This window comes from Rana temporaria, chromosome 4, assembly GCF_905171775.1.
Source record: "Rana temporaria chromosome 4, aRanTem1.1, whole genome shotgun sequence".
NCBI lineage: Eukaryota > Metazoa > Chordata > Amphibia > Anura > Ranidae > Rana > Rana temporaria.
This window is the reverse complement of record NC_053492.1, coordinates 65,014,847-65,086,935: the sequence shown is the minus strand read 5'-3', so window position 1 is coordinate 65,086,935 and position 72,089 is coordinate 65,014,847. Positions and strand designations below refer to the sequence as shown.

At 47.1% G+C, this 72,089-nt stretch overlaps 2 protein-coding genes across 2 annotated transcripts in view; both read right to left on the bottom strand.

Moving 5' to 3' along the window:
- SF3B6 (splicing factor 3b subunit 6) overlaps positions 1-2,819 on the bottom strand; it is a 27,741-nt gene extending 24,922 nt beyond the window's left edge. The window contains exon 1 of the mRNA XM_040348508.1: positions 2,679-2,819. Within this exon, the coding sequence (XP_040204442.1) occupies positions 2,679-2,708 (30 nt within the window). The 5' untranslated portion in view covers positions 2,709-2,819. The remainder of the gene's footprint in view (positions 1-2,678) is intronic.
- Positions 2,820-15,070: 12,251 nt separating this feature from the next.
- On the bottom strand, positions 15,071-46,256 carry TP53I3 (tumor protein p53 inducible protein 3). Its single transcript, XM_040348506.1, has 6 exons — positions 46,012-46,256; positions 41,162-41,304; positions 40,659-40,926; positions 28,620-28,832; positions 20,673-20,869; positions 15,071-15,474 (listed from the first exon to the last, which is right to left on the bottom strand). Exons 1-6 carry the CDS (start codon positions 46,016-46,018, stop codon positions 15,292-15,294), a joined length of 1,011 nt encoding a protein of 336 aa, XP_040204440.1. The 5' UTR covers positions 46,019-46,256; the 3' UTR covers positions 15,071-15,291.
- Between the last annotated feature and the right edge of the window lie 25,833 nt (positions 46,257-72,089).

The following is a 72,089-nucleotide window of genomic DNA, read 5'->3' as shown; positions in this document are numbered from 1 at the left end:
ATAGCACAATTGATCACCCCCGCATAATTGTTTTTTATTTCTTGCCACACCAGAGCAACTTTCTTTATTTTTTTCCTGGGTGTTGCTCATCCATGACAATTTTTGTTTATTTTTTATCTGAAATGATGTCCGACTGACTGCTTTTTGGCATGGGCGTGGTTTGTTCAGTTTTATCAAACTGTGAATGGCCACCACAAGGAAGGGTTATAACCAGTGGCGGTTAATGATAATAAAATGGGGGGGGGGGGGGGTTGCAAACACCTTCAGGTCCTTACCTGCAAACGGAGCCTCCATCGCTGTTTTAACTTTAAAGAGAAAGTAAACTTACTCTGCAGACATTTACCTATAGTTAAGTCTAAAATAAGGCTTACCTATAGGTAGTGTAGATATCTCCTAAACCTGTACCGTTTAGGAGATATTTACATTGCATGCAGCCAGTGACATCACCGGCGCATGCGCTCTAAAGGAAGGGGCACAGTGTCATTCCTTCCGAGCTCTTTGCCGTGAACGACGGTTCCCAGGCGCATGCGCGGCGTCATCGCGGCTCCAGTCAATCACAGCGTCGGAGTCTGCGAACCTGGAAGAAACTCTGGGAAAGATGTCGACCTTGTCAGCAGTACTGCAAGGCATCGTTCCAAGGTAAGTATTTCATAGTGGGGTAGTATGCAAAGCATACTAGCTCATTATGCCTTTGTCTTGCAGGTTTTTTTTTTCTCTCGCTCTCTGAGGTTAACAACCTCTTTAAGTTGTTAAAAAAAGTGTTAGTTATAATTTGAAAATAAATTGTTCCATGAATTATTTTCAAATCGGTTAAAACTTTGAGGAGGGGGGGCCACCACTGGTTATAGCCTCCCTCACATCCCCCCACCCCCAATCTTGGGAAAATGTCTCTTCACTTCCTGTCTCATAGCCAAAGCAGGAAGTGAAATGAAAACCCTCTGAAGCAAGGGGAAACCTCAGGTCACCAGAACCAGTGTCCCCATTGGAAGAGTTCCTCACTTTGCCAGTTGTGGTGACAAAATGTATGAGCCATAGATGGGGCGGGAGCCCCCCAGAGCCATAGATGGGACGGGGGCCCTCCAGAGCCATAGATGGGACGGGAGCCCCCCCAGAGACATAGATGGGACGGGAGCCCCCCCAGAGACATAGATGGGACGGGAGCCCCCCCAGAGACATAGATGGGACGGGAGCCCCCCCAGAGACATAGATGGGACGGGAGCCCCCCCAGAGACATAGATGGGACGGGAGCCCCCCCAGAGACATAGATGGGACGGGAGCCCCCCCAGAGACATAGATGGGACGGGAGCCCCCCCAGAGACATAGATGGGACGGGAGCCCCCCAGAGACATAGATGGGACGGGAGCCCCCCAGAGACATAGATGGGACGGGAGCCCCCCAGAGACATAGATGGGACGGGAGCCCCCCAGAGACATAGATGGGACGGGAGCCCCCCAGAGACATAGATGGGACGGGAGCCCCCCAGAGACATAGATGGGACGGGAGCCCCCCAGAGACATAGATGGGACGGGAGCCCCCCAGAGACATAGATGGGACGGGAGCCCCCCAGAGACATAGATGGGACGGGAGCCCCCCAGAGACATAGATGGGACGGGAGCCCCCCAGAGACATAGATGGGACGGGAGCCCCCCAGAGACATAGATGGGACGGGAGCCCCCCAGAGACATAGATGGGACGGGAGCCCCCCAGAGACATAGATGGGACGGGAGCCCCCAGAGACATAGATGGGACGGGAGCCCCCAGAGACATAGATGGGACGGGAGCCCCCCAGAGCCATAGATGGGACGGGAGCCCCCCAGAGACATAGATGGGACGGGAGCCCTCCAGAGCCATAGATGGGACGGGAGCCCCCCAGAGACATATATTTGACGGGAGCCCCCCAGAGACATAGATGGGACGGGAGCCCCCCAGAGACATAGATGGGACGGGAGCCCCCCAGAGACATAGATGGGACGGGAGCCCCCCAGAGACATAGATGGGACGGGAGCCCCCCAGAGACATAGATGGGACGGGAGCCCCCCAGAGACATATATTTGACGGGAGCCCCCCAGAGACATAGATGGGACGGGAGCCCCCCAGAGACATAGATGGGACGGGAGCCCCCCAGAGACATAGATGGGACGGGAGCCCCCCAGAGACATAGATGGGACGGGAGCCCCCCAGAGACATAGATGGGACGGGAGCCCCCAGAGACATAGATGGGACGGGAGCCCCCAGAGACATAGATGGGACGGGAGCCCCCCAGAGCCATAGATGGGACGGGAGCCCCCCAGAGACATAGATGGGACGGGAGCCCTCCAGAGCCATAGATGGGACGGGAGCCCCCCAGAGACATATATTTGACGGGAGCCCCCCAGAGACATAGATGGGACGGGAGCCCCCCAGAGACATAGATGGGACGGGAGCCCCCCAGAGACATAGATGGGACGGGAGCCCCCCAGAGACATAGATGGGACGGGAGCCCCCCAGAGACATATATTTGACGGGAGCCCCCCAGAGACATAGATGGGACGGGAGCCCCCCAGAGACATAGATGGGACGGGAGCCCCCCAGAGACATAGATGGGACGGGAGCCCCCCAGAGCCATAGCTAGCATAGGAGGCCTTCAGCGGGCAGCGTGCTGTGATTAATTAAGCCCCCTCCCCATGTCCTCTACTCACATTGGCACGTTTCGCCGCTTGCATCGCCATGGTGCCGGCCGCAGAACAGACAAACCTCCCGGAGAAAAAAAAAACACGGACACAGAGCTCCGCACTCCACAACAGGAAATGGACCCAGCTTCCGCCTGACGCAATCACAGCGCGACACACCGGTATCCGTTTCCGGCGCTTTAGAGCGTAATGACGTCGTACGCGCTTGTCTCCAGGCAGCGGCCATCTGTATCAAGGGCAAATTCGCCTGGCATTACAGAATGTGCCAAAAAAATAAAAGTTGTTGCTCTGCTTATAAAAAAACTGTTCATATATCAGTCAGAAATTAGATCAAATGTATGGAAAGAATGCGGGGGGTGACCGTGTAAAATGTGGAAGAAACAGTCTCTCTTCTACAGTCTGGTAAAGAGAACCTGCATAGCTCCCAACTGTCCCTGATTTGGAGCAATGTTCCTCTGTCACTCATTCTTCCCCATTTGTCTCTCATTTTGATCTGATCTAAATAATTGTATATACAATTTTTATCTTTCAAAAAGTGTTTCCCAGTGCTAAACCTTTCATCCAAATTCTAAATTGCTGCATCTGTAAATTTTAAATGCAAATATAAAGGAATTTTAGTGGTAAAAAAAGCACTTGTGGATTTAATTAACCTTTTTATTTGGTTAATTCTCCTTTAAGTGGGTGTGATAAGGGGCGTGGCCTATGCCTACATGCATTTGATAGTAGGTGTCCCTCATTCCAATCTCAAAATGTTGGGAGGTATGGAACCTGTAGCATACTCCAGCATTTCAAATAGCAACCCAGAGCTCATCTCTAGCAGAACTCCAAACCTGCGGGGGAAGAATGGCCGGGCTGCTGCTGCCTATTGGAGTAAAAAAGAGTGCAGGTTTGGCATTCTGCTAAAGATGAGCTCAGAGTTGCTACTTTAAATGCTGGAGGGTACACTACAGGCTCTTTGTACCACAGAGCTTACACGTCTTACTCTGTACCATATATTTGAATATATCTACACAGTATATCACAAAATATATCACTCACATTTTTGTAAATATTTTATTCTATCTTTTCATGTGACAACACTGAAGAAATGACACTTTGCTACAATGTAAAGTAGTGAGTGTACAGCTTGTATAACAGTGTAAATTTGCTGTCCCCTCAAAATAACTCAACACACAGCCAGTAATGTCTAAACCGCTGGGAACAAAAGTGAGTACACCCCCAAGTGAAAATGTCCAAATTGGGCCCAAAGTGTCAATATTTTGTGTGGCCACCATTATTTTCCAGCACTGCCTTAACCCTCTTGGGCATGGAGTTCACCAGAGCTTCACAGGTTACCACTGGAGTCCTCTTCCACTCCTCCATGATGACATCACAGAGATGGTGGATGTTAGAGACCTTGCTCTCCTCCACCTTCCATTTGAGGATGCCCCACACTGAGATGCTCAAAAGGTTTTAGGTCTGGAGACATGCGTGGCCAGTCCATCACCTTTACCCTCAGCTGCTTTAGCAAGGCAGTGGTTGTCTTGGAGGTGTGTTTGGGGTCGTTATCATGTTGGAACACTGCCCTGGGGCCCAGTCTCCGAAGGGAGGGGATCATGCTCTGCTTCAGTATGTCACAGTACATGTTGGCATTCATGGTTCCCTCAATGAACTGTAGCTCCCCAGTGCCGGCAACACTCATGCAGACCCAGACCATGACACTCCCAACCACCATGCTTGACTGTAGGCAAGACACACTTGTCTTTGTACCCCTCACTTGGTTGCCACCACACACGCCTGACACCATCTGAAGCAAATAAGTTTATCTTGCTCTCATCAGACCAAAGGACATGGTTCCAGTAATCCATGTCCTTAGTCTGCTTGTCTTTAGCAAACTGTTTGTGGGCTTTCTTGTGCATTATCTTTAGAAGAGGCTTCATTCTGGGATGATAGTCATGCAGACCAATTTGTTGCAGTTTATGACGTATGGTCTGAGCAGTGACAGGCTGACCCCCCCCCCCCACACACACACACACACACCTTCAACCTCTGCAGCAATGCTGGCAGCACTCATAAGTCTATTTCCCAAAGACAACCTCTGGATATGACGCTGAGCATGTGCACTCAACTTCTTTGGTCGACCATGGCTAGGCCTGTTCTGAGTGGAACCTGTCCTGTTAAACGGATGTATTGTGTTGGCCACCGTGCTGCAGCTCAGTTTCAGGATCTTATCAACCTTCTTATAGTCTAGGCCATCTTTATGTAGAGCAACAATTCTTTATTTTAGATCCTCAGAGAGTTCTTTGCTATGAGGTTCCATGTTGAACTTCCAGTGACAAGTATGAGAGAGTGAGAGTGATAACACCAAATTTAACACATCTGCTCCCCATTCACACCTGAGACCTTGTAACACTAACGAGTCACATGACCCTGGGGAGGGAAAATAGCTAATTAGGCCCAGTTTGGACATTTTCACTTAGGGGTGTACTCAATTGAATTGTGTTGCCAGCTGTTTAGACATCAATGGCTGTGTGTTGAGTTATTTTTAAGGCAAATTTACACTGTTATACAAGCTGTACACTCACTACTTTACATTGTAGCAAAGTGTAATTTCTTCAGTGTTGTCACATGAAAAGATATAATAAAATAATAAAAAAATGTGAGTGGCGTACAAACGGGGGGGGGGGGGGTGGTCCGCCCCGGGTGCCACATATTAGGGCTGGTGTCAGCCCGGCACCCCCACACCCTCCGCGCGTGAAGCCGGGCGACAGGCACAGGCAGCAGTGGAGGCGCTGTGACAACCAGGGCAGGGAGAGGTGAGCTGTGGCAAGGTGCAGGGGTGCCCGGGTGCGGACCTTACCCAGGTGACTGACACCCAGGGCTGGCCGCCGCTTTCACATTGCGCCTCACAGCAGGGGAGAGAGTCAGTGAGCAGAGCTGGAGAGAGGACGGCAACTGCTGGACTTAACTTTTCAAGTTAACCAGCAGGTGATTGATTGCTAGGTGGTCCTAGCAACCAATCATTAGCATTGTTAATATGAAAAATTAACCCCAGCAGTTCCAGTCCTCTGTTCCATGCTGCTGTGTCTCCAGCTCTGCATGCATGCCCCAGTAAGGTCGGAAGAGGCAATGTGCAGGGGTCCAGGGCTGGGGGTGGGGGGCAATGTGTAATGTGCAGGGGTCCTGAGCTTGAGGGAAATGTGCAGGGGTCCTGAGCTTGAGGGCAATGTGCAGGGGTCCTGAGCTGGGGGGGCAATGTGTAAGCGTCCTGAGCTGGGGGGGGGGGCAATGTGCAGGGGGCCCGAGCAGGGGGGCAATGTGTAGGGTTCCCGAGCTGGGAGGGCAATGTGCATGGGTCCAGAACTGGGGGTGGGGGGCAATGTGCAGGGGTCCCGAGCTGGGGGGGCAATGTGTAATGTGCAGAGGTCATGAGCTGGGGGGCAATGTTCAGGGGTCCCGAGCTGGGGGGCAATGTGCAGGGGTCCCGAGCTGGGGGGCAATGTGCAGGGGTCCCGAGCTGAAGGGGCAATGTGTAGGGGTCCTGAGATGGGGGGGCAATGTACATGGGTCCAGAACTGGGGGTGGGGCAATGTTCAGGGGTCCCGAGCTGGGGGGCAATGTGCAGGGGTCCCGAGCTGAAGGGGCAATGTGTAGGGGTCCTGAGCTGGGGGGGGCAATGTACATGGGTCCAGAACTGGGGGTGGGGGGCAATGTGTAATGTGCAGGGGTCCCAAGCCGGGGGGCAATGTGTGGGGGTCCCGAGCTAGGGGGCAATGTGCAGGGGTCCCGAGCTAAGGGGGGCAATGTGCAGGGGTCCCGAACTAAGGGGGGCAATGTGCAGGGGTCCTGAGCTGGGAGGCAATATACAGGGTTCCTGACCTAAGGGATGGGGGCAATGTGCAGGGGTCCCGAGCTGGGGTGCAATGTGTTGGGGTCCCACGCTGGGGGGGCAATGTGCAGGGGTCCAGAGCTGGGGGTGGGGGGCAATGTGTAATGTGCAGGGATCCCAAGCTGGGGGAGCAATGTGTAATGTGCAGGGGTCCCGAGCCAGAGGGCAATATGCAGGGGTCTTGAGCTAAGGGTGGCAATGTGCAGGGGTCCCGAGCTAAGGGGGGCAATGTGCAGGGGTCCCGAGCTGGGAAACAATATACAGGGTTCCTGAGCTAAGGGTGGGGGGCAATGTGTAATGTGCAGGGGTCCCGAGCTGGGGTGCAATGTGTTGGGGTGCCACGCTGGGGGGGCAATGTGCAGGGGTCCAGAACTGGGGGTGGGGCAATGTTCAGGGGTCCCGAGCTGGGGGGCAATGTGCAGGGGTCCCGAGCTGAAGGGGCAATGTGTAGGGGTCCTGAGCTGGGGGGGGCAATGTACATGGGTCCAGAACTGGGGGTGGGGGGCAATGTGTAATGTGCAGGGGTCCCAAGCCGGGGGGCAATGTGTGGGGGTCCCGAGCTAGGGGGCAATGTGCAGGGGTCCCGAGCTAAGGGGGGCAATGTGCAGGGGTCCCGAACTAAGGGGGGCAATGTGCAGGGGTCCCGAGCTGGAAGGCAATATACAGGGTTCCTGAGCTAAGGGTGGGGGGCAATGTGCAGGGGTCCCGAGCTGGGGTGCAATGTGTTGGGGTCCCACGCTGGGGGGGCAATGTGCAGGGGTCCAGAGCTGGGGGTGGGGGGCAATGTGTAATGTGCAGGGATCCCAAGCTGGGGGAGCAATGTGTAATGTGCAGGGGTCCCGAGCCAGAGGGCAATGTGCAGGGGTCTTGAGCTAAGGGTGGCAATGTGCAGGGGTCCCGAGCTAAGGGGGGCAATGTGCAGGGGTCCCGAGCTGGGAGACAATATACAGGGTTCCTGAGCTAAGGGTGGGGGGCAATGTGTAATGTGCAGGGGTCCCGAGCTGGGGTGCAATGTGTTGGGGTGCCACGCTGGGGGGGCAATGTGCAGGGGTCCAGAGCTGGGGGTGGGGGGCAATGTGTAATGTGCAGGGATCCCAAGCTGGGGGAGCAATGTGTAATGTGCAGGGGTCCCGAGCTGGGGGGCAATATGTAATGTGCAGGGGTCTCGAGCTGAGGGGGGGGCTGTGTAATGTATAGGAGTCCAGAGCTGGGGGGTGGGGTGAAATATGCAGGGGTCCAGAGCTGGGGGGCTGTGTAATGTACATAAACACTGACTCTAGACGTGTTCATGATCAGTCGGAGGCGCTAATTGCATGGTACTGGTCTGATGAAGCAAATCTGAGCGCTGCTGCTGTGTGCATTCTCTTCCGTGCACCCACACCTGCATGGACATCACATTGGAACACAGCAGCTGTATCTATGCAGCCCTGTGTCCCAATAGACATCAATGGATCTGCCTGCACATGGATGCATGCAACACCTATGCTTTATTGTCCGGGTAAGAAAATTCTTCTGCATGGCACACACAGGTAATCGGCCATGTGAACCAGCCCTTACTGATAAACACACTTTCATCTTACTCAGAGAACAAGAAATATATACACATTCAAGGTTTCCTATGTTTTGAGCTTGCAACTTTAAGGCAATTGTGTTGCTACAGTACAAAATCTAAAGGCCAAGTGAAGTTTTATTAATTTCCTTGTTCATTGGAATGGTAGAATCTTATAGGTAGATTCATATAGATGGCCGCAACTTTGCGGCGGCGTAGCTTAAGGCATTTAAACTACGCCGCCGTAAGTTAGCGAGGCAAGTACATGATTCACAATGTACTTGCCTGCTAAGTTACGGCGGCGTAGCCTAAAGCGGGCGGGCGTAAGGGCGCCTAATTCAAATTTGTCTAAGGGGGTGTGTTTTATGTTAATGGGGCTTGACCTGACATTTTTGACGTTTTTTTTAACTGCGCATGCGCCGTGCGCCTACATTTCCCAGTATGCATTGCGGCTACGTCTGCCGCACGGGCCTATTGATTTCGACGTGGACGTAAATCCCTATTCACGGACGACTTACGCAAACGACGTAAAATTTTCGAATTTTGACGCGGGAACGGCGGCCATACTTAACATTACTATTCCATCTATTTGATGGAATAACTTTAGGCAGCCTATTTCTTACGTAAACGACGCAAATGTACTGCGGCGGCCGGCCGTACGTTCGTGAATAGGCGTATCTACTAATTTACATATTCTATGCCGACCGCAATGGAAGCGCCACCTAGCGGCCAGCCTCAATATTGCAACCTAAGATAGGACGGCGCAAGCCGTCGTATCTTAGATATGTTTAAGCATATCTCTGTTTGAGAATACACTTAAACATAGGTCGGCGCAGATTCTGAGTTAGGTTGGCGTATCTACTGATACGCCGACCTAACTCTACCTGAATCTAACTATTACTCTTTATTTAGAAAGTAAAACAGTCCACAGCTGTATTAAAATCTGAATCCCTGCCATTTTGCAGGACAGCCAGACGGCTGTTCTCTTTGGCCCCGTACAGACGAGTGGACAGTCCGCTGAAAACGGTCCGGAGGACATGTCCGCTCGGAGATTTCTGTTTGATGGTTGTACACACCATCAAACAGAAATCCGCCCGGACAGGATACGCGGTGACGTGCCGCGACGATGACGCGGCGACGTGCGCGGCCCTGGAAGGTCAATGCTTCCACGCATGCGTCGAATCACTTTGACGCATGCGAGGGCTTTCGGCCGAGCGGACATGTCCAGTGAAGTCTGTACAGACGACCGAACATGTCCAACGGACAGGCTTCCAGCGGACATGTTTCTTAGCATGCTAAGAAACATTTGTCCGCTGGAAACCTGTCCGATCCGCCGGACAATTGTCCGGTCGGCCGTACACACGACCGAACATGTCTGCTGAAACTGGTCCGCGGACCAGTTTCAGCGGACATGTTCGGTCTTGTGTACAGGGCCTTTGTGTAAACAGTGGTCTCTCTGCTCCAAACTGACACCCCCTTCCAAGTCAGACCTTGTGCTCTTCAATATGCAAATATCACACTCCCTGCTGAGTGAGGTCAAGCGCTCTGCGTACAACAATGTCAGACTGTAGCAGAGAGATTGCTGCTTACACAAAGAGCACAACAGTCTGAGACTTTAATACAGCTGTGGGGTGCTTCACTATGTAAATAAACAGTATGACTCTGCTAATATATTCTATTGAACGAGACAGCTATTGGCATTGTTTTTATAAAAGTTGTACTTGGGATTTTAAATATATAGCCACCTTGTAAAAGGAAGATTTAGGGCTCATTATAACACATTGTGCTTTGTGTAGGGGCAGTGCGATGCATTATTGCAATGCATTAAGTTGCTTATATTTCTTTTTTAACCTTATTGCAGTGTCACAAAATGACACTACATTCAACTCTATGCAGTGCAGCATGTTGCGTCAGACTGCATTAGTTGCGATGTATAAAAATGAAGACAATGCAAAGCAGCCCTTACACAGTATTGTGATGTGAACAGGGACAAAGAAAACACTTGTTTTGGATGGGCACTTATGTAGAGCCTACGTTGATCTGTTCCCAAGGGGTGGTAAAAACAGGTTGTTGATCTTTTTTTACAACTCTAAGACCGCCTACCTACAAAATAACATGGTGGCTGCTCAGGTCTGTACACATTTCCACATTGCCAATGCTTTGTGGTGCATCAACTTTAACTCGGCATGTCACGTTTGGCAGTACAGCAATGCAAAACCCCCCTGATGTTTGCCGATATATGCTAGTATGCATCATTTGATGCATGTGGACAGAAAAATACTCTTCTGTATGTGTGTGACTTTTTCGTACATTATCGGCAGCAGTTTGTGGACCGATAAATGAAACTTAATGGGAATTATAGGGAAACAGCCCTTTCCTGTGATTTGAGATGCTGATATATTTTTTTTTGAAGCAATCAATATCATTTTCCCAATTTTTAATAATTTCAGTACAATCTTTCAATAACCGTATCAAAGTCATCAATTTATCGCCCAGTTGACTGAATTCTGGTATTTAATCAAACTTTTTCAAATTAGAATATCATTTAGTGTCACTTTAAATAACTTTTTTGTTTTTGGGTTTCAATGCACATTAACCACTTAAGGACCGGACCAATATGCTGCTAAATGACCCAAGGGGTTTTTACAATTCGGCACTGCGTCGCTTTAACAGACAATTGCGCGGTCGTGCGACGTGGCTCCCAAACAAAATTGGCGTCCTTTTTTTCCAACAAATAGAGCTTTCTTTTGGTGGTATTTGATCACCTCTGCGTTTTTTTTTTTTGCGCTATAAACAAAAATAGAGCGACAATTTTGAAAAAAATGCAATATTTTTTACTTTTCGTTATAATAAATATCCCCCAAAAATATATAAAGAAACATTTTTTTTCCTCAGTTTAGTCCGATACGTATTCTTCTACCTATTTTTGGTAAAAAAAAAAAATCGCAATAAGCGTTTGTCGGTTGGTTTGCGCAAAATTTATAGCGTTTACAAAAAAATAGGGGATAGTTTTATTGCATTTTTATGATTTTTTTTTTTTTTTACTACTTATGGCGGCGATCAGCGATTTTTTTCATGACTGCAACATTATGGCGGACACTTCAGACAATTTTGACACATTTTTGGGACCATTGTCATTTTCACAGCAAAAAATGCATTTAAATTGCATTGTTTATTGTGAAAATGACAGTTGCAGTTTGGAAGTTAACCACAGGGGGCGCTGAAGGAGTTTCGTTTCACTTAGTGTGTGTTTACAACTGTAGGGGGGTGTGGCTGTAGGTCTGACATCATCGATCGTGTCTCCCTATAAAAAGGGATGACACGATCGATGCCGCTGCCACAGTGAAGAACGGGGAAGCCGTGTTTACACACGGCTCTCCCCGTTCTTCAGCTCCGGGGACCGATCGCCGCACACTAGCGGCGATCGGGTCCGTGGGACCCGCGGTCCCGTTCACGGAGCTTCGGACCGGGTCGCGCGCCCGCGACCCACGGCTGGGTACTAGTACAGGACGTACCTGTACGTGGATGTGTCCAGCCGTGCCATTCTGCCGACGTATATGTGCAGGAGGCGGTCTTTAAGTGGTTAAGTTGTGTTAGGTTAGCTGTTATTAAAAGGCAGTGAAAAAGAATAGAAGAGGTTCTAGGAGTATGGGGTTTACTAAAGGCAAATCCACTCTGCACTACAAGTGCACTTGAAAGTGCAATCGCTTTAGATTGCTATAGATCTGAGGGGAAGCTCTGCAGGTTTCATCATCCAATCATGTGCAAGCAAAAATGCTGTTTTTTATTTTCCTTGCATGTCCCCCTCAGATCTACAGCGACTTGCTGTGCACTTGTAGTGCAAAGTGGATTTGCCTTTAGTAAATAACCCCCCAACGTTTTCATATATTCCTCTGATAATGGTGACTGGCTTTGTATACCCCAATTTTACTTTACTCCCATTTACAGTATGTACCCACGTTTGTCTATTTTTGTCCCCAAAAAAGTGACAGTATTTTTCGTCGTCTTCAGGCCTTGACTAATTTAACATTTGTGTACAAAACAGAATAAAGATCCAACAATAATCTAATATATGTTGTTTTTAATCGATCAATAAGGATACTGTTTATTATTTGATCAATGCTCTGGATACCCCACAAATGTAACCTTACTGAAAAAAGGCCTTGATAATAACACTTCAAAATCAGTAGTGCACAGTACCAGATAGAAAGAATCAAATTTTATTTTATAAAAGGGTAAGTAAAAAAATCATAAATTGACATGACATCAACTCACATAATCCAGTAATATACAACACTTGTGGCAGTAATGATCTGTGATCATCTTAAAGCAGAGCTCCACCCTGAAAAAAAAGCTATTTTTCCCCGAAATTTTTTTTTTTATACATACCAGAAGTGCCCGTTGCTAGGCAAATCGTCCTAACCTGCCACTTCCTGATCCCCCATCTTCTTTCTTCTCCTCCTCATGCTGCCTCCTGGGGAATGGGGGAGCGGTGCATTCTGGGACATTGTGTGTCCCAGGAGACATCGCCCATTCACGTAGTGCCATGCGGCTCGCGCATGCGCAGTAGGGAATCGGGTGGTGAAGCTGCAATGCTTCACTTCCTGATTCCCTCACCAAGGATGGCGGTGGGGCAGCCGAGACCCAAGCGATTGCTCGGCTTCGGCTGCCATCATCGCGGGCACCCTGGACAGGTGAGTGTCCTTATGTGTTAGTAGCTGCTGACTTTTAATAAAAAATGTTTTAACCGGACCTCCGCTTTAAAGGATAAGTTGACCTTTTGGCGCATGTTACACTCATATTTAGAGTGCAACGTATAATATGCTCCAGGTCTGCCCCCCCCAGACCCCCTACCCCTTTGGCATCGGACGTGGGATCCTCACCCTGCACCTGCTGTCTCATTGTAAAAACAGCATACCTGTGTAGGACTCCACTCACAAAGCACTCTGTGAATGAAAAAACTACAAGTCCCATCTTCCACTGTGGCAGGCAGCTTGTCGTTCTTAATGAACCCTCATAGTTCATCGATACTTCCTCCAGCTTTGTAACTGTCTACCCATATGGATATACGGACAGGAAAGCTAGAGGTGGCAGTGTCTGAGGAGTCTGATATTGCACCATGATCTAATGATCTGCAAGTTCCACTGAAAAATATAATAAATGCACATTGTTTTCCTGCAATGCTAATATGTTCATTTAATATTTTTTTCAAAGAGGTGAACTGAGGGCCAGATTCACAAAAGAGATACGACGGCGTATCTCCTGATACGCCGTCGTATCTCTGTTTTAGGGCCGTTCTAACGATGCGACTGATTCATAGAATCAGTTACGCATAGCTAGCCCTAAGATCCGACAGGTGTAATTGAATTATACCGTCGGATCATAGGATGCAATACTTCGGCCGCGGCTGGGGGGAGTTTGCGTCGTAAACCAGCGTTGGGTATGCAAATTAGCAGTTACAGCGATCCACGAAGGTTTTTCCCGTCGTTACGTCGGCGCAAGTCTTAGTTTCCTGTCGCAAAGTTAGGGGTACTTTAACATGGTGTAAAATTACTCCACCATGTTAAAGTATGCCCGTCTTTCCCGCGTCGCTTTTGAATTTTTTTGTTTTCCCGGCGTAAGTACGTTACGCACCTCGTGATTCTCAACACGTCGGAATTTCGCGCAAAGCACGTCGGGAAATTTGCGAACGGAGCATGCCTAGTACGTCCGGCGCAGGAGCGCGCCTAATTTAAATGGTACCCGCCCCATTTGAATTGGGCCGCCTTGCGCCGGACGTGCTTACGATACACCGCCGCAAGTTTACAGGTAAGTGCTTTGTGGATCGGGCACTTAGACTGAAAACTTGCGGCGGTATAACGTAAACGCCGCAGGTACGAGAATCTGGCCCTTAGCCTTTAAATTTGATTAAACATATTTTGTAGGAAAAAACAAAGACATTATGTAATATTTGAACAATACTCCTCCACAGATGATAACTTCAAATGAAACTGTATGTAAAAACAAGACGATACAGATATATTGGAAAATGGATATATATGTATGCAAACCCAAACCCACATGTAAGACCCCTTTCACACTACGCCACCCATAGCTGAAAAATTAAAGGATACTAGTGTCAGACTTTTTAAATCTCCTACAGTGAAAGCCACCATTGTGATGTCCAAGCTAATAGAGCCACCCATCAGTTTACTTTATCCTAGAGACCTTTCTCTAAGAACATAGGGCCAGATTCATAAAAGAGATACGACGGCGTATCTCCTGATACGCCGTCGTATCTCTGAGATACGAAGGTCGTATCTATGCGCCTGATTCATAGAATCAGGTTACGCATAGATCTCCCTAAGATCCGACAGGTGTAAGTGACTTACACCGTCGGATCTTAGGCTGCAATTCTAGGCCGGCCGCTAGGTGGCGATTCCATTGCAGTCGGCGTAGAATATGCAAATGACTATTTACGCCGATTCACGAACGTACGCTTTGCCCGTCGCTGTAAATTTACATTGTTTCCGTAGAGATACGCGTCGTAAAGATAAAGCTGCCCCCTAGGTGGTCTAGCCAATGTTAAGTATGGCCGTCGTTCCCGCGTCGAAATTAGAAATTTCACGTCGTTTGCATAAGTCGTCCGTGAATGGCGCTGGACGCCATTTACGTTAACGTCGAAACCAATGACGTCCTTGCGACGTCATTTAGCGCAATGCACGTCGGGAAATTTTAGGCACGGAGCATGCGCAATACGTTCGGCGCGGGAACGCGCCTAATTTAAATGGTCCCACCCCATTTGAATTAGGCGGGCTTGCGCCGGGCGGATTTACGCTACGCCGCCGCAACTTTACAGGCAAGTGCTTTGTGAATCAAGCACTTGCCCGTAAAACTTGCGGCGGTGTAACGTAAATGTAATACGTTACGCCGCCGCCGCAGAGTAAGCCTATTCTACGTGAATCTGGCCCATAGTTTATATTGTGACAGGTAGTCACTGGGGTTGATTTACTAAAGGCAAATAGACTGTGCACTTTGCAAAGCAGTTGCGCCAGAGTTTAGTAAATGAGCAGAAGCTCATATCAAAAGACTATATCACATGTTCATGTCAATTATACAAACATTACATTACAGTTTAAACACATACAAGACAATGGAAGTGTCACACTTCTTCACATAGACAATTGTATACAATGTGGATTATTATACATATTTCCCTCCTGGTGTCACACGGGGATCTGAAGAATGATTTTCCCCATGTTCTTGTTGGCTTCCATGCGGCGGTGTGCATCAGCAATCTGATCGAAGGGGAACACGCTGTCTACTATTGGCTGCAGCTGGATAGAATGGCCAGCTGTAAAGTTAGGGAGAACTTCTTCCGTAAAAGCCTTCACCAGCTCTGCCTTGTACTGAAACAAACACAACAGAACACAGTTACCTTCATATGTAAAATGGTTTACAGTAAAACCTTGGTTTACGAGCAACTTGATTTGAGAGCGTTTTGCAAGACAAGCAAAATGTTTTAATAAAATTTGACTTGATATACAAGCGATGTCTTGATATAAGAGCAGCGTCATGTCACAACTGAGTATAAAAGAGAAGAGAGTCGTCTCTAAGTGTAGCAATATGTTGCTAAATTTTGTTCCTTCATTAAATGAAGAGGCACCTCTAAGGCCCCGTACACACGGACGGACTGTCCGCTGAAATCGGTCCGCCGGACCGTTTTCAGGGGACATGTCCGCCCGGAGATTTCTGTCTGATGGTTGTACACACCATCAGACAGAAATCCGCGGTGACGTGGCCGCGACGATTACGCGGCGACGTGTGCGGCCCTGGAAGGTCAATGCTTCCACGCATGCGTTAAATCACTTTGACGCATGCGAGGGATGGCGGCCGAGTGGACATGTCCGGTGAGTCTGTACAGACGACCGAACATGTCCGACGGACAGGTTTCCAGCGGACAGGTTTCTTAGCATGCCAAGAAATTTTTGTCCGCTGGAAAACGGTCGGCTGGACAAATGTCCGCTGGAAAACGGTCCGATAGGCCGTACACACGACCGAACATGTCCGCTGAAACTGGTCCGCGGATAAGTATCAGCGGACAGATCCGGTCGTGTGTACAAGGCCTAAGTGTAGTAATATGGGGCCAGATTCACAAATGAGATACGACGGCGTTTCTCCTGATACGCCGTTGTATCTCTGTTTCTATCTATGCGACTGATTCATAGAATCAGTTACGCATAGATATCCATAAGATCCGACATGTGTAATTGTTTTACACTGTCGGATCTTAGGATGCAGTACCGCGGCCGCCGCTGGGGGGAGTTTGCGTCATAAACCAGCGTCGGGTATGCAAATTAGGAGTTACGGCGGATCCACGACGGTTTTTCGTGTTCGCTACGTAGCCGCTAGTCTAGTTTCCCGTCGCAAAGTTAGTCGTTTTTTTTGGTGCCCTAACTTTAGTCAGCAAGTGTATTGCTGTCTAAAGTATGGCCGTCGTTCCCGCGTCGAAATTCAAAATTTAACGTCGTTTGCGTAAGCCGTCCGGGAATCCGGAAGTACGCTACGCGCGTCGCCGTTCAAAAAAATGACGTCACGGCGCGCAAAGCACGGCGGGAGTTAAGAAACGGAGCATGCGCAGTAGGTCCGGCGCGGGAGCGCGCCTAATTTAAATGGCACACGCCCATTTGAATTGGCACGCCTTGCGCCGGAGGCCGCTGGCGTAGTTTTCATCGCAAGTGCTTGGTGAATCAGGCACTTGCGATTTAAAAATTGCGGCGGTGTAACGTATCTAGGATACGTTACGCTGCCGCGATTCTACGTGAATCTGGCCCACGGTTACATTTAAGGTACAACATTTAGCAACATATTGCTACACTTAATGGTGCCTCTCTTCTCTTTTATACTCTGTAGCTCCTGTTGGATTTTGCTTCTAATCCCCTTGTGGAGGCTTTCATTTGTGGATGGACATTTTATACAACCTATCACATTGCTATAATCTTTTTATATGTACTATAAACTGAAGGACCTATGAATAAATGGTTGTGGAACGAATCATTTGAGTTTCCATTATTTCTTATGGGGAAATTTGTTTTGATATACAAGTGCTTTGGATTACAAGCATGTTTCTGGAACGAATTATGCTCGCAATCCAAGGTTTTCTATGTGTTAAAAAAATTCTATGTGTCAAAATGCCAGTCTAAGACATTTTCTTTACAAAACCGCTATCCTGTTTTGATATAGCTTTATAGCTAAAATTAGAATTTCTCCACTTCTCATAGAAACAACAGAAGAAACCTTCATAGCAATGTTATCTCACCAGTGTTCTATATCTCAGCATTTCCTGGTGGTTCCGCAACACCAGATTTCAGAGAACTATTTAAAGTTTATGTAAAAAAAAAAAAAAAAAATTAGTTTTGGATAGAGTAGGATGAGTAGGGTTAAAAAAACAAAAAAAACCCTGTTGGTTAATTTTTTGCTATCTGTTTCCAGAAGGTGAGATTTCCCTTCCTGTCCTGGAGATGAAACAGGAAGTGAGAGCAAACCTTCTACACCATTTAGGAACAGGTGTCCCCCAATGGAATATTTTCCTGCACCTTCTGTTCTGGTGACAACTCTAAAGTTTTGAATTATACATTCACCCTCTTTTCTTTGTCACCATGACAAATAGAGGGACGAAACTACCCAGCAGAGACCGACAACAATAAAACCCCCTGATAGGGATTCTAATCCTTCGCTATATATATATATATATATATATATATATATATATATATATATATATATATATATATATATATATACACACACACACACACACACACACACACACACACACACACACACACACACACACACTTTAACTAAAAGACTATGGGCCAGATTCACAAAAGAAATACGACGGCGTATCTCCTGATACGCCGTCGTATCTCTGTGTTAGGGCCGTCCTAACTATGCGACTGATTCATAGAATCAGTTACGCATAGTTAGCCCTAAGATCCGACAGGTGTAATTGAATTACACTGTCGGATCTTAAGGATGCAATTCTAGGCCGGCCGCTAGGCGGCGAGGCCATTGCGGTCGGCGTAGAATATGCAAATGAATAGTTACGGCGATTCCCGAACGTCCGCGCTGCCCGTCGATCTAACTTTACGTCGTTTCCGTCAAGTTACGCCGCATAAAATTAGGGATGAGCCCTAGTTGTTCTAAGCCATGTTAAGTATGGCCGTCGTTCCCGTGTCGAAATTTAAAAAACAACGTCGTTTGCGTAAGTCGTCCGTGAATGGCGCTGGACGCCATTTACGTTAATGTCTAAACAAATGACGTCCGTGCGACGTCATTTAGCGCAATGCACGTCGGGTAATTTACCTGACGGAGCATGCGCAGTACATTCGGCGCGGGAACGCGCCTAATTTAAATGGTGCCCGCCCCATTTGAATTGGGCGGGCTTGCACCAAGCGCATTTACGTTACACCGCCGCAAGTTTACAGGTAAGAGTTCTGAGAATCAGGCACTTACGCTGTAAACCTGTGGCCGTGTAACGTAAATCACATACGTTATGCTGCCGAGGAGGAACGTAATTCTATGTGAATCTGGCCCCATATCACAAGAAAATCTGAGATCTGTGAGGCCTCGTACACACGACAGAGATTCTCGGCAGAATTCGCCGAGAAACTCGGTCAAAACCCGGATTCTGCCGAGAATCTCTGTCGTCTGTACAGTTTTGGCTCGATGGAGCCGCCGAGGAGCTCGACGAGAAAATAGAGAACATGTTCTCTATTTTCTCGTTGGCCGCGTTGTTCTATAGGAGAAGGCGGCCCGCCGAGCTCCTCGGCGGCTTCATCCCAAAACGAGACGAGGAACTCGACGTGCCAAGCACGTCGAGTTCCTCTGTCGTGTGTACGGGGCCTGAGAGAGTTGTCTCTGTTCCTAGTATTAACCTCAAGTCTCCATTCACATCTAATGATGTCAAAGCGTTGCGTTTTTATACCGTGTTTTGGAAGTGACACCATTCAATTGAATGGGCTGCCGTCTGTTTCAAAAAATGCACCAAAGTGGCTCCTGTACCCTTTTTTGGGGCCAACTTTTTACTTTAGGGTGCCATTAAAAACGAAGGCCACCCAAAACACGTGTCGTACATTTACCAGTGATTTTAGCGCAATTCGGAATTGCAGCAAAGATTGTGCAAATCTGCCTGGAACTCTGATACACTAATGCCGCGTACACACGATCGGAAATTCTGACAAAAAAAAAACACCCCATGTGAGTTTTTGGTTTGAAAATGGTCAGTGTGTAGGTTTCCGCCAAGAAAAATTTGAGAGCTGGTTCACAAATTTTCCATCAAGAAAAATTCTTGGAGGAAATTCCGATCGTCTGTATGCAATTCCAATGCACAAAAAAACATGCATGCTCTGAATCAATTCGACACATGCTCGGAATCATTGAACTTCATTTTTCTCGGCTTGTTTTAGTGTTGTACATCACCGCGTTCTTGACGGTCGGAATTTGGTGTGACCGTGTGTATGCAACACAAGTTTGAGCCAAGATTCAGTTGAAAAAAAAATCCAAGTTTTTCTTGTTGGATTTTCCGATCGTGTGTACGCGGCATAAGATGCAGTGGCAGGCTGTCCATACATGGCGCAGGGGCACCCCCCCAATCCATGGGCCCAGCCCCAGTGGATTTTTGCCGCCAAAAAATATAACACCAGGCACCCCTGCTAAGATGTGAACATGGCCTTAGATGTGTGTCAATGAGCTCTAGGCTTGTGTTGATGGCAGTTTGCTTTCATGTTAATTCAGCTTGCATTGTACATTTTTAGATGTCTCTGAGAATTATACAGCCCATTTACACTGTGCTGTGGTAAAAAGCTCGCAATAAGCGACTGGTTTGCGCAAAAGTTATAGCGACTACAAAATAAGGGACAGAATTATTATTATTTTTTTTACTAGTAATGGCGGCGATCTGCGATTTTTATTGCGACTGCGACATTATGGCGGACACATCGGACACTTTTGACACATTTTTGGCACCATTCACATTTATACTGCGATCAGTGCTATAAATATGCACTAATTACTGTATAAATGTGACTGGCAGGGAAGGGGTTAACACTAGGGGGTGAGGAAGGGGTTAAATGTGTACCCTATATAGTGTTCTAACTGTGGGGGGAAGGGGGGTGACCGATCTGTGTCCCTATGTACAAGAGACACAGATCCGTCTCCTCTCTCCCTGACAGCACCGCTGTCTGTGAGAGCCGGCAATGAGAAATGATCTCATATGTTTACATATGAGATCATCTCTCATTGGCTGCACAGATCGCCTAACAAACGGCCACTCCGATTGGCTGTTCGCGGCGATCTGTGATTGGCTGTGTCCAAGGGACACGGCCATCACAGAAGTTCCCCGCTGCGTGCTCGGGACCGCGCGCGGGGAATGCGGAAAGGGGCGGCCGTAAAAAGACGGCGCCCCAGAGAAGTAGAACCACCCTGAGGCCGTATATAGTCGTACGGCCGTTGGGAAGTGGTTAAAGAGAACATACTGTAAATCAATAGTTCTATTAAGAAGAGAGAGTGTACGTCACATCATCCCCAAAATGTGTTCACTTACCTTGCTTGAGCGGGATCTCAGTGTACTGGCCAGAAGGTTTCCTCTTTTCCTCAGTAACGTGGTCAGGAAATCTCCATGGATCTCACCAGAACCCATCAACCCATAGACAACCCAGCGGCCGTCAGTGTTCAGGCACTGTAGATTCTTTTCCCAGTGTGTCGCCCCCACACAGTCTAATATAATATCAACACCAACATCTGCAGAAGAGAATGTGGAAGTTATGATGGAAACGGAATCTGTCCCAGAACAAAAATAATGAAGCAGTTATATCGATGACAGTCAGTCTTTGTTTGCCCCATGACATCACCTAACTCAAACAACTGAGGAGGACAATGTTTATTCATAGATAGTCAGGTTAAAAAAGAAACATGTCCATTAAAGCGGGAGTTCACCCAATTCGTTTTTTTTTTTCTCTTTTCCCCTTAGCTTCATGCTTGTTTTGTCTAGGGGAATCGGCTATTTGTTTTAAAATATGAGCTGTACTTACCTGTTTGAGATGCATCTTCTCCGTCGCTTCCGGGTATGGGTCTTCGGGAGCGGGCATTCCTTCTTGATTGACAGTCTTCCGAGAGGCTTCCGACGGTCGCATCCATCGCGTCACTCGTAACTGTCAATCAAGAAGGAACGCCCAGTCCCGCAGCCCATACCCGGAAGCGGCGGAGAAGATGCATCTCGTAAACGGGTAAGTACGGATCATATTTTAAAACAAATAGCCGATTCCCCTAGACAAAACGAGCATGAAGCTAAGGGGAAAATGTGTTCGCTATGGGCGAACCTCCGCTTTAAGTCAACCAAAAGCCACCTAGCATCCTCAGGATCCTAAACTCTATCTATCCATTTTTCATCCATCCGTTGACGCCTGAAAAATGGACAGCAATGCATTCCTATGGGCAAACGGATGATCATCTGTTTACATTTGCGTCCGTTCAGGTCCTTTTTTTAAAATGTAACAAGTCTCCATTTTTTTCCCGCTTAAAAAAAAACGTAAGGGGACCTAGATGGATACAAAACAGTACATTTTTGCATTGGTTACTAAGAGCCAGCACTTGCCAGCGTCCTAACAACTATGACCCACTCCTGCTGTCAGAATATAAGCAAAAGAGCTGAAAAATATATTTATTATTATTAATAATAATAATAATGGCATGAAGTCCACCCCCAATCCATACCAAGTCCTTCTGGTCTGATATGAATTTTGGGGACACCACACACCAAAAACAAAGCAAATAAAAGTCATGAGGTCCCCCTCCAAAATCCATACCAGACCCTTATCAGAGCATGTAGGAAAGGTTTGGGGGGGGGGGGTATGGGGAACATAGTCAGGTTCCTCCACCCCAAACTTGCTCATCCATGTCATTATGGACCTTGCTTTGAGTACTGGTCCAAATCATTTGGTGGAGGGGGGATTATGCTGTGGGGTTGTTTTTCAGGGGTTGGGCTTGGCCCCTTAGTTCCAGTGAAGGGAACTTGATTTTGAATTTGATGGTCCCAACTTTGTGGGAGCAGTTTGGGGATGGCCCCTTCCTGTTCAAACATGACCAGTGCACAAAGCAAGGTCCATAAATACATGAACAAGCAAGTTTAGGGTGGAGGAACTTGACTGACCTGCACAGTCCTGACCTCAAACTGAGACCTCAGGACTGTGCAGGTCAGTCAAGTTCCTCCACCCTAAACTTGCTCGTTCATGTATGTATGGACCTTGCTTTGTGCACTGGTCATGTTTGAACAGGAAGGGGCCATCCCCAAACTGCTCCCACAAAGTTGGGACCATCAAATTCAAAATCAAGTTCCCTTCACTGGAACTAAGGGGCCAAGCCCAACCCCTGAAAAACAACCCCACAGCATAATCCCCCCTCCACCAAATGATTTGGACCAGTACCTTTGAGATGAATTAGAGTGGACCTCACCATGGCAGGTTCACTTTAGAAAGCAATAAATACAGCACATGAATAGGTTGTTAGGGTTCAGCTGCAATGGATGGAAAACATGAAACGATGTAGAAGGAGATTTGCTAATTTCCCCTCTTTGTTAGATCACAAGTACAGGTTCAAACAAGAAGTCTTACCATATTCATACAGCATGTTTACCAAAGTATTAATGATAACTGGCACTCCCTTTGATAACTGAACATAACATGGTGGACATCTGACTCACAAGGTTTGTTCAGCCTGCCGGACGCCAAAACAAACAGCGCAAAAGAATTGATAATAACACTCTAAAGACTTTAATTTGTAAAACACATGAGGGAAATTCTAGGAAGGAACAGGACTCACCTCCTTGATTTACCAGAACATTAAGGAGTTGACAGCGTCCAGAGCACGTAAGGCATCCCTGTATTGTGTAAACTGGTATTATATATGGCAGGTGTGTTGAATGCAAAGGAAATTGAGTGACAAACCGCATACAGTGACTCAAACCCCCACATCAGATCTGATGCACTTATATAACACTTAAACCAGGGTTTGACAAATTTGCTTGGAATCTAGGAGCCAGCTAAAAAAGTTAGGAGCCAGAAAACGCGCCCTGTCCCAACGAGCTTGCGCACAGAAGCGAACACATACGTGAGCAGCGCCCACATATGTAAACGGTGTTCAAACCACACATGTGAGGTATCGCCGCGATTGGTAGAGCGAGAGCAATAATTCTAGCCCTAGACCTCCTCTGTAACTCAAAACATGCAACCTGTAGATTTTTTTAAACGTCGCCTATGAAGATTTTAAAGGGTAAAAGTTTGTCGGCATTCCACGAGCGGACGCAATTTTGAAGCGTGACATGTTGGGTATGAATTTATTTGGCGTAACATTATCTTTCATAATATTAAAAAAAAAAATGGGGATAACTTTACTGTTGTCTTATTTTTTTATTAAAAAAAAAGTGTAATTTTTTCCCAAGAAACTGCGCTTGTAAGACCGCTGCGCAAATACGGCGTGACAGAAAGTATTGCAACGATCGCCATTTTATTCTCTAGGGTGTTGGGATAAAAAATATATATAATGTTTGGGGGTTCTAATTAGAGGGAAGAAGGTGGCAGTGAAAATAGTGAAAAATAGTGAAAAATTACATTAGAATTGCTGTTTAACTTGTAATGCTTAACTTGTAATACCAACGGCCACCACCAGATGGCGCCAGCTCACACATCTGGTGGTAATAACTTGTAATACCAACGGCTCACCATCAGATGGCGCCAGCTCACAAAAAAAAAAAAAAATATATATTTTTTTTTTGCCCACCTTACAAGCCAAGTCGCCAGGACACTATTTCTAGTCGCCATGGCGACCGGGATTTGTCGAGCCCTCACTTAAACAGTTAATAATATAAATGTGTTTACTAGGCTCCAGAATGTAAAATATTGACTAAAGCTGGCTATACACATTTAAAGGGAAAAAAAATATTATTATTATTATTATTATTATTATTATTCTCTGAGTCTGCCCGTCGTATGTATGCGCCTGATTCATAGAATCAGTTCCGCATAGATAAGCATTAGATCCGACAGGCGTAAGGCTCTTACGCTGTTGGATCTTAAATGCAATTTTTTTTTCGCCGCTAAGTGTCGCCGACGTTGTTTTCCCGATCGAGTATGCAAATTAGCAAAATACGCGAATTCCCGAACGTACGTCCGACCGACGCAGTGAAGTTACGACGTTTACGTAAGATTTGCGACGCGTAAAGTTGCCCCTGGGTATATGAGGCGCAGTCAATGTTAAGTATGGCCGTCGTTCCCGCGTCGAAATTAGAAAATTTACGTCGTTTGCGTAAGTCGTCCGTGAATGGCGCTGGACGCCATTTACGTTAATGTCGAAACCAATGACGTCTTTGCGACGTCATTTAGCGCAATGCACGTCGGGAAATTTTAGGGACTGCGCATGCGCAGTACGTTCGGCGCGGGAATGCGCCTAATTTAAATAATCCACGCCCTCTAGCCGGATCATTTGAATTAGGCGGGCTTGCGCCGGAGGATTTACGCTACGCAGCCGCAACTTTACAGGCAAATGCTTTGTGAATCAAGTACTTGCCCGTAAAACTTGCGGCGGCGTAACGTAAATGAGATACGTTACGCCGCCGCAAAGATGCGGCGATCTACAAGAATCTGGCCCTCACTGATCAGAACTAGGCTGGTCCCTGCTGAACCAGACAGATTTCTGTTTCAATCGTTTTTTATTAAGTTTTTCTTTCCAAGATTGAAAAGGAATACAAAATATAGCAACAGCATTGGTACATATAAGGAAAACAAAGTTTAACTGCGCATTATTATTTTTTTTAAAGTCCAGCTAGGTATTGAGGGCCAACTCAAAGCAGTCCCATGATGTGAAGGACCCTGATTGAACCAGGCCGCCACAAGTTTTACAGGCAAGTGCTTTATTCACAAAGAACTTGCCTGTAAAGTTGCGGCGGCGGCGTAGCGCAAATCCCCCGGCGCACGCCCGCCTAATTCAAATGAGCCGGGTAGGGGACGTAGAGCATTTAAATTAGGCGCGTTCCCGCGCCAAACGTACTGCAGATGCGCCGTCCCTAAAATTTCCCGACGTGCATTGCGCTAAATGACGTCGCAAGGACGTCATTGGTTTCGACGTGAACGTAAATGGCGTCCAGCCCCATTCACGGACGACTTATGCAAACAACGTAAATTTTTTAATTTCGACGCGGGAACGACAACCATACTTAACATTGGTTGCCCCTCATATAGCAGGGACAACTTTATGTGTCGCAAATCTAACGTAAACCTCGTAACTTCACTGCGTCGACCGCGCGTCCGTTCGGGAATTCGCGTATTTTGCTAATTTGCATACTCGACAGGGAAAACGACGGAGGCGACACCTAGCGGCAAAAAATAAAATTGCATTAAAGATCCGACAGCGTAAGAGCCTTACGCCTGTCGGATCTAATGGATATCTATGCGTAACTGATTCTAAGAATCAGTCGCATAGATACGACGGCCCAGATTAGGACTTACAATGGCGTACATTGCGTTGCGCCGTCGTAAGCCCTTTGAGAATCTGGGCCATTATTTTTGCAACATAACGTGGCAGGAGCGTTTGCCCTTCTAGCAGAAAATGCACTACTAGAAAAGCCATTTAGCATCTTTCTTCTAAATGTGAACTGAAAATATGGCAACAAAATGATCAACCTTGTTTTCACTACTCCTCATATTACTTAAAGCGATTGTTACGCCAAACACTTCATATTTCTGATATATGTCTGCTATACCATGTACTTATATTAGAAAGTATCCTGTTCTCTTTGTATTACTTCCTTTGTGTGAAATCCCTGGTGTTCCTGCTAGTCCCTCAGCTTTCTTATTAAGAACTGGCCACTCTAAGCAGGAGAGGAGAGCGTGGTCAGTTCTCTAGCTATGCTGGGAACACAGCCTGCTCCAATGATCAGACTTGTCCTGACATACCCCCACTGCACAGCCAATCATTGGAAGGCTCAGTATGCTGCTGCTTTTCCTCCACCCCCAGCTCTTATGCAGCTGAGAACTGAGGGAATGTAATCACTTATAAAAAAAACAAACAAAAACAAAAAAAATGTATTTATAATGTTTTTTTTATTTTTAGATCTATACAAAGATGTTTTGCCTTTCATTTCTATTTTAACCACTAGGCTACCGCCCGCCGTCAAATGACGGAGGGACAATAAGCCTCTCGTTCTGGGAGGCCAACATATGACTTCCTCGCCTTCCCGAGCCACAAGGCGGAGTGCCCGTGCACACTCCGCCGCGTCAGTGGGAACCCGATGCGCGTTGCCTGGCAGCCGCAATGTCCGGCGGGCACCCGCAATTGCCCAGTAACTGAGCAGGACCGTGGATCTCTGTGTGTAAATACAGAGATCCACATCCTGTCAGGGAGAGGAGACTGATGGTGCGTCCCTCCCCCAGTCAGTCCCCTCCCCCTACAGTTAGCATCACTCACTAGGGTACACATTTAACCCCATGATCGCCCCCTAGTGTTAACCCCTTCCCTGCCAATCACATTTACAGAGTAATCAGTGCATATTTATAGCACTGTTCGCTGTATAAATGTGAATGGTCCCAAAATAGTGTCAAAAGTGTCCGATGTGTTCGCCGCAATGTCACAGTCACGATAAAAATCGGAGATCCCCGCCATTACTAGTAAAAAAAAAAAAAAAAAATGTAAAAAATGCTATAAATCTATCTCCTATTTTGAAGCTGCTATAACTTTTGCCCAGACCAAAAATATGTAGAAGAATACGTATTGGCCAAAACTGAGGGAAAAAAAATGTGTTTTTTATATATTTTTGGGGATATTTATTATAGCAAAAAGTAAAAAATATTGCTTTTTTTTTTTAAATTGTCGCTCTTCTTTTGTTTATAGCGCAAATAAATAAAAAACCGCAGAGGTGATCAAATACCACCAAAAGAAAGCTCTATTTGTGGGGAAAAAATAATTAAAAATTGAATTTGGGTACAGTGTTGCATGACCGCGCAACTGTCATTCAAAATGTGACAGCGCTGAAAGCTGAAAAATGGCTTGGGCAGGAAGGGGGTGAAAGTGCCCAGTATTGAGGTGGTTAACCACTTCCGGACCGCCGCATGTACATTTACGTCGGCAGAATGGCACGGACAGGCACATTGGCGTACCTGTACGTCCCTGCCTAGACGTGGGTCCGATCGGGACCCCCCCCCCATACATGCGGCGGTTCCCGTGGCTTCAGGAGCGATCCGGGACGAGGGCGCGGCTATTCGTTTCTAGCCGCCCCCTCGCGATCGCTCCCCGGAGCTGAAGAACGGGGAGAGCCGTATGTAAACACGGCTTCCCCGTGCTTCACTGTGGCGGCTGCATCGATCGAGTGATGCCTTTTATAGGGAGACACAATCGATGACGTCAGTCCTACAGCCACACCCCCCTACTGTTGTAAACACACACTAGGTGAAGCCTAGCACGTTCAGCGCCCCCTGTGGTTAACTCCCAAACTGCAACTGTCATTTTCACAATAAACAATGCAATTTAAATGCATTTTTTGCTGTGAAAATGACAATTGTCCCAAAAATGTGTCAAAATTGTCCGAAGTGTCCGCCATAATGTCGCAGTCACGAAAAAAATCACTGCCATTAGTAGTAAAAAAAATAAACTATCCCCTATTTTGTAAACGCTATAAATTTTGCGCAAACCAAATCGATAAACGCTTATTGCGATTTTTTTTACCAAAAATAGGTAGAAGAATACGTATCTGCCTAAACTGAGGAAAAAAAAAATTTTTATATATGTTTTTGGGGGATATTTATCATAGCAAAAAGTAAAAAATATTGCATTTTTTTCAAAATTGTTGCTCTATTTTTGTTTATAGGGCAAAAAATAAAAACCGCAGAGGTGATCAAATACCACCAAAAGAAAGCTCTATTTGTGGGGAAAAAAGGACGCCAATTTTGTTTGGGAGCCACGTCGCACGAACGGCGCAATTGTCGTTTAAAGCGACGCAGTGCCGAATTGTAAAAACCCCTTGGGTCATTTAGCAGCATATTGGTCAGGTCCTTAAGTGGTTAAACTAAATAGGCTTATTTACAAGGTGATCGTTTACAATCACTTTAAATACATATAAAGGGGGCTGATTACTTTCCAAATGATTTTTTTTTTTTTGGCCATCCAGTTCTGAGATTTACACTGATCTACACAGGGCCTGATATTCTCTGCTGTATTTTTTCTTTTGCTTAGAGGTCTCCTCCCCATTCCTGTCAATGCAGAGGGTGGACATTAACCACCATGGCACCCACGCTGCTGCTGCAAACATGTATACTGCGGTTGTACGGAGGTTAATGAATACAACAAAAGCAATCCTCTGATCTGGTTCTGTGGAGAATTCCACTCCGTTTCCTGTGCATTACATATGTATCCTTACATATATGAGACCTTTGGTTTATTAGTACCCTTGCACTGTGTGTTAGTGATTAACCTCACTGTGTATATCAAGCCGTTACACTGAACTTACTGTTTGTGGCCTCCAGACATTTAGTGCCAAAGTCCTCCTCTCTGTAGTTGAATCCAGAAGCAGCTCCAAGTTTCTTGGCAAACTCAAGTTTTTCAGCCGAACCAGCCGTCACAATGGGTACAACTCCAGCAAAACGGCACAGCTGGATGGCAGCAGTGCCAACGCCACTAGCTCCTGCGTGGATCAACACTGTCTCACCTTTCTGGACCTTCCCTTTAAACATAAAAAAAATCACAAAATAAAACAGGCAGATAAAGAGCCACTCCATTACTTAAAAAGCGTTACACTTTATGGTAAAAAAAACCCCAAAAAAACAATAACAATTATGATGTAAATTAATCATTACTGTTAAATTAATCATTACATACACTGCCCCATATTCAGGTAGGGGCGCGCACTGGTACGGCGGCGCAGTGTACCGTTTTTACGCTACGCCTCCGTAAATTACTTGAGCTACGCTTCATTCTCGAAGCATTTGCTCCGTAATTTGCGGCGGCGTTTCGTAAAAGGGGCCGGCGTAAGCGCGCGTAATTTAAATGATCCCGTAGGGGGCGTGGATCATTTAAATTAGGCGCGTTCCCGTGCCGAACGTACTGCGCATGCTCCGTCGGGAAAATTTCCCGACGTGCATTGCGGTAAATGATGTCGCAAGGACATTGGCTTTGACGTGAACGTAAATGGCGTCCAGCGCCATTCACGAATGAGTTACGCAAACGACGCAGATTTTGAAAATCGCGACGCGGGAACGACGTCCATACTTACCATTGGCTGCGCCTCCTAATAGCAGGAGCAGCCTTACGGCGAATCGGCGTTAGTATGCAATTTGCATACTCTACGCTGACAACTACGGGTGCGCCACCTAGCGGCCAGCGTGAGAATGCACCCTAAGATACGACGGCATAAGAGCCTTATGCCAGTGGTATCTTAGGCTACAGTCGGCGTATCAAGCTTTCTGAATACAGAAAGTTGATACACCGGCGCTACTTAGCAATTACGCTGCGTATCTATGGATACGCAGGCGTAATTGCTTGCTGAATCTACCCCACTGTATACTGTAACTATTCATCTTATCTGGGCAAGTTTCTTTGATGTTTTTTTAAATGAGCTCTTCCTTTAGTGTCTACCGATTATCTGGAAGCCCGTTATTTATCTAACTCCCATTGGACAGCTTTTCTTCCTGATATGTGTGTAGGTGGGTGCGGTGTGGTGGCAATAATTCACATAGTCGGGTGCAATAGAGAACTTGTATTGAAGTAATGCAGTGGCAGTTCACAACAATGCCCAATTTGGAGAACCACCCAACCGGGTGCACGGTTTTCAGCAAAGAGAATAGAGCGTTGCATAGCCAGGCTGTAAAGAGAGCAGAAAGAAAGGCACGGAGCAACGCAGTGGGGGAAGGGCCGCATGACAGGGTGGGACCGTTAGTGCAGATTGGTCAGGGGGAAGTAGGGGATGGGCTGGCCGGGCAGAGGGGGCGTGGTCGGCAGAAGGATAGACGAGGAGGAAGTGACGTGGGTCACTCCTCCATTTTACAGCAGAGGGAAAGCTTCAGCTCCTCTAAACATGGCGGCGGTTGCGGAGCTAATTGCGCAGTTACGCGCGGCGGCAGCCACAGAGGGGGCCGATTGGGTCAGAGAACAGGTGGCTGCAGCGTTGGAGGCGCCGACCGCGGCGAACGCTGAGGGGGGTAAAACAGCGCGCGCTCGGCGGTCAAAACCGCCGGAGCGGTACAGTCCGGGGCCTTCCCCAGGCACAGACCGGCATACACGGAAACCCGCCAGGGGCCCTCCAGCTCCATCCCCGCAGCGGTCTACAGCTGGGCCCTCGGGGGGGGCTGGGAGGAATCCGCGTCGCGGACGTTGCGCCGCAGTGGGGGGGGGTCAGACAGCCCGCCTGGGCCCTCACCACCAGCTCGACGGAGATGCCTGGACAGCGCGGTCGGGACTGCAGGGGACGGTCGTGGCAGTCATGCGACCCAGCGGGTGGAGTCCAGCCAGCGGGCCCGGGGCCAATCTCCCACGGCGGCCAGGGGCCCGGCAGCGAGTGGAGGGAGTTCGGAGCGGAGTATGGGGGCGGCGAGGAGTGAGGGACGTGGTCGGGGAGCGGAGGCCCGGGCCAGCGGGCGCTCACGGAGCCCATCTGCGGAGGTCGCGAGCGGGTCTGGTGTTCCGGGACAGAGGGGTCGGAGTTCAGCGCAACACAGGCCGTCTGCAGCTGCGTCACGACAAGACGGGGACCGGCAGAGAGACTTTTCGCCAGCGCGGAGTGAGGACCGGTCCGAGGGGGAGCTGTCCGGGTCTGAGAGTGACGAGGGTCCGGGACAACGAGCAGCGGTGGAGTCCATTCCGGCGGCGCGTGGACCTAGTCCAAGGCGGCCTGGTAAGTCACAATCTACTTCAGTTTGTAATTTATTGCAGGATTTGTTAGTGCAGAGTGGTGCTGGGGGGGGCTCTGGGAAAGACAGGTCTCAGGAGACGAGGGGGGTTGCCACGGGCGGGGCACTGTCAGGGGGTGAGGCTCAGGAGCTCTGGGCCGGGTTGCGGGACTTGGTTAAGAGGTTCGAACCAGGGGCTGGCAGCACGCCCTCTCCAGCGGTGGCATGGTCCCCGCTGGGGGGGGGGGGGGGGGTCGGGTCAGACGGAAGGGGTTCAGGCAGCAGGCCCGGTGGTGCAGGAGGGCTCGAGCGCGGGGGCGGCGTCGGCGAGCGGAGCGGCGGTTGCGAGTGTGTCGGTGGCGCAGGTGGTTGCGCCGGAGGCGGCAAGTGATAAGAGGGAGGTCGTCAGGTTAGCAGATGCCGCGCAGAGCGAAATGTACACTTGCTTTGAGGCGACGTTGGGGGCTCATCTGAAGCCGGAAGTTAGGGAAAAAATTTGGAAGGGGGAGTACGTGGAGATTTTCACGTTACTTCCCCTCGAGAAATTTAATCTAACCCGGGTGAAGCCCGAATTGAACAAAAAGGAGGACGAGGAGCGACGGCGGTATCGTCTGATACCCCGTACGTTTACCAATTGGCTCCAAGCGTTTGATCCTGGCATGCGTGGTGGGGGAGAAAGCGCCTGAGCACTGTTCGGGTTTATTTATATACCAGGAGGCTATCCGATCGGCGCACCAGACGTATGGCGGGACGGCGTGGTTGCAGTATGATGAACAATTCCGTCAACGGATGTCTTTCCGACCGACACTGCGCTGGAACCAGAAGGACATCAACCTGTGGATGACCTTGATGACAGCGGCGCGGGCTCCACAACAGTTTTTTCAGGGAGGGGTCGGGGGTGCTTCTGCCTCAGGACTAGCGGCCGAAAAGAGATGGGGCTATTGTTGGCAATTTAATGAAGGGACGTGCAAATACGGCACAAACTGCCGATTTAAGCACACGTGTTCAGGGTGCGGAGGCACCCACGCGTTGGCAAAATGCTTTAAGCGGAACAAAGGTCGTCCCGGCGAGTCTGGGGGAAAAGGGGGTGACTCCGGTGCGGGTGGCAAGGATGCTTCCCTTCCTCAATAGATACCCCGACAGGCGCGCGGCAAAGTTGCTGGAGGAGGGCTTTGCCAGCGGTTTTAGGATACCATGTTCTCTTTCAGTTGTCCCCCCGGAAGCGAGTAATTTGAGATCGGCGGTGCTGCATTCTGCGGTGGTTTCGGAGAAACTCACCAAAGAAGTGCGTTTGGGTAGGATGGCCGGGCCGTTTGCGACGGCTCCGGTTGATGACTTGGTCGTGTCCCCGCTGGGGGTGGTCCCCAAGAAGGAACCGGGCAAGTTCCGGTTGATACACCATTTATCTTTCCCAAAAGGCGGCTCGGTCAATGACGCCATTGCGCCGGAGGATTGCACGGTGTCTTATACGTCATTTGACGCAGCGGTCTCGTGGGTGCGCAAGTGCGGCCGGGGTGCTCTCATGGCGAAGGCCGATGTGGAATCGGCTTTTCGGTTATTGCCGGTTCACCCGGACAGCTTTCGGCTATTGGGATGCAGCTGGGATGGGGCATACTATGTGGATCGTTGTTTGCCCATGGGTTGTTCCATCTCTTGCGCGCTGTTCGAGACGTTTAGCTCCTTTCTGGAGTGGGTTGTGCGAGACGTATCAGGGCTCAGCTCCGTCATTCATTACCTGGATGACTTCTTGTGCATTGGCCAGCCCGGGGCGAACACGTGCGCGGTACTGTTGGGCACGCTGCAGTATGTGGCTGATCGGTTCGGGGTTCCACTGGCGCCGGGGAAGACGGAGGGCCCCACTACCTCCATTGTCTTCTTGGGTATCGTGCTGGATTCGATGAAGATGGAGTGCCGATTACCGGAGGACAAGCTGGAGGCGTTGAAGGCGGAAGTGCGAGGGACCATTGGGCTACGGAAGATTCAGCTGCGCAGTATGCAGTCGCTGCTGGGTAAGTTGAACTTCGCCTGCAGAATTATGCCCATGGGGAGGGTGTTTTGCCGCCGGTTGGCGGGAGCGACAGCTGGCGTGCGGAAGCCCAAGCACTTTGTTACCCTTACGGGGGAGCACAGAGCCGACTTGAGGGTCTGGCAGGAGTTTCTGAGTTCCTTTAATGGCCGTACGTTGTGGATGTCCGGGCCTGTGAGCAACTTCGACTTGGAGTTGTTTACGGACGCTGCTGGCTCGACAGGGTATGGAGCATTTTGTCAAGGCAGGTGGAGCGCTGAGGCGTGGCCGAGGCAGTGGCAGGAGGCGGGATTCTTGAAGAATCTGGTGCTCCTAGAGCTGTTCCCGATTGTGGTGGCACTGGAACTGTGGGGTGAGACGCTGCGGAATTCGAAGGTACGCTTCAATTGCGATAACCTGGGGGTGGTGCAGGTAGTGAATCGTATGTCGGCGGGATCCCCGCCGGTGATTTGTTTGCTGCGCCATTTGGTGCTACGTTGCTTGCACTTGAATTTCTACATGTATGCTGTACACCTACCGGGGGTCGAGAACACCTTGGCTGACGCTTTGTCTCGTTTTCAGTGGGACAGGTTCCGGGAGTTGGCACCAGCAGCGGAGCAACACGGAGTCCCCTGTCCCGCCTGGATGTGGGACATTGTTTTCACAGCGCAGCAGGGTGGATCCAGCGGTCGGTGAGCAAGGCGACATGGTCGGCCTACTCCAAGGTATGGCGAGAATGGGTGGAGCTGGCGTTAGGACTGGGTATCTCCCCGGTGGGGCAAGAGGCAGGCATCGCTGTCCTCTATTTTCTCACGTTGAAGATGGAGCAGGGGGTGTCGGTGTCAGCGATCGATCGGGTGTTGGCAGGCTTGACGTTTTTCTTTAAGTGGCACGGGGTGACGGATTGCACAAAGGAATTTTGGGTGAGGCAGACGGTGAAAGGGTATAGGAAGGGCAGGAAGGCGGCCGATTGCCGCTGGCCGGTGTCGTTTGGGATGCTTCAGAACCTTTTTCTGCGTTTATCGGCGGTGTGTTCAACGGCATACGAGTGTGCACTTTTCAAGGCAGCTTTTGCACTGGCCTTTTTCGGAGCATTGAGGGTGAGTGAACTGGTCAGTTCCTCGCGAGGGGTGCAGGGTGGTTTGCTGATTCAAGATGTGGAACTATCCGGGGGAAGTCTAGGAATCTGGGTGCGTAGGTCTAAGACGGACCAAAGGGGGAAAGGAATGCGGCTACAGTTGTTCAGGGTTCCGGGAGCGGCAATTTGTCCAGTGCGGGCGGTGGAATCGTTTCGATCCATGCGTCCTGGGGCGGCAGGGTCCTTCCTAATGCATCAAGATGGGTCAGCATTGTCAAAGTTTCAGTTCGTGGCGGTGTTCCGGAGATGTTTGAAAGACGCAGGGTATGACCCGAAGGATTATTCGGCGCATTCGTTCCGGATCGGGGCGGCTACCGAGGCCGCCCGGGCCGGTTTGGCTGCGGACGTGGTGAAAAAAATTGGGCGGTGGGATTCGGAGAGGTTCAGGATCTACATCCGCCCTCATTTGATGCTTGAGTAAGTTCAGGGCCGGGGAGTTATCTGGGGGGCAGTTGTTCGTACACAGTGTGAGTGGGAATGGGGATTGCTGTTAGAAATTATATGTGTTTTACTTGATGTTTTTCAGGTGGTGAGCCTTGCCTGGTATGGATACTAGGTCACTCATACGTGCATTGGGGGGCCAGACAGGTGGATGGTCGGCCGAACGGCAGGCAACTGGGCATCCCTTTTCAAGAAGCCCTGGTCAGGTGGATTGGGTTCCCGGGGTTGGTGTGGAGCAGGGTCATGCCGGAGGTACAGAAGTTTGTGCGTTTAGATAGGGCTCCGGACGTCCTGGTACTCCATGCAGGCGGGAACGACATGGGTTCTAGGTCCATGCATCAGCTAATCCGGGACATAAAGTATGATTTTCTTAGGTTGCGCTCGTTGTTTCCAGACATGATTATTGTCTGGTCAGAGATGGTTGGACGCACAGCGTGGAGATGGGCCTGGTCGGTGGAGAAGGTCAACAAGGCGCGGGTTAAAGTGAACAAGGAGGTGGGGAGGTTCTTTATGCGCAATGGTGGAGTGGTGGTGAGACATAGAGAGTTGGAAGTTGAGACATGGCGTTTTCTGCGTAGGGACGGGGTCCATCTCAACGAGGTGGGCATCGCCCTATGGGTGCTAGGGCTGCAGGAGGGAATCCAGAGGGCCCTGAGGGTGTGGAGGTGCTCGCAAGGGTAAGGCTTTATCCTTGTGAGCGGTGGCGTGTTTTTGGGTCTCGGTAAGACTAAAAGTCTGGCTAGTTGGGGTAAGTTAAAGTTGTACCCATACGTGGTATGGGAGGTTATGGTGTACCTTGTGGTTGGCGGGTGTTAACCAGGAAGGGGTTAAAGGGTTAAGGTCACTGAGGACGGTTACACTGCCTCCGAGTCGGTGTCTTGCGGCTGAGGCCTAGTTTAGAAGTAGTTGTCCCAGTGTCCAAGTTCGAGAGGGGTGGTCCTTTTGACCACCAGGGGGTTGTTGATAGGGTTATATAGTATTTAAGAGTTATTTAATACAGTTATTTATGTAATGTTATTGGTTTAATAAATAAGGCCTGATGGCCAATTTTACTCCACAACGTGGTCTTTGGCATTATTGGGGTTAGCAGGGTGGTACGAAAGGGGGTGGTAACATGGGGGTTTAAGGTATTAAGTGGTCACTAAGATCAGTCCTTAACATGTCATGCGGCCTGCCTGTCTCGTGCCCAATCGGGAGGATGTCTAGAGGATTAGCAAACCCTATGCTTTCCCTACCGCTAGTTCTGTCCCTAACAGATGGGGCATCTTTCCCTATACTGCCCATTCGCAAATTCAGGCCAAACCTGGGAGGCAGGGCCTTAAATTGGCTCTACCTGATGGCTGCCAGTCACATGGGGCAGGAGCATCCAATTGGATGCTTCCCCAGTGACCACAGAGGAACTGTGTTCTTCCTGACCTCCTCTCTAACTGCTGTGACGCTGCAGAAGAGCGCCGCCTGCAGTGGAGAAAGTAGACCGCATCTGTCTACATGCTAGACAAAATGAGCCATCAAGCAGGTAAACAGACAAGAGTGGTCTGTAACCAAAGTAAACCTTGCAGCCATTTCAACTTTTGAAAACAAAAATTCTTCCCAAGAACAGGAACTACAAGGTGTCCGCTAATAACTTTCCAAATTTAAAAAACTTGGTTTAATCTCCTGAAACCGGTTTCAATTTGTTACTAAGAACTTGAGTTTGGATCTTCACCCTGCCCACCCTCCTTTACCCCGGTACAATAAGAGTGTGAATAAGGGGGCTCTTACTAGATCAGAGGACTGGATAGATGAGGCTGAAATCCGGAAAATAACATTCTTAAACAGAACACTGAGCTAATTATATATATATATATATATATATATATATATATATATATATATATATATATATATATATATATATATATATATATATATATATATATATATATATATATATATATATATATACAGGGCTTTTTTTCAGGGGGAACTTGGGGGAACTCAGTTCCACCACCTTTGGCTCAGACCCTTTGGTGCCAGCTCACCACAATCACTTGTAAACACAGAAGTCTGGTTTCTGTGTTTACAAGTGACAGCTTTGTAACCCCCTGAACTCTGCACTCTGCAATTCTGGTATGTAATGCCCCTTTAAGACCCTTCTACTGTTTGTGAAATCTGAACGGGTCATGGTTGAGTTCCTGCACCTATTTTCTGAGAATAAAAGCTCTGTGTATATATATATATATATATATATATATATATATATATATATATATATATATATATATATATATATATATATATATATATATATTTGTGGAACGGTCCCCCCAAATAACTGCAATTCTGGCTGAAATATTCACCTACTCTTGGCCGTAGAGTGTCACAGACCCGTTTCCTTGAGGTGCAGAGAGCAAGGCTCTTCACGTCTGTACTGCACTCTGCATCAAGAATGGCCCACCAACAGAGAAGATTAAGGCCTGGTTCACACTAGTGCGTTGCTTTTTTGAGCTGCGTTGTCGTTGCGAATTTCTCTAGAGGGTGTTCTGCAGATCAACTGCGGTTTAGCTGCAGATCAGGTGCGAATTTGGAGACCTGGGAGAAGTTCCGGGTGAGAGGAGAGTGGGGGAGAATTGTATTGAGCTGAATGAGAGAAATTCCTGCAGAGAACTGAACACATGTGCGAATTAGATGCATACCCATAGAAGATAATGGGACTGAATTCGCACCTGAGCCGCACCGCAAGACATAAAAACCGCATGCGGTTTGGAGGCAATACGCAGTGCGGATGCATCGCACATATGTGAACCAGCCTCATTGAAAACAATGTATTTTGAAATGTCCTGCGAATTAGATGCGGTTTAAACCGCACTCAATTCGCATAGGTGTGAACCTGGCCTAAAAGAGGAAGAAGACCCCACTCATCATGTGACCTGCTTGAAGGCACCTGAAAAAGTTAAGTATAATAAAAAAATTAAAAAAACATGGGCAGAACGCTCAAGGGTGGAGGCAGGGCCCTTGGCGGAGGTGCCCAGAGCCCAGGGTTGGCCTTTGACAACAAAGTGATTAGCACTTCTGCCTAGCAACACTAGGATCATTGGTTCGATTCCAAAGCACTGCACTACCAGCACTGAGTTTGCATGATCTCCCTGTGCCTGCGTGCGCTCAAGCTATGACTAAGCACTGTTTGTTAGTGTGAAACGCGTCAGCTCTTCTATCCGTTCTGCTGTGGTATGCATTTTTTATTTCATTTTTTGAATAAAAGGCAAAAACTTTTTTTTGGAGTGCGGCTGTCCAGAACTTCTTCCTGTTTTATTACTCCGGTTTCCTCCCACTCTCCAAAGACATGCTGGTAGGTTAAATCAGGGTTCGACGAACCCCGGGCGCCAGGTCTCCATTGCGACTAGAATTCGCGACCTGGCGCATCCTGTGTCTGTGTGCCCCCGCCGCGCAATCCTATCGGACTGGCCGGTAATTGAGGCTGCGGCTTTGCGGCATTCTGCAGGCCTATGCTTTCTTTCTGTGATCTGGTACCGTCTTGTGGTGGCCGTTGGTATGACAAGACAACCAGCAATTCTAATGGTGCTTCCCCTGTTTGTTTTCACTGCCATCTCCTTCCCTCTAATTAGAACCTACAAACATTATATATTTTTTATTCTAACACCCTAGAGAATAAAATGGCGGTCATTGCAATACTTTCTGTCACACCGTATTTGCTAAAGCTCTATGAACGCTAGTCAACGCTCCTGTCACTAAATAAAATGGTTAGCTTACAGTCCTGTTTACACATTGCATTTTCTTTGCTTTGGCTTCGCTTCCAAAATTATACCCTGTGTAGCTTTAGTGGTGCTTCAAAACGTCTTCAAAGCCTCCATAGAAGTCAATGGCAAAGCTCGCTTGAAGCCCCACTGAAGCCCCAAGAAAGGTACATCGAAGCCCCATTGAAACTCCACCAAAGCCTCATCGTAGCAACAAGCAAAAGCAAGGTGTAAACAGAACTGTAAGCTAACCATTTTATTTAGTGACAGGAGCTTTCACTGAGATTCAGAGAGCTTTAACAAAGCCTGTCCGAAGTCATGTTTTGAAGCAAGTGTAAACTAGCCCTAAGGGACATTAAGTTGTAAGCTCCTTGAGGGCAGGGACTGATGTGAATGTATAATAAAAATATCTAAAATGGAAACTGCCACAAGATCCCTGACAAGATATCAGGTAAGCGTTTGCAACTATTCATGTACTGATCGCGCATTAGAAATATGTTTAAATTAATATTTATAGTAAAGTATTTGAGATTACAAAAAAATAAATACAAATTTTATGCCCAGAACCCTGCTTTAAATAAAATTTAATTTGCCATCATGCACACCAGCAGAAAATTGTACCTAGATAGGTGGATTCAGAAAGACCGCCGTATCTTTAAGGCGGTGTAGCGTATCGTATTTACGCTACGCCGCCTTAAGTTAGATAGGCAAGTACTGTATTCACAAAGTACTTGCCTCCTAACTTACGGCGGCGTAGCGTAAATGTGGCCAGCGTAAGCGCGCCTAATTCAAATTAGGCTGAGGGGGCGTGTTATGTTAAAGTGGAGTTCCGGCCACAATTTCACTTTTTAAATATAAATACCCCTGTAATACACAAGCTTAATGTATTCTAGTAAAGTTAGTCTGTAAACTAAGGTCCGTTTTGTTAGGTTGTTACAGCATTTAAACACTTTATAAAATATAAATTGACTGGGGCCATCTTAAGTGTGGGCATCATGAAGCCAGACTGTATGACTTCCTGGATTTCAGCCTTGCAGATGCACAAGCAGTGTCAGATCAGGTTTCAGCACCTGTGCTGTCCAAGTCACATGATTCTTTGAGACTGGGGAGTGCACAGACTCCTGGAAAGTTACACCCACTACATTCCCAGGAGTCTGTGCGGTGCATTAAGCACCTAGGTGCAGGAAGTGGGAAGATTAACTATTCTGCCTAGCAACAACACTTTGAAGGTATCTAAAAAAAATAAAAATTTTCGTAAAGGACTAATGACATTTTCTTAAAACTACTGATGTAATGTTATATTTATGGGTGGAACTCCACTTTAATGGGGGGTGATCTGACGTGATTGACGTTTTTTACGAACGGCGCATGCGCCGTCCGTGTACATATCCCAGTGTGCATTGCGGCAAAGTATGCCGCAAGGATGTATTGGTTTCGACGTGGACGGAAATTACGTCCAGCCCTATTCACGGACGACTTACGCAAACGACGTAAAATTTTCAAATTTCGACGCGGGAACGACTGCCATACTTAACATTACTAGTCCAGCTATTTGATGGAATAACTTTACGCCTGAAAATGCCTTACGTAAACAGCGTATCTTTACTGCGACGGGCGCACGTACGTTCGTGAATTGGCGTATATCTATGCATTTACATATTCTACACCGAACTCAACGGAAGCACCACCTAGCGGCCAGCCTAAATATTGCACCCTAAGATACGACGGCGCAGGCTGTCGTATCTTAGATAGGTTTAAGTGTATCTCAGTTTGAGAATACACTTAAACTTAGGACGGTGCCGATTCCGAGTTAGGTCGGCGTATCTACTGATACGCCGGCCTAACTCTCTGAATCCACCTAAGAGTCTAGAATTCACTTCCAAAAAGTCAGCAAAGATTTTATGATCTTCTTAGAGCATTTTGCAATTATACATTTGCCATTATATATTCACAGTTTAATCATGTGGGTGCAATTTTCTTTAAGGGTCAGTCCACTAAAAACTGATATTCCAGTTTTTTTGGGGGTAGAAAAGGTTGAGATGACAGTGGGTTCAGCTGGCTTTGGTTCTCAACCGTGCGCTGGGAGGGCGAGTCAGCTGTCAATCAGACTTCCAGAGTCTGGGGCAGCTCTGATCTGTCAGCTCATAGCAGGCAATAGGTCGCTACCAGCAGACACTGGGTCATAGGAGAACGAAAGTAAGGATAGTCCTGTGACCCAAAAAGAGTATGGCCAAAAAAGCTTTGGCAATATCTCTGTTTTAAATAAGCATAGAAATGAAGTTAATTTGCTCACAACAATCAAGTTGTATTGACTTTTTACGACTCCAAAAATAAGAAAACCACTCACCCACAAAATGCAAGAGTTGGTAAGCGGTGAGCCAGGCTTCAGGGATGGCAGCAGCATTGGTATCTGTCATACCAGGAGGGATTGGCATAAGCTGACTGGAGGCTACTGCGACATATTGGGCATTTCCTCCCCCAGCCAACAAAGCCATCACTCGATCTCCAATCTTCCAACATCCGTCAGCACCTGGACCGAGTGCCACCACTTTACCCGATGCTTCCAGACCTATAATCTGACTGGCTCCTGGGGGTGGGGGATAATATCCCCTTGTCTGCCAAAAAAAAACATATATGTTCCATTTTCTGACAAAGATAATGATATAAATTAAGCAGTTCAATCTCATTATAAAATGATATTCATTGAATAATAAAATCACAAGAATACCTCAATGCTCCTTGAAAATACTGTATATGTCAGTTTTTCTTTACCAGTAACAAATCTAAGTTGTGTACCATAAAGTACATACTACTGAATGGGTTAATTGGAAATGTAAACACTTAACATACCTGTAGTAAATCTGCCCTGTTCAGTGCACTTGCGTGGACTTGTACTAGAACCTCACCCTCCTTTGGGACAGGTCTGCTCACTTCTTTAACATAGAGGTTATCTGGCCCTCCCGGAGCATCAAAATGTGCCGCCAACATCTTATCTGCAAAACAAAAGCAAACAGATGTACACAACTGCAGATGTCAAGACCCTAAGCCACCCCACTTGCCAGTACTGCACACTCCCTATTTCCCAGACGGTAACCCTAACAAGGGGCCAGATTCATGTACACTAGCGGCGGCGTAACGTATCCCGTTTACGTTACACCGCTGCAAGTTTTCAGCGTAAGTGCCTGATTCACAAAGCACTTACCTGTAAACTTGCGGCGGTGTATCGTAAACACGTCCGGCGCAAGCCCGCCCAATTCAAATGGGGCGTGTACCATTTAAATTAGGCGCGCTCCCGCGCATGCTCCGTTAGGAAATTCCCGCCGTGCTTTGCGCGAAGTGACGTCATTTTTTTGAACGGCGACGTGCATAACGTACTTTCGTATTCCCGGACGTCTTACGCAAAAAAAAAGTTCGAAATTCGAAGCGGGAACGACGGCCATACTTTAACATGGCTCGTGTAAAGTGAAGGCATGTAAAACGAGACTTAACTTTGCGTCGGGAAAAAATTACTAGCGACGACGTAACGAACGCGAAAACCGTCGTGGATCGCTGTAAATGCTCATTAGCATACCCGACGCAGCAAAACGACACCCAGCGGCGGCCGAAGTATTGCATCCTAAGATCCGACGGTGTAAGTCAATTACACCTGTCGGGTCTTAGGGCTATCTATGAAAAACTGATTCTATGAATCAGCCGCATAGATACGACAAGAGATACGACGGTGTATCAGGAGATACGCCGTTGTATCTCTTCTGTGAATCTGGTCCTATAGCACTAACCCACAATGTAACCCAAAACGAACTCCCATGGTAACCACAAAACTGACCTTCAAAGTAGCCCTCACTCTATCCCTAACATTAACTTTCATTGTAACCCTAAAACTAACCCTCCATGTGACCCTGACCCTCACTGTACTCCTAAAAATAACTCTCCATGTGACCCTGACCCTCACTGTACTCCTAAAACTAACCCTCCATGTGACCCTGACCCTCACTGTACTCCTAAAATTAACTCTCCACTGTGACCCTGACCCTCACTGTACTCCTAAAACTAACTCTCCATGTGACCCTGACCCTCACTGTACTCCTAAAACTAACTCTCCATGTGACCCTGACCTTCACTGTATTCCTAAAACTAACTTTCCATGTGACCCTGACCCTCACTGTACTCCTAAAACTAACTCTCCATGTGACCCTGACCCTCACTGTACTCCTAAAACTAACTCTCCATGTGACCCTGACCCTTACTGTACTCCTAAAACTAACCCTCCATGTGACCCTGACCCTCACTGTACTCCTAAAACTAACCCTCCATGTGACCCTCACCCTTACTGTACTCCTAAAACTAACTCTCCATGTGACCCTGACCTTCACTGTACTCCTAAAACTAACTCTCCATGTGACCCTGACCCTCACTGTACTCCTAAAACCAACTCTCCATGGGGTCCTGACCTTCACTGTACTCCTAAAACTAACTCTCCATGTGACCCTGACCCTCACTGTACTCCTAAAACTAACTCTCCATGTGACCCTGACCTTCACTGTATCTCTAACAATTACCCTCCCTGCAACCCTAAAACTAACTCTCCATGTGACCCTGACCTTCACTGTATTCCTAAAACTAACTTTCCATGTGACCCTGACCCTCACTGTACTCCTAAAACTAACCCTCCATGTGACCCTGACCCTCACTGTACTCCTAAAACTAACCCTCCATGTGACCCTGACCCTCACTGTACTCCTAAAACTAACTCTCCATGTGATCCTGACCTTCACTGTACTCCTAAAACTAACTCTCCATGTGACCCTGACCTTCACTGTACTCCTAAAACTAACTCTCCATGTGACCCTGACCCTCACTGTACTCCTAAAACTAACTCTCCATGTGGCCCTGACCTTCACTGTATTCCTAAAACTAACCCTCCATGTGACCCTGACCTTCACTGTAACCCTAAAACTAACTCTCCATGTGACCCTGACCCTCACTGTAACCCTAAAACTAACACTCCATGTGACCCTGACCGTCCCTGTAACCCTAAAACTAACTCTCCATGTGACCCTGACCCTCACTGTACTCCTAAAACTAACTCTCCATGTGACCCTGACCTTCCCTGTAACCCTAAAACTAACTCTCCATGTGACCCTGACCCTCACTGTACTCCTAAAACAAACCCTCCACGTGACCCTGACCCTCCCTGTATTCCTAAAACTAACTCTCCATGTGACCCTGACCCTCACTGTACTCCTAAAACTAACCCTCCACGTGACCCTGACCCTCCCTGTATTCCTAAAACTAACCCTCCATGTGACCCTGACCCTCACTGTACTCCTAAAACTAACTCTCCATGTGACCCTGACCCTCATTGTATTCCTAAAACAAACTCTCCATGTGACCCTGACCCTCCCTGTATTCCTAAAACGAACTCTCCCTGTAACCCTGACCCTCATTATATACGTAACACTTACCCTCCCTGTATGCCTAAAGCTAACCTTTATGTAACCCTAACACTAACCCTTCCTGTGACCTTAACACTAATCATCCCTGAAACCTTAACATTAACCCTCCCTGTATGCCTAAAACTAGAACCCTGTGTAACCTTAACACTAATCCATCCTGTAAACCTAACACTATCCCTTTCCTGTACAGCGTATTTAAAGGCAAATACGCACTTGGTCTGCATATGCATAATTTAACATGCAACTTGCATATGAATTTGCTACTTTGGCTTATTCATATGCAAATCCCCTCAACAGCTCACTCATATGCAAAAGCCGAGGGAGGCTCCTCCTTGGCTGCAGTCACACTCACAGCTTATGGGAGGACTATCCTCTGTCAAGGCATGCAAGGTCTCTAGTATCTGGTGAGTGACTTTATGGAGGGGTCTGTACTCGTGGGGAGGAAGAGGGTCTGTACTGTAGGGTGGCCTGGGCTCTGTACTGAGGGTTGGTCTATACTGGGGGATTGGACTGGGAGGGAGAGTCTGTATTGGTGGGGTCTGTACTGAGCAGGTGGACTGGGAGGGGTCTGTGCTAAATGGGGTTTAAGACTGTAGGGGAAATCTATACTGCGTGCGGAATTACATCTGGTGTTAGATTTGTACTATGGCAGATATGGGCTTAGGGATAGGCTATCTAGTGGGAGGAGGGGGGCAATTTCAGGTATACTTTGTACACTAGCTTGTGAGTTATGTAGTTCTGACCCCTACACTACCTCCGTTACATACTCCTGACCCCAGCACATTGTACAATAACCACTCCTGACCCTGCAGTCTGTGCGATATTCACGGCTGAGCCCTTCATTCTGTGTTGGGCACCATGTACTCTGCGAGTTATGCACTTCAGAGCTCTCCACTCTGTGTGTAATGCACTTCTAAGCCATGCATGACAGACACTGTGCTATACATATCATACTCCTGACCACTGCACCCTGTACATACTACTGGCCACTGCACTCTAAGTACATTACTCCTTAAGTTCTTCTTTAATATTATTACCACCTCCGCCACCACCTGTCATACGTTGGTGGCAGAGGGGGTAGGGGGTAAACACACACTCCCAGCAGCTGCACCTAGAAACCCCCTGCACCCCTCCACTCACCTCTCATTACTGTCCTCCTCCTAGGAGCCCCCTGCACTCCTCAACTCTCATGCCATAGCTGTTGTCCTCCTATGAGCCCCATGCACCCCTCCACTCTCCTGCCATAGCTGGTGTCCATCTAGGAGCTTCCTGCACCCCTTAACCCTCCTGCCATAGCGGTTGTCCATCTAGGAGCCCCCTGCACCCCTTAACCCTCCTGCCATAGCGGTTGTCCTCCTAGGAGCCCCCTGCACCCATCCACTCCCATGCCACAGCCATTTTCCTATTAAGAGCCCCCTGCACCCCCCACACCCATGTCATAGCTGTTGTCCTCCTAGAAGCCCCCTGCACCCCCCACACCCATGTCATAGCTGTTGTCCTCCTAGAAGCCCCCTGCACCCCTCCACTCTCCTGCCATAGCTGTTGTCCATCTAGGAGCCCCCTGCACCCCTCAACTCTCATGCCATAGCTGTTGTCCATCTAGGAGCCCCCTGCACCCCTCAACTATCATGTCATAGCTGTTGTCCTCCTAGAAGCCCCCTGCACCCCTCCACTCTTCTGCCATAGCTGGTGTCCATCTAGGAGCTTCCTGCACCCCTTAACCCTCCTGCCATAGCGGTTGTCCTCCTAGGAGCCCCCTGCACCCATCCACTCCCATGCCATAGCCATTTTCCTATTAAGAGCCCCCTGCACCCCCCACACCCATGTCATAGCTGTTGTCCTCCTAGAAGCCCCCTGCACCCCTCCACTCTCCTGCCATAGCTGTTGTCCATCTAGGAGCCCCCTGCACCCCTCAACTATCATGCCATAGCAGTTGTCCTCCTAGGAGCCCCCTGCACCTCTCCACTCTTCTGCCATAGCTGTTGTTCTCCAAGTAGCCGCTTGCACCCCTCCACTTACCTCTAATTACTTCCCTCCTCTTAGTAGCCTCACCTGTCATTGCTGTCCTACACCTAGGTGTCCCAGACACTCCTCCATTTACTTACCTGCCACTGCTGTGCTACTCCTAGGAGTCCCCTGCACCCCTCTACTCACCCCCCATTTTAGTCCTCCACCTAGTAGCATTCTTCACTCACCTCCCACTGCTTTCCTCCACCTATGAGCCCCCTGCACCCCTCCACTCACCTGGCATTGCTTTATTCCTGCAGGCTGTCACTGTAAGCAAAGGGGATTCTGAGCAACTTCATTAACTTCAAGACAATTCCATTCCATAGGGAGGGGGGGCATTGTATATCCTTTACATTTTCATCTTTACATGCTAACTCTAGGAACATTGCAGAAGAAATACATATTGAGAATTACTGTTAGCTAAAGTTAAACGAAATTAATTTTCAGTAAAAATACAGTCTGGGCGTTGCTTGTCTCCCCTGCAAATGAGAATGGTTTATTCCAGCTGCTGGAGCTGTCTCATGCTTGTTCATGGTTTTGTGGCCACGCCCCCTGGTGGGAAGAGAACAGAGAGGCATTAGAATGGTGGGGGAGTGTCCTGGAATAGGAATCACACCTATACACATTGCTTGTATATATTATGTGCCTGCTTTATTACCAATAGAGAAGCTGCAATGTTCTAAAAGCTTAAAGTGACAGTAAACTTTGGTTTTAACCACTTGCCATCCAGGCCATGTCTGACACTTCGCTCTTACATGTTGCAATTCTTTATGTCACACAGTATTGGCGCAGTGGTTTTTCAAACACAATAAAAATAAAAAAATAAAACACTTTCATAAATAAATAAAATAAAAAATAAAAAAAATAGCCCATTTTTTTTTTGTATAGTATTAACCACTTAAGGACCGGACCAATATGCTGCTACATGACCCAAGGGGTTTTTACAATTCGGCACTGCGTCGCTTTAACAGACAATTGCGCGGTCGTGCGACGTGGCTCCCAAACAAAATTGGCGTCCTTTTTTCCCCACAAATAGAGCTTTCTTTTGGTGGTATTTGATCACCTCTGCAGTTTTTATTTTTTGCGCTATAAACAAAAATAGAGCGACAATTTTGAAAAAAATTCAATATTTTTTGCTTTTTGCTATAATAAATATCCCCCAAAAACATATAACATTTTTTTCCCTCAGTTTAGGCCGATATGTATTCTTCTACCTATTTTTGGAAAAAAAATCGCAATAAGCGTTTATCGATTGGTTTGCGCAAAATTTATAGCGTTTACAAAATAGGGGATAGTTTTATTTTTTTATTTTTTTTTTTACTACTAATGGTGGCGATCAGCGATTTTTTTCGTGACTGCGACATAATGGCGGACACTTCGGACAATTTTGACACATTTTTGGGACCATTGTCATTTTTCACAGCAAAAAATGCATTTAAATTGCATTGTTTATTGTGAAAATGACAGTTGCAGTTTGGGAGTTTACCACATGGGGCGCTGTAGGAGTTAGGGTTCACCTAGTGTGTGTTTACAACTGTAGGGGGGTGTGGCTGTAGGACTGACCTCATTGATCGAGTCTCCCTATAAAAGGGATCACTCGATCGATGCAGCCGCCACAGTGAAGCAGGGGGAAGCCGTGTTTACATACGGCTCTCCCCGTTCTTCAGCTCCGGGGAGCGATCGCGAGGGGGCGGCTATAAACGAATAGCCGCGCCCTCGTCCTGGATCGCTCCTGAAGCCACGGGAACCGTCGCATGTACGGGGGGGGTCCCTAACGGACCCCCGACCCACGTCTAGGCAGGGACGTACAGATACGCCAATGTGCCTGTCCGTGCCATTCTGCCGACGTAAATGTACATGCGGCGGTCCGGAAGTGGTTAAAGATGGTGTTAGTAAATACTGTAGATACCTAGCATGTCATGCTTTAAAATTGCGTCTGCCCGGACACTGGCGGCAAACTAAATTTCCATAGGTGATCTGGTCTGGTGCTAGAATTATTGCTCTCACTCTGACATTCGCGACAATACCTCACATGAGTAGTGCAATCCCCTTTCACATATGAATGCAGTAGTAACATATGCTTTCACGTAAGCACGGTGGGTGCTTTAAATGATTTATTTATTTTATACACAATTTTATTTATTTATTTTACACTTTTTTATTTAATTTTTGTGCTAACTTTTTTTGCTATTACAAGGAAAGAACAGCATCCCTTGTGACAGCATGGGCCATAACAGGTCCTCTTTATGGAGAGATTTGGGGTCTATTAGACCCCAAATCTCTCCTCTGGCCCCCTCATGTAGCCGATCAGACAGAGATCGATCCAATCGCCTGCTTCCCTGCTTGTTGCTCGATGTCAGTTCCTCTCTCTCTGTACAGGGCAGCCAGCCGCATCGATCCCAGCCTCCGCAACAGAACGGGAGATCCTGGGAGAGGCGGTGGTGGCAAAAGAGAGGGGTGGTACCCCCTTCCGCCACCTGCAGAAGTGAGCTAATTAGCCACTCAGCTCACTTCTGCCTTAATCAGAATCACCGGCTGAAAAGAATGATACCGGGATGATGCCCGGAGCCCAGGTGCAGGCATCGTCCCAGTAGCATACCTCCCAACTTTCTGAGATGGGAATGAGGGACACCTATCAGCAAAAGTATGCAGGCATAGGACACACCCCTGGCCACGCCCCCTTAAAGGAGAATTGTACAAAAAACAAGATTGGTTAAACCCTCAGGTGCTTTTATTTTTACCACTACTATTCCTTTATGTTGGCTTTTGAAATTTACAAATGCAGCAATTTAGAAATCAGATGAAAGGTTTAGTGCTGGGAAACACTTTTTGATAGATAAAAAACGGAAAATTGTATCATACTTACCAGTAATTTTCCTTTCCTGGTGCCTATCCATGGCAGCATACCTGTGACAAGCTCTGCCTTGGCTCCTCCCTCAGGAATAGTGAATATTTTAAAAGAGTCGGTGAACACCGCCCCCACATTCTCCGTAATATAGAAAACCGAGGGTGGGAGCGTATGCTGCCATGGATAGGCACCAGGAAAGGAAAATTACTGGTAAGTATGATACAATTTTCCGTTTTCCTGGTGCCTCCATGGCAGCATACCTGTGACAAATAACTAGCTGAAACGGGTGGGATGCTGCTTAGAAGTTTTATTACAAGGATATCTTTAACAAAGGTTAACAAATAGAGGAGGCGACGGCTGACTTGATCGCCTGTCTGCCAAACTCTACCGAAGAAAGAGCTCCTGGGTCCACCCGGTAATGTTTCATAAACGTGTGTTGGGACGACCAGGTCGCTGCCCTACAGATAGTCTCGATCGACACGTTTGCCCTTGCTGCCCAAGAGGCAGAGACTGCCCTTGTGGAGTGCGCCTTAACCGCCAACGGAGGATCCAGACCTCTTGCCCTGTACGCTTTATGAATTAGTTTCACAATCCATGAGGAGATTGTTCTCGCTGACGCCTCCTCACCTTTTCTTTTCCCCCAGGGGATAATGAGCAACTTGGAAGAGTTTCTGAAAGGCGCTGTGGCCTGGAGATAATGCTTCAGCGTGGAGGCAATGTCTAGCTCGTGAAAAGAGCCTGAGTCCTGCTCTAGGAATGTTGGGAGTGCCCAGGGTTCCGACATGGATAAGGATGATGCAACTTTGGGGATAAACCCACGAACTGTCCTGAGTTCCACCCTGTCGGGGTAGAACACGATGTGATTGTCGTCTGCTCCTAGAGCTTGGAGCTCTGAAACCCGTCTGCCCGATGTTATGGCTATCAAAAAGGTAAGCTTCAAGGTCAGATTCCACAGTGATGCTGAGCCCGAAGGGGCAAAAGGCGGATTGACTAGGGACTCTAGGATGATAGCGAGGTCCCAGGTGGGAAAAGACTGCCTAGTTGGCGGCCGAATCCTTCTGACGGCCTTGAAGAATTGGACTATTAGTGGTTCCTCGGCCCACCTCTTCCTGGTTGCCGATGAAATTGCTGCTACTTGTACCTTTAATGTACTTAGGGCAAGACCCTTGTTTAGGCCTGCCTGCAAAAAATCAAGGATTTGGGAAGATGATGGAAGCTCCGGATCGCAGCTTTTGTCAGACATGAAGGACCTGAACTTGTTCCATACTTTCCCGTATATACTGTTTGTGGAAGGCTTTCTAGCCCTTAGGAGGGTAGCAATAACCTCGCTGGAGCAACCTAGAGATTCAAACTTTTGCCTTTCAGTCGCCAGATGTGAAGGTTCAGCCTGCCTGGATCTGGATGAGTGTGACACCCCTGAGACAGGAGGAAGGGTATCAGAGGGATCTTGACTGGGGGTTGCATATTTAGGAACATTGCCGTCGGAAACCAGGGACGTCTCGGCCAGTATGGTAGAACTGCTATTACTATTGTGGATTCGATCATTGCCCTCGCCAGGAGTTTTGGTATCAGAGGCCGTGGCGGGAATGCATAGGCCAGATCGCATGTCCAAGGGGCTGTGAGAGCGTCCACTGCCTCCGCCTGGGGATGCGGTAGCCTTGAGATGAACCTCGGAAGCTTAGAATTGCTGGCAGTTGCGAATAGGTCCAGCTCGGGGAGCCCCCAGTGGTCTGTTATCCAATTGAAGATGTTGGGGTGAAGAGACCACTCGTTGGCGTCTACGAACTTGCGAGATAGGAGGTCGGCTTGCACGTTGAGGCGTCCTGGCAGGTAAACTGCCCTTAAATCCTCGAGATTTCTTTCTGCCCACAGGATTATGGGTTCCACTTCCCTCAGCAGGGGTCTGCTGTGTGTCCCTCCTTGACGATGTATGTAAGATACGGCGGCCCTGTTGTCCATCCGTAAGAGCACTGGTTTCCCTGAGATCTCGAACTCTAGGGCTAGAAATGCCCGGTAGACTGCCAGATTTCCAGGATATTGGATACCAGTTTTGTCTGAAGCCTTTTCCCTGCCTGGGTTGACGATAGTCCTTATTCCTAGAGTACTGGAATCTAGGCGCAAAAGACCTGGAGCGCCTGGGCCGTCTGTCTTGGGGTAACAGGCCCGATTTCCCACCAGTGACGCGAGAGATGGCTTTATCTAATTTCTCCCCGAAGAGGGCTTTCCCATCAAATGGTATGTTGCACCAATTCTGTTTCGACGCAACATCTGCCGACCAAGGCTTCAGCCACAGGGCCCGCTTGGCTAATACTGTGTGGAGCATGGATCTTGCGGAGCATCGAATTGAGTCGATGGCAGCCTCTCCAATAAAGTCTGCAGAAAGTTTAAGTTCATCTAAGGCCTTAATAATGTCCTCCTTCGGCACCTCCTGCTGGATGGCCGCCTCTATGTTATCCGTCCACACACGTAGCGCGTTGGATACTGACGTCAGGGCTATTGCGGGTTTACAGGCATTGCCCGCCATCTGGTAAGCTTTCCTTAAATCTAGGTCCATTCGCCTATCGAGAGGATCTTTGAATGAAGTCGAGTCCTCCATCGGTAGTGTAACGTTCTTTGCTAATCTTACCACTGCTGCATCAACTGTTGGAGGGCTTTCAAGCATTGCGGAGTCGGCCTCTGAGAGGGGGTATAGTTTCCCCAGGCGGTTGAGGGAAAATCTTTTCTCCGTTCTCTTCCACTCTTCCTCGATCAGGCCTTTAATTTCATCCATGAGAGGAAAAACGGAAATCTGACGCTTGAGATGAGGAAAAAAGGCTTTAGACTTTTTGAACTCTGTCTCGGGTTCATCCCAGCCGATTGCCTGCTTTACGGCTTGTACATAGGGTTGGACCATGGCAAAGGCAAAGCCAGATGCTTCCATGTCGTCAGAGGAGTCACCTGAGCCGTCATTCTCTTCTTGAGGTTTAGAGGAGGAAGCAGGCGCTGGGCGCGGCATTCCACTTGTGGAGGGCCCTGGGAGGGCCTCCTCAGCCGGATGATCCTGAGGAGGAGATGCCGGCTGCTGTGGCGGCATTGTGGCTACCAATTCCGCAAAATAATCTTTTATTGCCTTTTTAAGGAGGTCCGCCACCTGTCTGCTTTCTGACTCTCTGTCCGATGCGTAGTCCTTCAGGCAGACTCGGCAAAGTCGCTTATGTGGAAGTGGGGTGGCCCCACAGGCCTGGCATTTTGGCGACCTCTGTCTCGGGGAGCGTGAGTGATGGCGCCTTTTGGCTGAAGCCTTCTTGCCATTCCCGTGGTCGTCACGTCTGGGGGACCTGCCTCTAGCTGAAGCCAGAATCGGAGTCTTCGTGTCGCCTGGAGGTCTTCTTAGACATCTTCTGGCGTACAGGGCTGTAATACATAAAGTTACAGCCTCAGTGCACTCTTTTTTTTTTTTTTTTTTTTTTGGACCTACCTGAATGTTGGTCCTTACCTTAGGTGTGGAGTAGGCTCTTGTATGGTCGGCGAATGGCTCATTTTTTGGCGGCTTAACGGAGGCAGCAGCTAATGAAAAAAATCAAGGAGAAGGCAAAAAAAGGTTAACATCTTAGTCCTAACCCGACTCAGGGGTGCCATTGGTCCCCTGTTTTATTTATTATACTTTTTTTTTTTTTTTTTGGGTACCCCCGACCTCCAAAGAAAAACAATTATTTTTCCCCCACTTTTTTTTTTTTTAACCACTTAACCACCAGCCGCCGTCCAAAAATGGCGGCAAGGTGGTTGCTTAACTGGGGGTCGCCGTTCTGAAACGGCGCCCAGCAGAAGCGGTAATGCGCGCCGCCTCGGGCGCGCACACAGAAAATTCTGTGCGCGCCGGGTCTATGAGACCCGGCGCTACACAGATCACGGTAACTGACCGACAACAGCGGTCTTTTACCATGTGATCGTGCCGTCCAATGACAGCGCGATCACAGGTAAACAAACCGGCGTCATTTGATGACGCCGGTTCCTCCCTCCTCTCGCTGTACCGATCGGTACAGTGTGAGAGGAGAGCGCGGATGGCAGCAGCAGTGTGGGATGGATCTGTGACTATTGCAGTCACAGATCCATCCATCCCTGCTCAGCCATCCCTGCATTAACCCCTGCAATACTCTGCCTTCCCTGCGCAATACTCTGCAATGCTCTGCCTTCCCTGCGCAATTACTCTGCAATACCCCCTGCGCAATACTCTGCAATACCCCCGCGCAATACTCTGCAAAACCCCCGCGCAATACTCTGCAAAACCCCCGCGCAATACTCTGCAAAACCCCCGCGCAATACTCTGCAAAACCCCCGCGCAATACTCTGCAAAACCCCCGCGCAATACTCTGCAATACCCCCGCGCAATACTCTGCAATACCCCCACGCAATACTCTGCAATACCCACGCACAATACTCTGCAATACCCCCGCACAATACTCTGCAATACCCCCCACACAATACACTGCAATACCCCCGCACCAATACTCTGCAATACCCCCGCGCAATACTCTGCAATACCCCCGCGCAATACTCTGCAATACCCCCGCGCAATACTCTGCAGTACCCCCTGCCAGTACTCTGCAGTACCCCTTGCGCAATACTCTGCAGTACCCCCGCACAATACTCTGCAATACCCCCCGCGCAATACTCTGCAGTACCCCCCGCACAATACTCTGCAATACCCCCCGCACAATACTCTGCAATACCCCCCGCACAATACTCTGCAATACCCCCCACACAATACTCTGCAATACCCCCCACACAATACTCTGCAATACCCCCGCACCATACTCTGCAATACCCCCCACACAATACTCTGCAATACCCCCCACACAATACTCTGCAATACCCCCCACACAATACTCTGCAATACCCCCCACACAATACTCTGCAATACCCCCGCACCAATACTCTGCAATACCCCCGCACCATACTCTGCAATACCCCCGCACCAATACTCTGCAATACCCAGAAAATACTCTGGGGAAAAAAATGTGTTTTTTTTTTTTTTTTTTTTTTCTTTTTTTTCTTTTTTTTTGCCACTTCAGACTTCACCACAGCGAGAGACTTGCTCATGATTTTATTCATAATTCCGTCTCTACATCTGGTTTAGCATCATTTGTGGTGTATTTCTTTTGCAAGTTTTTATACTTGTTATTATTTTTATTTTATTTATTTGTTTATTTTTATATTTTCCTTTTTTTTTTTTTTTTTTTTTTTTTTTTTCCTCACCGTTTAGAACTCACTCTTTTATAGTAAGTACGGAATTTTTAAAAGATTTTATCTGCGTGGCAAAAAAAATACCCAGCACCCCATCTCCCCCCTCCCAAACTAAATCCCCCCTCCCCCCCCCCCCCCTACCCACCCCCTCCCTGGACCATTCCACGACTCCACTATAAGAATTCATTCTCTTGATTGAAAAATGCGTTCCTATTCCTCTCTCAGGTTTTCTGCGAACCTCCAAGACTTTTTAAATTCCAACCAGGGTACCCATATATCCTTTTCCCCTTCCTTATGTTTATAGCTCCCGTATTTTAATTTCTCTCTCCTATAAGTGTCCTCTACGGAGTCGATCCACTCCCACATTTGCGGACTTTTCGCGTCTCTCCATTTAAGGGGAATCAATCGTTTCGCTGCGTTCAGCAAATGAGGGATCAGTGAACCCTTGTACTCCTTCTCTGGAATCTCCCCCCCATGAAAGAGAACTACCCATGGGTTATCTTCCACTTCTTTTTTTGTTATTACATTTATCAGGGACAAGATTTTTTTCCAATAGGCTTTAATTTTCGGGCAGTCCCACCAAAGGTGTGCCATTGTTCCTCTTGACTCACAACCTCTCCAGCATTTCTCTGACTCTCCCCCTCTGAATTTTGCCAATTTATCTGGGGTGGCATACCACCTCGTCAAACATTTGTAGTTCATCTCGGCAGTTCTTACATCTACTGCCGAGGTGTGAGTCATTTTCAGGATTCTTCCTATGGTAGTTTTCCCCCTTGGGACCCCTAAGTCTGTTTCCCAATTTTGGATGTATTTTGGCGTGTCCAACTCTTCCGTTTTCTGCAAGTAATTATAGATTTTAGATATATTTCCTTTTGAGCTTTCGATGCAACACAATTGTTCCAATAAGGTGTAATCCTCTTGTGACCTCAAAGGGTGTGGCAGGCGCTTGACGAATGAGGCTAACTGCAAGTATCTCCACTCGTCGAGCGCCCTAATTCCAATCCTATATTTAATATCGTGAAGTGTCCTAATTTTGCCATCTAGTGTTATATCTTTTAACTGTGTTCTATTTGTGATCCAATTTCCCCCTACTTCTTTTGTCCCTGGAATGAAATATTCATTTTCTTTTAAATCAATAAAGGGTGAGTTGAATTCTGTTTTTAATTGTTTGTGAAGTCTATCCCATATCCTCCATGCATTATGAGTAATTGTGTGTGTTGAGGAGTGTAAGAATCTGTGTTGTGGTGGATTCCAAATTAATCTCCCTAACTGTGCCCTCGCTAATGTGCATTCAATATTTAACCATCTTTTATCCTGGGATTCTTTGGCCCATTCTATTACCCGTGAGAGAACCGAAGCATTATAATACAATCTGATGTCGGGTACAGCTAAGCCTCCCTTTTTCTTGGCCCGTTTTAGGATTTGAGCAGACACCCTGTGTTTTTTATTATTCCAAATGTAGTTCATTATGAGGGAGTTAATTATTTTGATGAATGACGGTGGTAGGTATATTGGGACCATTTGAAACTTGTATAGAATTTTTGGGATGAGAACCATTTTTACTACATTTATCCTCCCGAACCACGAAATTGGTCTATTAAATATGTTTTTAATTTCACTTTTTATTTCGTTGAGCAGGGGGACAAAGTTTATTCTATATATTTTCTTTATGGAATTTGCCAGTTTTATTCCCAGATATTTTATTTCTTTTTGCCATTTAAAATTATATTTCTTCCGCAGATATTGTTCTTCTTCTTTAAGAATGTTGATATTTAGGATCTCCGTCTTTTCTGTATTCATTTTAAAGTTTGACACCTCACCATATTGTTTTAAGGTAGCTATTAACTTCGGGAGAGTGACTCTTGGGCTGCTTATATAGAATAGAATGTCGTCTGCGAAGGCGGATAATTTGTGCTCATCTTCTCCAACCTCTATTCCATATATTTCTGGATTTTGTCGGACCATTGCCAGCAGGGGTTCCAATGATAAGACAAAAAGAAGAGGGGACAGGGGACAACCCTGCCTGGTTCCATTTCTCATCTCGAAGGGTGCGGATAAAGATCCATTGATCTTGATCCTAGCACATGGGTGGAAATAGAGCGTTTTGATCCATTTGATCATCCTTGGGCCAATTCCTATACATTCTAGTGTTTGTATCAGGAACCCCCAGTCTACCCTATCAAACGCTTTCTCAGCGTCTACTGACAGGAATAGACCGGGGGTCCCTCTTTCTTTGATCTGCTCCATGAGGAGAAGTGCCCTAACCCCATTGTTCTTTCCCTCCCTCCCAGGTATGAAACCAACCTGGTCTGGGTGGACAATGGCAGTCATCACCCCCCTCATTCGGTCGGCCAAAATTTTTGCATACAGTTTAGTATCTGCATTCAGGAGTGAGATAGGTCGGAACCCTGAACAATTCGTATTGTCCTTTCCCTCTTTTTTAATGACAGTGACCGTAGCTGTTAATGCCTCTCTGCTCATCTCATAGTCTCGCCCCAACCCATTGAAATATTGACATAGTCTAGGGACTAAGATAGTACTAAACCTTTGTATATAGGCCGACGTGAAGCCATCTGGTCCCGGGCTTTTCCCATTGGGAGTATTTTTTAAGACCTCACTTATCTCCTGTTCAGTAATACTTTCCTCCATTCTTTCTATCTCATACTCTTCTATCTTCGGTAGATTAGTTTGCCGTAATACTTCCCTGATCTTATCCTTTTTTTCGGCAGGGTCCCTAATCTTCTGTTGGACATTGTATAGTTTTTCATAATAGCTTCTAAAAGATTCTGCTATTTTATTTGTCGCGTATACTAAGTCCCCATCCCCATTCCTGATTTTTTCGATAAAGTTTCTGGTTTTCTTTTTTCTTACCATTCTGGCCAAGTTTTTACTAGGTTTATTTCCCCAGACATATCTTTCACTCTCTACCCTGTCTATGAAATTCTTGGTTTCTTGCCCGGCAAGGGCTTTATATTCATCCCTTGTTAAAGTTAACTTACGGAGTGTTTCCTTCTTTTGGCCCTGTAATTTATGTTCCTGTTCCAGCCTATATATCTCCTCTTTTAGTGTTTTTAATTTACTCCTTCTCATTTTATTTTTCTTTGCCCCTTCTGCAATAAAAATCCCTCTTATATACGCTTTGTGGGCGTCCCACAGGGTTGCTCCTGTGATTCCCTCCTTGTCATTCTCCTGAAAATACCATTCCAATTCTTTCTGTACTCTCTCGACCACCACCTCGTCCCTCAACAGACTTTCATCCAATCTCCATTCAGGTAGAATGCATTTTTGTATGGATGTGCTTATTTTCATGGTTATGGGGGCGTGGTCTGATAGCGTTATGATCTCACAACTTGCTTCGACCACCCTCTCCAAAAGTCTATGGTCTACGAGGACGTAGTCGATCCTCGAGTACGTCCCATGCACAGGGGAAAAAAACGTATAGTCTCGTGTCTTGGGGTTAAGGATTCGCCAGACATCCACCATTTGATTTTGTGTCATTTGTTTTTTCAGTAACTTGAGATGCTCTCCGTTATTCCCCTGAGCATGGGACGTACTATCGAGGCTCGGGCACATGCAGAAGTTAAAATCCCCCATCAACACCACATGTCCCTCTTCAAATTTTTTTAATTTTCTGAGAATTTTACTAATATATTTAGCCGAATTCACATTGGGTGCATACACATTTGCCAGAGTGTAGTCCTCCTGTCCTAGTTTTATTTTCAAGAACAAGAATCTCCCCTCCGGATCATTCAGTCTGTCCACCAATGTGTATCTAACTCCTCTTGCAAATCCTATGGCAACCCCCCGGGATCTCGATGAGACTGTATCTCCATAATACCAGACGGGATATTCAGATGAAAACAGCTTTATATTAGACTCTAAGGTAATGTGGGTCTCTTGTAGGTAGGCAATGTCTACTTTATACTGCGTAAGTTCGGCAAGAATTTTATGTCTCTTAATATGGGAGTTTAAACCTTTTACATTATATGATAAGAACTTAATATCTGTCATTTATCTCTCCTTTTTTTTTTTTTTTTTTTCCCTTTTCCTTTTTTGAGTTTGAAAAGAATTCCTGTGGAGTCGTTCAGATGGTCCCCCTCCCGTTTCCCCCCCCCCTCCCTGGCCCACTACCCTCCCTCCCTCCCATTTTCCCCCCTCCCCCCCCTCTCTCCCCAGCCCCCCCTCCCTCCCTCCCCCACCCCGGCCCAATCTTGGCCTGGGAGCCACTGGTAGAAGACTCCTCGCCTTCATCCTTGGCTCCTCTTTTGTGGTGGTGTTGAGGGCTCCCCCTTGACTCCCCCCACCCCCCCTCCCCCCCTCCCCCCCCTCCCCGTCCAGCATCTCAAAATTCCATACTAAGCATCGCCCCGCTAATCCACCCAATCAGGGAGTTCAGGGATTACTAAGTCCATTTTAGAGCAAAAATCATTCAGTTCCTCCGGGTACCTAAGTCGTGCTGTTTTACCCCCCTTTATACCTATGAGGCAAGCCGGAAATCCCCATTGGTACTTAATATTTTGTGCCCGCATGAGTTCCAAGAGGGGTTTCAAGCATCTCCTCCTTGCCAGTGTTTCTTTAGCAAGATCGGAGAATATTTGTATCTCGGTGTCTCTATATCTCAGGGGGGGTTTCCCCCTAAGCCTGCTCCATATTTCTGCTTTGTCAACATAATTCCTGAACCTTACGACCACATCTCTTGGGCCGTATCTTTCTATTTGTTGGGGGTTCCCCACTCGGTGTACTCTCTCAATCTTAAGGGGCTTGGATTCTACTGATCTCTCTAGCAGGGGGTTAAAAATTGTGTTCATGATGTCTTTTAGGTCTTCCTCCTTGTCTTCTAATAACCCTCTGATTCTAAGGTTCTGTCGCCTGTTGCGATTCTCCTGGTCCTCAATCCTATATGCCACCAATCTCTGGTTTTCGGTCAGGGCCTTTACTTGCTTTTTCAAGGATTTTATTTCCTGGTCCTGCTCCTCTATTCTCTTTTCCGTCTCTACCACTCTTTCACAGAGCCCTCCTAGATCTATTCTTATCTTGTTAATTTCTGTCCTTATGATATTTTCCATGACATTTTCCATCCTCACCAGCATTGCGTTCATCTCTGCCTTTGTAGGGGGCTGTGTATCTTGGGATAGCTCCTCTGCATTATTTTGCTCTTGCTCGCTTTCTAGTGTCGTTTCACCTCTAGAACTCTCCCCACTACTTATTCCTACTCCTTTTTTTTTATCGAACTTCTTCTTTTCAGTTTTTTTTGCGAGTCCTGGGCTTTTTAGGCTCCCTTCCTGCGTCATATATTGTTGTATGGAGCTGTTCCCCGAGTTATTCTTAGTTGGTTTTGTAGTGCCACCCCTCGTAGACCTATTCATTTTGTTGGAGGGTCTGATTCTCTTCCCCAGTTTGGAGATGGAAATTTTTTTTTTTTTTTTAAGGGAACGAGAGAAGCCCACGACTTTCCTCCTGATGTGAGCCTCTCTCTTCCCCTATATACTACTCATGTCCTGAAAAAATAATTATTTTAATAAAGAGAGGGCCACAGGAAAGCAATAGCCCTGAAAACTAAAACACAGAGGTAAGGGGCTGATCAGCAGGGGAGAGGACGATTACTGCTATTAAGCAGAATTACCTGGGCTCCCGGACTCACTCCTTAGAAGGAAAATACCTTCGATGTTTTTTTTTTTTTTTGAGAGTCGTCTCCTATGCTACATCAGTCCAGAGCGTCCTCACCGTTCCAGAGACAGGGAGAGACACCTTGAATCCGGGGGGGGGGGGCCTAAATGATCTTTCCCTGTCCCCCAATCTTCACACACTGGAATTTTTACCAGCTTCTCACGGTCACGTGTGCGTTACCGGTACAGTCCAGAGAAGAGTAATGAATTTTTGGCCCTCCTTCACCGGTCTATGTTTCCCCTCAAAACACTAATGCTTCAATGCCCAGGCCTTTCCCCTGTCCCCCAGTTTCAAAAACTAAAATTTTTCCAGCTTCTCACGGTCACGTATGCATTACCGGTACAGTCCAGAGAAATAGTAATGTGTTTTTGGTCATCCTTCACCAGCCTAAATTTCTCCTCAGAATGCTAATGCCTCAATGCCCATATCATCGGTGTTTGTCGTTAATTCACCTAAATACAGGGGCAATTAGGTAGTTCATAAGAGGGAAGATCAGAATTTATATTGCCCTAGATTTCCCTCCTGTCTGACTCCGCAGACCATCCAGAGCCATTCAGTAAGGGCTGTGACCATATATTTAAATATGCCCTACAGAGAACAGGCAGTGTAAAGATTTTTGCTCCAGGTGGTGAGTTCAAATGAACCAGCTATCAAACTCTGTCCCAGTGTGGGTTATTCATTCAATTGTATGTTACTTATATTTCACTTTGCATTTTGTGTTCCCTTCATATACAGTTCTCACAGGAATCTAACCCAATAGACGATTAACATCTAATTATTTTCCATTTTTACACAATAAGACTCCTTATGATGTGCTGGTGTACTGGTGTATGGTAATTCCGGGGGACAGTATTATAACCGACGGGAGGGGGGGGTCACGGGGGGGGGACCCGCTCGGAATCGGCTCAACTGAGCGCCTCACCAGACCCTTTGCTTTTCCTCCTGCTCCACTGCCCGGCTACGAGCCTCCGATGGGTTTCTGACAGCCCCTGAAGCGCATATCCCCACTCAGGCTGCTGACATCGGTGCTGAGAACGCAGCAGCTTCCATTTCTCCAGCGCTGCGTATCCAACGGGGGCTCGTTCACTGGCGTTTTCCAGGTTGGTATTCCCGGTCCCAGGCGGGGATGCGGCGGGGTTGCGGCACCCGCTTGCTTCTCACAGATCGCACGCTGTGGTCTGCGAGGTCACGAGCGGTGCCGACGGAGCCTCAGAGCGGCGTGTGTCTCCTGCCGCCATCGAGCCGTCCTACACCTCCCACCTCACTCGCGCTACGTCACGTCCTCATCAAAAAAATGTGTTTTAACCACTTCCCGCCCACGTCATATGAGGTCCTTGACTTTGTGCAGGGATATCTAAATGATGCCTGCAGCTACAGGCATCATTCAGATATCATTTTTTTCAGCCGGCGATTCTCTACACCATAAGAACGATCATGGCGGCTGTTCCACCTCTTGATCGTTCTTACGGGAGGCAAAAAGGGACGTCCCCACTCCCTTCGCCCTCCGGTGCTTCTTCTGACTCACCGCTGCGATCGAAGCCAGGATCGGTTTTTTTTCTTGTTTTTTTCAGGCTTCCCAGCCTAGAGGTGCGATGTGGGGTCTTATTGACCCCATATCTCACTGTAAAGAGGACCTGTCATGCTATATTCCTATTACAAGGGATGTTTCCATTCCTTGTAATTGGAATAAAAGTGATCAAAACATTTATTTTTGGGGAAAAACGTGTCAAACTAAAATAAATAAAGTAAAATGAACAATAAAAATAAAAAATAAATATTTAAAGCGCCCCTGTTCCCGCGTGCTCGTATACAGAAGCGAATGTGTACGTAAGTCCCGCCCACATATGAAAACGGTGTTCAAACCACACATGTGGGGTATCGCTGCGAACGTTAGAGCGAGAGCAATCATTTTGGCCCCAGACCTCCTCTGTAACTAAAAACATGTAACCAGTAAAAACATTTAAAACGTCACCTATGGGGATTTTTAAGTAGCGAAGTTTGGCGCCATTCCACAAGCGTGTGCAATATTGAAGGGTGACATGTTGGGTATCTATTTACTCGGCGTAACTTCATCTTTCATATTATGCAAAAACATTGGGCTAACTTTAATGTTTTTTTTTTTAAAAAGCACAAAACTGTTTTATTTCCCAAAAAAATGCGTTCGAAAAATTGCTGTGCAAATACCATGCGCGATAAAAAGTTGCAACGACCGCCATTGTATTCTCTAGGGTCTTTGCTAAAAAAGCATATATAATGTTTTGGGGTTCCATGTAATTTTCTAGCAAATAAATGATGATTTTTACATGTAGGAGAGAAATGTCAGAACTGGTCTGGGTGCTCCAGAACGCCTGATGGTGCTCCCTGCATGTCGGGCCTCTGTATGTGGCCACGCTGTGTAAAAGTCTCACACATGTGGTATCGCCATACTCGGGAGGAATAGCAGAATGTGTTTTGGGGTGTAATTTGTGGTATGCATATGCTGTGTGTGAGAAATAACCTGCTAATATGAAACTTTTGTGGGAAAAAAATAAAAATAAAAAAAACCTTGATTTTGCAAAGAATTGTGGGAAAAAATGACAACTTCAAAAAACTCACCATGCCTCTTTCTAAATACCTTGGAATGTCTTCTTTCCAAAAAGGGGTCATTTAGGGGGTATTTGTACTTTTCTGGCATGTTAGGGTCTCAAGAAATGAGAGAGGCTGTCAGTACATCAGATGTGATCAAATTGATCAATTTTCAGTAATTGGTACCATAGCTTGTAGACCTTATAACTTTCACCCAGACTAAATAATATCCAAATTTTTTTTTTTTTAACCAAAGATATGTAGCAGTATACATTTTAGGCCAAATGTATGAAGAAAAATTCATTTTTTGCAAAATTTTATAATAGAAATGAAGAAAAATTCATTTTTTTACAAAATTTTCGTTCTTTTTCATTTATAGCGAAAAAAATAAAAACCGCAGAGGTGATCAAATACCACCAAAAGAAAGCTCTATTTGTGGGAAAAAAAGGACAAAAATGTCATTTGGTTACAGTGTTGTATGACTGAGTTATTGTCATTCAAAATGTGAGAGCACCGAAAGCTGAAAATTGGTCTGGTTATTAAGTGGGTTTAAGTGCCCAGTTGTCAAGTGGTTAGAAACCTTTTTTTTTTTTATATACCTGGAACAACAGGTATCTGGAAATGGAGTCCTTGGGCAGCTGGACCTCTCCCAACAGCCTCAGAGCCCTTCTGAGGCCGTCAGGGAGTTTAAGTACGATCCACCTGGCAAGAAAACGCCCCTTCCCTGAGCTCAGGGAGCTACTGGCAAAAAAACTTTATTTTTCCCTTATCCAAAATGGCCGCCGCGGCCTCCGTGTCAATTGCGCATGCGCGAACCGGCCGCCCTAGGACCCAGCGGTCCCGGGCGCCGGCGCATGCGCATAACGCGGCCGAGGACGTCGCGAGTGCAGAAAAGCCTGCAGGGATGGCGCGCGCGCTCCCTAGGGGGGAGAAGACCAGGGAAAGGTGCACACAGTGTGTGCAAGGGATCAGGCAAGCGCCAGCAGAGAGGGGAGCCCCAAGAAGGGAGAGGGGGGGGCGGATGAGAGACGTGCCTCAAGGGAGAAAGAGAGAGAGAGAGTGGACAAATGGGAAAGAGGGAAAAAAAAAAAAAGGAAGAAAACAAAGATGCAGGAATAGCTGCTGCCTCTTAGCCATAGAGAGCTAATGCCTGATAGAAAACTTACAGATAGCGCTCAGAGTTTTAAAGGGCTAAAACTGCTAGTCCCAAAAGAACCTACAGAAGGGACTCCCAACCTTAAAAGCGCGTTTAGCTGCCCAAGAGAAGGGACCGCATCCGGGAGAGGCTTGAACCCGGATGGACGCTGCCGAATGCAGAAGGTAAGGACAATTGTTCCAGTAAATTCACTGCCATGAAGTTTGAGGAAAAAAAGGAGAATGTGGGGGCGGTGTTCACCGACTCTTTTATAATATTCACTATTCCTGAGGGAGGAGCCAAGGCGGAGCTTGTCACAGGTATGCTGCCATGGAGGCACCAGGAAAGTGCATTTTATATACATATATAGATCAGACCAAAATGAGGGACAAATGAGGAGGAATGAGGGACAGAGGGACATTTCTCCAAATCAGGGACAGTCCCTCGAAATCAGGGACAGTTGGGAGCTATGCCAGTATCACTACTAAAACCAGAGGATGTACCGGTAAATACCTTGGGAAGGAACTGGTTAGAAATCCATTCAACTATGCTCATTCAAAACAAAAGCAACTGAGGGGGGAAAGAAGAGGTTCAGGAGCTCACAGAGGGACTTGACAAGAAAACAGAAAAATCCCTGTTTTTCGTTTGCTCTAAAGGGTGTAGCAGTGTGCAGAGGGTCCATCCAGAATATGTTAATGTGTTAATATGTGGTCACACCCCTTTAGCACCTGATGGTTCAAATACATGTACGAGTTATTGGGATTTGAGCACAGATACAGTGCATCAGGAAAGTATTCACAGCACTTCACTTTTTCCACAATTTGTTGTTACAGCCTTATTCCAAAATGGATTAAATTCATTCCTCAATTTTTTTTACAAATAATACCCCATAACATGAAATCAGTTTGTTTGAAATCTTTTTCAAATTTGTTAAAAAAATAAAAATAAAAATCCCATGTACAAAAGTATTCACAGCCTTTGCATGTTGAAGCACCTTTGGCACCAGTTACAGCCTCAAGTCTTTGAGTATGATGCCACAAGCTTGGCACGTCTATTTTTGGGCAGTTCCTCCCATTCTTCTTTGCCAGGCCTCTGAAGCTCCATCGGGTTGTATGGGGAGCCTCGGTGCACAGACATTTTCAGATCTCTGGGAGCGAACGAGAGAGGGTGACTACGTTCCTACATACAGTGGGACCATGCAGAAGGAATGTAGCCACCCTGTAACAGGAAGTCAGATCACAACAATAACCAAAAAATGGAATGTGAAGATTTGGAGGAGGCTGAGAGCAATAGAAGGGACGTGTTTCAAACAAGTCCCTTCTATTGCTCTCAGCCTCCACCAAATCTCCTAATTCCGTGGACTAAGGGATGTGCACTGTGTATAGAGCAGTACACATGACCACAACTAATGTGAACTGCTCATTCCAAACAAAAGCAACTGAGGAGATAAAGAAGAGGTTCAGGAGCTCACGCTGGCTCCCAGCTGATGGTGGCTCACGTGTGGATTTTCTGAACAGAAGTGGATTCTTTGAACAAAAGTGGTTGAGTTAAAAACCAGGAGTTTGCTATTAACTGCTTCTGCTTGCAAGGGTTGATTTTTTTCCCCTCTTTTCTCTGACACTTTTTAAACAGCTTTTTTTTTTCTTTTTCCTTTTTACCAATTAAGGGGAGTATTTAATTGTTCACAGGTGTGTGTTTGTTCACAGGTGAGTATATAGTGTCTGTACAAACTCCCATAGGAGCTGGCTCCCAGCTGATGGTGGCTCACTTGTGGATTTTCTGAACAGAAGTGGATTCTTTGAACAAAAGTGGCTGATTTAAAAACCAGGAGTTCTAAACAGGAGTTAAGACAGGGGTCTTCATTATTTTATCATTCACTGACCCAGAACAAGCTTGCAGCTAGTAAAGTTAGAACTCTTGATATATAGATTCAGCGGTGCAGCAGACGCTCTCACCTTAGTCTGCTCACCCCAGGGACAGTGAGAGCAGGACGCTCTCAAACGATTCGGCTCTCCCCAGGGATAGTGCAGCCATGCAGGGTCCACCCAGCTCTCGGCTGCTGCAGACACAGCACAAACAACCAGGACTCCCATAGTTTAACACAGGGGTACATATCCCCCCCCCAGGCAATTGATCCAGGGTTGCACCGATCGCCCGTTGAGGGGTCAGGAAGGAATTTTTTTCCCGGTCGCTGCAGATTGGCACAGCACGCCTGGGGTTTTTCCTCTTCCTCTGGACCAATCGGGGAGAGAAGACTCAACGAGTGACGGCTCACTTGGACAGTCTTCCGCCCATCACCATAAAAGACCCCCCCAATCAACATTACTTCCCTGCGTTTTTTTCTGCGACCATGGGTTACCTAAAATACTCTGCAGAAACCATCCGGGAACTAAAACCGTTTGCCTCTATACTCCCAGTTGTCACCAAAAAAGCCCTAAGGAATGAGCGACTGTTGAGAATCAATCGACGATCAACAGTCAAAAACTATGCGCAGGTACCCCAGCCCAAGCGCATAATATGCGATTTGGTCAACACAAGATCGGCAGTAAAACACAGACAAGAAATCTATGATTTCATCTTTCAACACGATCTAGACTGCCTCTTCATCACAGAAAGCTGGCTCACAGCCGACTGCAACACCATGCTAACAGAATTGGTGCCAGCAAATTATCGCATTCAAATGCAAAACAGAGTGGGGCAAAGAGGGGGGGGGCTGGCGGTGATCCACAAGACTCACCTCTCGATCACCAAACCAGTCCTTCAAAACTCGCTTCCATTCATGGAAACCCTCACTCTGCAGCTGCAAACAAATCCCCAAGATACGGTCCATATGCTACTTTGCTATAGACCACCAGGCCCAAAAACGCACCTTCTCATGTCGTTGACGGAATTCATCTCCACATATACCCTAAACATCAAACACCTTTTGGTGCTTGGGGATTTCAACCTCTGGGCCAACTCCTCACTGGATCCCGTCGCCGGCGCCTGCATCGACCATCTGGAAGGATTAGGTCTGCAGCAACTAATACAAGGCCCCACTCATGCCTCAGGCCATACGCTCGATCTAATTTTCAAACAAGATTTGGAAATTGACGTCCTGGAAAATGAGCCGCAACCATGGACCGATCACCATGCCATTAAATTCACAATCACCAAAAACACCAGCCCAAAAAAAACGACAAAACCGATGACAACTCACTGGACTAGATCTCAGAAGAAGCTCCACTCGGAACTCTTCAAAACAACACTAGGGAACAAAATAAAAACAACCCAACAAAAACAAACAGCCACAGAAACACTTGACGCCATCAACAAGGCTCTACTACAGTCAGCTGACTTAGTAGCACCAAAACGCAAAACTTGCATCCGGAAAAACAACTCCAGCTGGTTTAATGACCAGCTGACGTTGCTAAAGCAAGAGCGTAGAAGAGCAGAAGCTGCGTGGAAAAGGTGCTCTTCAGATAAAAACCTCACCATTTACAAGATAATAACAAAAAAATATCACAAAGAAATCTTCACGGCCAAAAAAAAATTTTTCTCCAACATCATCGCAAATGCCCTTAACCGCCCCCGAGAACTCTTCAAGCTGGTCACTCAGACTATGAATCCAGCTTGTTTAGAGGCCCCCAACTCTGATTCACAAGAACTTTGCAACGAATTGTTGGATTATTTCATTAATAAAATTGAAAAAAATCTGTGTAAGTATTCAGCAAAATGGAACCGTCACCAACAAAATTCACTCTAAAACCCATTTCCATCGATGCCACTAAAAATATCATCGGGACTCTGCGTAACAGCACAGCACCCAATGATATCATCCCCACTAAACTGCTGAAAGAAAGTGCCGATATACTGGCACCAGCTATCACGCAGCTCATAAACCAATCATTCAAGGAGGGCATGGTGCCCACCTTGCTGAAACATGATACAATAAAACCAATTCTAAAAAAACCTACCCTCGACCCCAAAGACCCAAACAACCGGAGCCCTATAACAGGTCTAAATGTTTTCTCCAAGGTAATGGAGAAAGTAGTTGTACAACAGCTGCAACTGCATTTAGACACCCATAAATTACTCGACCCGTTTCAATCAGGCTTCTGTCCGGGTCACGGAACAGAAACAGCGCTGCTCAAAATATGGGATGACGCTCTAGAGGCCGCAGACGAAGGAGAATCTTGTCTCCTGATACTGCTGGACCTAAGCGCGGCTTTTGACACTGTAGACCACGGACTACTACTGACTAGGCTGGCTGAAGTAGCCAGAGTCGCTGAAGGTGTTTTACCCTGGTTCTCCTCCTTCTTGGAAAACCGATCACAAATAGTGAAACTGGGGTCTTTCACTTCTGAAAAACGTACGGTATCATGCGGAGTCCCACAGGGATCTCCCTTGTCGCCCGTATTGTTTAATATCTATCTTCGCCCTCTCTTTTGAAATCATCAGTAACCAGAAGTTACTTTACCACTCCTATGCAGACGACACACAACTGTATTTCCGCATCTGCAACAAAAAGGATCATTCTCTTGGACTAGAGAAATGCCTTACTCTAATAGATAACTGGATGACAAACAGTTATCTTAAACTCAACGGTTCAAAAACAGAACTGTTTCACGCCAACCGGAAAAATCACCTCGCATCAACATGGACTCCCCCAGCCATTCTGGGTAAAACTATCACCCCTAGCACCAAAGTCAAAAGTCTCGGAGTCATTTTTGATACCTACATGACAATGGATGCACAAATAGGGTCAGTAGTCAGCGGATCCCACCATTTGCTGCGCCTACTACGCAGACTCACGCCCTTTATCCCGAAAGAGGACATTGCAGTCGTGATGGGAACAATCATCAATTCCAGACTCGACTACGCAAATGCCCTCTATCTAGGACTCCCCAAATACCAAATCACTTGTCTGCAAGTCGTTCAAAATACGGCCGCTCGACTAGTGACCGGAAAAAAAACATGGGAATCAATCTCACCTTCACTGAGATCCCTTCATTGGTTGCCAGTAAAAGACAGAATCACTTTCAAGGCACTCTGCCTAATACATAAGTGTATTCAAGGCAACGCCCCCCAATATCTATGCGAAAAAATAAAAGCCCATAACCCCAATCGCATTCTGCGATCCACCAATCAAAACCTACTCCAGATACCCAAAGCCAGATACAAGTCCAAAGGAGATCGAAGATTTGCAGTCCAGGGACCTCGCCTGTGGAATGCACTACCAACCACCATCCGACTGGAGTCGGACCACTTGGCCTTCAGGAGAAAGATTAAAACCCATCTCTTCTGAGGTCAAGGGGTTCCTTACCCATGACATGGATACAGCGCCCAGAGGCGATTCAGTTTGCATGTGTTGTGCTTTACAAGTTTCTCACTCACTCACTCAAAAAGAATGGAAGGTGTCAGTATACTCAGCTTTGTTTAAGCTTTGTCTAGTGACAACTGGATGTTAAAAAGAAAAGGTCAGTTAAAAGAGTGAAAATTGAAGATACAATATGAACAGATGATGCAGTATCATAGAGCCATATTTATGGATCAAAAAGTCACTTTCCAGGCTTCGGATTGACGAATGTATTGTGGGAAGGAATATTGTGCTTTTATAATTGGATCCATGTAGAAGTACAATGAAACTTTCTGTATGTTCGTCCATGCTGAACAGTGAACCAAGGGCTGCTATGTTTGTTTTAACAGTCATGTGACAAGAGTATTCATACTGTATGATTAGGTCTGAAAACTAATTCAATATGAATAAGTTTGTTTAGGAAATAAAATATTTAGGAAAGGGCCCAATATAAAATTAATGTTCTTCTGCAAAATTAAAATGCTTATGAAGGAAAATATAGTAATTAGGTGAAACAGATGCTTTTATGAAATTTAACTTAGTAATGGGAATGTAGATTGGATTAATTATGTTTGCTATGGTCAACAGAGGTTTGTTAACTATAAACAGAGATATACTCCAAGGTTTAACTGAACACCTAAAGGCCACTGCACAAATTACTTTGTAAATCATATGGCCTTATACATGATATTAGCTGACAAGGGGGGTGCATATAGAATGTTACCTGGGGACAGTATTTTGGGTGGATGAAAGGGTGGCAACGCATTTGTACTCAAATAGGTATAGCAATTTTGTTTTTGGTTATATTGGTTGTGATGATGTTTTATTGTATTCTGCCCTGTATAAAGAAGCTGTTAGGGAAAGCAGCTGAAGAGGTAGCTCCTACTTTTTGAAATTAAATGATATAGGAGATTCGATGAAGGAAGTAGAAGAGGGACCATATCCTCTATTACAGTCCTTACCTGTTAAGACCACTTACAACATTCTCAAGTGAGGGAAAGAACAAAGAGAATGTAGGGACAGTACTGATAAAATAGTCATTTTAAGGGGGGACTGTGATAGATTATTCTAAAATTCCTATTTTTAAGTTAGGCTAATTCTTTTATTAAGAACCACTAAAATGTTTTCTCTTCTTATATTATTTTAATTTCTTTTTATATATGCATGTGTGAAAAATATGTATCACAATAGTGTTTATTATCCTTACATGAAGTTTTGTCAGATATGTTTTTAAAGTATATTTCGACTTGAACCAGACATACAGAGAAAGCTATTGAAACCAAGAGCAGATGCTCCCCCATCCCCCATTACTCCTTATTCTCCATTTCTTTGCATTCCCCCTACTTCACTCCTAAAATTCCTCATTCCAAAGAACAAATATGGTCTTGCAAGAGGAAACCGCCCCTCCTCCTTCTTGTATTCACAAGGAGAACAAACATGGCGAATGTGAAAGAGACTTTACATGTGGACTGTTTGTACTATGAAGAAGCCCTTGCAGAACTGACCGAGGACCCCTGTGTATGGGCATTGAATAAAAGACTTACATGTGCTCACAGGAGGGCGTGTAAAGGGGTGGGTAAATTGGGGGGTGAGTGGGTGTGAAATGTGTAAGCTAACCAATTGAATGCATATGTTTTGTGATGTCATATTGTTTATAAGAGACCAATAAATGGGTTTGGCCTTCCTGTTGGGCTGAGCTGAAAGGTGAGAGAGATGTAGATTTTTTGTCTGCACATTTCACCATATTGATTTGGGTCAACCGGCAGACATGGGGTTATTCTCTGGAATTGGGCCAGAGTACCGCTATTACAGTCTCTCTCACAGGCCTGGCTCTAGGGCCTCTGCCACAGGTCTATCACTTTAAGCGAGCTGGATGGATAAATGGAGCGAATCCTCCCAGTAGATTTTAGCATAGGTCACCGGATGACAGCAAAGCGTACCTGTCAGCATTCAAGTCACCAGATCCCCGATTGGTTCAGTCAAGCCCTGTTGGACAACCCGCCTCCGGGTTCCCCTTAAGCCGACCCCCCAATCAAAAGGCACCCAGCCTGGGATCCTTTCAATAGAACTGGGGATCCAGTAGGTCACTGGAGTCCCCTTTTACCTCCGAATGAGGTTCTGTGTAGCCTGCAATTTTGGCCAGGTGGGCCACGCCGGCGTGGTCAATGGATGCGCGCACCCTAAAGGTGGATGCCGCACCTGGAACCGTGACCCCGCGAAAAAGATCCTTAGCACATGACACAGATATACTCTCCCCCAGCATCCCGGGAGGGAAAACTCCTCTAATTGGCTGCTGGGGAAAACTTGCTCTGGCAGAACCCCTCTGGCATCAACTGCTGGCCAGGGATGGTACCGCATCCCTGGAGTACAGACTGACCCAGTGGACATTTCTGGAGTGACAGAAGTCCAATTTAGTGAATTGTGAATGGGAGCAAAATATCTCTCCCATTCCCCACTAACTTTAGCGTAGTGCCCATACTGAAAGTAAGGGGGCGCTACATACTCCCCCCACTTGAAATGACACTGTTCCCAGTGTCCTAAAGCATTCAAGCCCGAATGCTGGCCTGATACCTGCTAACCAGATAGAAAAAAAAAAAGGAAAAGAAGGAAGGACAGAATTCACACATTATTTTACAGTGGCATAAGACATACAAACATACACAACCCTATCTATCTAGCTCCCCATTCTCCGCAGTGTTGATAGTAGGTGGGTAAAAAAAAAAAAGCAAGCATACATCTATATAATGTACATTCTAAGGTATCAAAATAATTCGCTATTTATTTACAACCTCCAGGGTCAGAATTGACACTGTACGCTCACGCCTGAACGCAAAGTTTCCCTTCCTCCCGAGGAGTCCTAAGGTGTAAGTGCTGTAGGAGAAATACTCTGCTCTGTTCAAGAAATACAAAGTAATAAACTTAACACATTTTTGTTTCTCTGCAAAGTAACGGTGCAGAACACTGCCCCTAGCGGTCAGTGCGCTGGTACTGCGGCAGTTCGAAATTCAAAGGTGAAGAAGTAGCAGCAAAGGGAGGTAAAAAAAACATGGAAAGACAGTTATTTTTCCTCGCTGAATTTTCCAAAGCTTCTATCAAGAAGTTGGCAAGGTCCCACTATAACTGACTGAACCCAAACCCCTCCCAAGAGTTCTTCACACGAAAGTCTATGTGGATCTGGAGGAGCAGGGGGAAAAGGGGAAACTGGTAGAAAAATTCAAAACAGAGTGGGGGCATACTTGTCCGTAACTTCCCTTCAGGTGAGTGCCCACGTCAGGCAACGCAAAAACTCACTCGGCCGGACAAAAGGGAGGGCCGGCAACACAGACATCGGGCACCCGCATAGGACGGCATGTCCCGGGTTGGAGGAGCGGTGAGCTAAAGAAATCACACAACGAACTCACCAGCTCCTCAAGGTAGACACGCAGTGCTCGGTCCGCAAGATGCACTCCGGGCAGGGCGCCTCTTCTTCTTCCTCCTCGTTGAGGCCCAAAATCCCCCAAAGCCCTGCTGTTCAGGGAACCGTGGCTCGAAAAGGTGGT

What these genes read in the sequence shown, in the direction of transcription:
- TP53I3 (XM_040348506.1), bottom strand. An exon ending in CCAACTCTTGCATTTTGTGG is followed by an intron (nt 28,833 to 40,658) that starts GTGAGTGGTTTT and finishes TTATGTTTAAAG; the next exon opens with GGAAGGTCCAGAAAGGTGAG. An exon ending in ATGTCTGGAGGCCACAAACA is followed by an intron (nt 20,870 to 28,619) that starts GTAAGTTCAGTG and finishes TCTCTTCTGCAG; the next exon opens with ATGTTGGTGTTGATATTATA.